The following is a 72,089-nucleotide window of genomic DNA, read 5'->3' on the forward strand; positions in this document are numbered from 1 at the left end:
GTGGCCACCTTTCCATGCCATCATGCACCTTCATCACATGTGTTGTTATGCCTAACTCAAATCACTTAAACACAAGGCATTAGCAACTTGGTGTCATTAATTACCAAAACCAAACTTGGGCTTTCAACCTCCTCCTTTTTGGTAATTGATGACAACCATCACAAAGATATGAAATGAAATAATAATGAACTTGAATTGCTTTTCTAAAGCATTTTTATCATGAGACAAGGTTGGACAAACGTTTCAATTTCAGTTTTGGTAGTACTAGCTCCCCCTACATATGTGCTTCCACGAGTTTGGTTCAAGTTTGCACATATGCATGAATTGGAATTTTGGGAGATTGATTACTACCAAAATTATGCTAAGGTATATAGAATGGACCTTTGAAGCATGATACCAATCGGAGTTGCTAATATACCATCCTTAGCACCAATGTTGCTAGACATACATCAAAAACTCAAGATACCTCGTGAGATCACATTATATGTCTAGATACTACATGAAAATAAAACTCTATGCTAGAATTCAAAGCATCATTCAAGTTCTATTTCTAGCAAGCACCAATCAAACAAGAGTAGTGAATTTAAACTTGCAATGCAACACCTCATTATGTTAGTGCACATTCAAAGGCAACAAATGGTTTATGAGCTTGCTCCCACTATTTGTGTGCTCAAGTTTAAAAAGTTTTCTCTTCTTTTCTCTCCCTATCTTTGTTTATTTCCCCCTTTTTGACTTTATTTGTTTCTCTCTCCCTTTGTCATCAATGACCACAAAGGTTCAAATTTAGTGAGAATTAAGTCAATCAATGTGAGGGTCAAATTATGGTTCAATCTAGATCACTTGCCTAGAACATGCAATTTGGTTTGATCCAAGGACAAGCTTTTTCACACCTCATAAAGTATAAGGGTTATCTTGACCATGTTGAATTACACATCATAAGCTCATATTCTAGATCCAACACTAGGCTTACAAGCTCACAAACATGTCATATGCTACCACTAGATCAATCAATCATAGAAGCAATAGTGGTACCATACATACATCAAAATCTTTTGATTTTCATGAATGACCCTATTAGTCATGCAAACATGTCTATATGTTCTAATCATGTCCTTAGCAAAGTATGAATGTTATGTCAACCAACTTTACCTTGCTTTGTTGGAGGAGAGGCATGTCATATATAAATGGGGGTGCACTCATCTCAAGTTGGAGAAGTCAAGTATGTTCAATTCATTTCTCAACTTGCAAAATCTCTTCTCATCAAGTGGCTTTGTGAAGATGTCAGCTAGTTGATCTTCGGTGCCAATGCTTTCAATGCTAATATCACCCTTTTGTTGATGATCTCTTATGAAATGGTGCCTTATGTCAATGTGCTTGGTTCTTGAATGTTGAACCAGATTTTGTGTCATCTTGATTGCACTCTCATTGTCACATGGCGAAGGCACATTCTTGAATTTGATTCCAAAGTCATTCAAGGTAGCTTTCATCCAAAGCAATTGTGCACAACAACTACCGACACTAATGTATTCGGCCTCGACGGTTGATAGTGCAACACTATTTTGTTTCTTTGATGACCATGAAACTAGAGATCTTCCTAGCAATTGACAAGTGCCACTTGTGCTCATTCTATCAATCTTGCATCCACCATAGTCGGAGTCCGAATATCCTATCAACTCAAAGTTAGACCCCTTGGGATACCATAATCCAACATCATGAGTGCCCTTGAGATATCTTAATATTCTTTTGGTTGCCTTTAAGTGACTTTCTCTAGGTGAAGCTTGGTATCTTGCACACTTACACACACTAAACATCACATCCGGCCTTGATGCGGTGACATAGAGCAAACTTCCAATCATGGACCAATATAGCTTTTGATCTACCATGTTGCCACTTGCATCACTACCTGATTGATCATTTGTGCCCATAGGTGTGCTCATTGGTTTAGCTTCTTGCAACCCAAACTTCTTGATCATGTCCTTGATGTACTTTCCTTGACATACAAAAGTGCCATTCTTCATTTGCTTGATTTGAAGACCAAGGAAGTAACTAAGCTCTCCAATCATGGACATCTCAAACTCATTTGCCATCATTCTTCCAAACTCTTCACAATAGTCTTGATTTGTTGATCCAAAGATGATATCATCAACATAGATTTGCAACACAAACAAGTCCTTGCCTAGCTTCTAGGTGAAGAGGGTAGTGTCAACCTTTCCCATCTTGAACCCTTTAGAGAGAAGGAAATCTCTCAATCTCTCATACCATGCTCTAGGTGCTTGCTTTAAACCATACAATGCCTTCTTGAGCTTGTAAACATGGTTGGGTTTCTTGTCATCTTCAAAATCGGGAGGTTATTCAACATAAACCAACTCATTGATGTATCCATTGAGAAATGCACTCTTCACATCCATTTGATAGAGCTTGATGTTGTGGGCACAAGCATAGGCTAACAATATTCTAATTGCTTCCAATCTTGCAACCGGTGCATATGTTTCTCCAAAGTCAAGACCTTCAACTTGAGTGTAGCCTTGTGCTACTAATCTTGCTTTGTTTCTCACAACCACACCATCTTGATCTTGCTTGTTTCTAAAGACCCACTTGGTACAAATCACATTGTAGTTCTTTGGCCTCTCAACAAGCTCCCACACTTGATTTTTTATGAAGTTGTTCAATTCTTCATGCATGGCATTTACCCAATCGGAATCTTTCAATGCATCTTCTATTCTCTTTGGTTCTTCAAATGAGACAAATGAATAGAGCTCACAAAAGTATGCTAGTCTTTATCTTGTTTGTACACCACTTTGAATACCACCAATGACTTGATCCAATGGATGATCCCTTGCTATGCTTGTAGGTTGGAGTATTGGGAGTTGATTGCTTCCACTAGCTTGATTTTGATTTTGATCATCATCATGAGAGCTACTAGTACTAGCTTGATTTGTATCAATTTGCACTTCTTGATTGATCATGTGAATGTCATTATCATCATCAACTTGCATTGGCCTTATGTCACCAACATCTATATTTTTCATTGCATTTGCCAATTGATCTCCTCTCACATCATCAAGATTTTGAACTTCATTTTGAGATCCCTCAGTTTCATCAAACTCCACATCATGGACTTCTTCCAATGTGCCATTTGTCAAGTTCCAAACTCTATATGCTTTGCTTGTGGTGGAATAACCAAGTAAGAACCCTTCATCACATTTCTTCTCAAATTTGCTCAATCTAGTGCCTTTCTTGAGAATGTAGCATTTACAACCAAACACTCTAAAGTATGCAATGTTGGGCTTTCTTCCATTCAATAGCTCAGTGTCTTCCCAAGCTTCCCATGGCAATAGAGACGGTTGCTACAATAGCAAGCCATGTTGATGGCTTCACTCCAAAATGAATGGCTAACATTGTATTCACTAAGCATTGATCTAGCCATATCAATCAAGGTTCTATTCTTCCTTTCAACTACACCATTGGATTGAGGAGTGTATGTTGGAGAGAATTGATGTCCAATGCCAAGATCATCACACAATTCCTCAATTCTTGTGTTCCTAAATTCACTACCATTGTCACTTCTAATCTTCTTGATAGTAGTTTCAAACTCATTTTGCACCCTCTTGACAAAAGACTTGAATAGATCACAAACATCACTCTTGTCATAAGGAAGAACACCCAAGTGTATCTAGTGTAGTCATCAACTATCACAAAGCCATACTTGTTGCTACCAATGCTAGTGTATGTTGTTGGCCCAAATAAATCCATGTGCAATAGCTCAAATGCCTTTGATGTGCTCATTTCACTTTTCTTAGGATGTGCATTTTTAACTTGCTTTCTGGCTTGACAAGCACTACATGGTTTATCCTTCTCAAAGGTGACATCCTTCAAGCCTCTAACTAAGTCATGCCTCAATAGTTTGTTCAATTGTTTCATTCCAACATGACCAAGCCTTCTATGCCACAACCAACCCAAACTTGATTTGCTAATTAGGCAAGATGTCAATTCAGTGTCACTATCATTGAAATCAACCAAGTATAAGCTACCATACCTAAATCCTTAGAATATCAAGTTTGATCCATCAACACTAACCACTTCAACATCATCACTACCAAAGATGCACTTGAAACCAAGGTCACAAAGTTGTGCAATTGACAAGAGATTGAAATCAAGGCTCTCAACTAGCAACACATTTTATATGCTCATGTCATTTGAGATAGCAATTTTACCAAGCCCCTTGACCTTGCCTTTCTTGTTGTTGTCGAAGGTGATTGAATCAAATCCACCATTTTGACTAGTATCAATTGATTTGAACATACAAGACTCTCCCGTCTTATGTTGAGTGCACCCAGTATCAAGCACCCAATGCCTTCCTCCAGCTTTGTAATTGACATACAAGACAAGATCAATTCTTTTTAGGTACCCAAACTTGATTGGGTCCTCCAAGGTTAGCAACTAAGCTCTTTGGTACCCAAATGGCTTTCTTCTTTGAGCCCATCCATGGTGCACCAATGAACTTAGCATGAACACCTTTCGTATCCTTGGTAAGCACATAGAAAGAATTAAGCTTAATTGAGGATACAAAAGCTTTGGGTTTCTTGTTCATGCATGGTTGCTCTAGGTGACCAACTTGCTTGCAAGATTTGCAATACTGGCCATTGTTCCTCACAAAACTAGTCTTGTGAGGAGCAAAGGCGGCCTTGCCTTTCTTGGGGTTATAGCCTAATCCCTCTTTGTAGAGAGAAGCTCTTTGGCTACCCAAGCACATAAGCAAGCGGTCCTCACCACCATAAGCCTTGGCTAAGGTGTCATTGAGCTCTTTCACTTCCTTCTTGAGAATTTCATTCTCAACTTTTAGTGTGGTGTCACATGTGAAACCATCACCAGATGAGGATGATGTAGATGTGCTACATGAAGGGTTAGTAGAAGCAATAACAATAGGCTTACTCAAGATATCACATGTTAGGCCTATGTTGCAAGTTTTAGCTTTCTTAATTTTAGTTGGCTCATTTTCACATTTGTGAACTAGAGAGGAATGAGCTTCTTCAAGCTTAGTGTGAGCCTTTTGAAGTTTCTTATGGTCTTCCTTTAGACTCTCATAAGATGCTCTAAGCTCATCAAGTTCTTGCTCAAGGGTTTTCTTATCCTTAAGCAAGGCCTTGCACTCCTTTCTAGTTTCTTTATAGTGATGAGTGCAATCTTCTAGCATATTGATTAGTTCATCTTTAGTTGGTTCATCATCATCACTATCACTATCACTAGCATGGTCACTCTCATCATCGGATGATACCTTAGTGGCCTTAGCCATGAAGCATGATGGAGTGTCGAAGATGGAGCTCTTTCCTTGAATTGCAATGCTAGCATGCGCCTTCTTCTCGGTGCTCTCATCATCACTTGAGGAGTCATCACTATCCCAAGTTGCAACATGGGCATCACCCATCTTGTTTGAGCCTTCTTTCTTTTCTTGCTTTTTCTTTTGCTTCTTTCTTTCCTTCTTGATAGCATCTTCATCATCACTATCATAAGGACACTTGGCGATGAGATGATCCTTGCTATGGCATCTAAAGCACCTCATGGAATGGTCATTCTTCTTGGAGAAGCTCTTCTTCCTTCTTGCCCAATAGCCCTTCTTCTTGATAAACTTGCCAAATATTTTGACAAGAAGAGCATCTCCTCATCTTCATCACTATCACAAAGAGCTTGCTTCTTCTTCACTTGATGATTCTATCTTGGCTTTGCCCTTGGATGAGGAGGCCTTGAACGCCACACTTTTCTTCTTCTCATCATCCTTCTTCTCACCATCCCTCTTCTTCTTCTTGATCAACTCATCCTTCTCATCATCTTCTCTATAAGCATCATCGGTCATCACTTCTTGAAACACTTGTTGGGGAGTTGATTCACTAAGTGTTGTCTTCACTAGTACGGTGATCAATGTGTCAAATCTCTTGGGCGAGCTTCTCAAGAACTTCATAGAGAATTGGCTATCTTTTACTTCTTCCCCATGTGCCTTGAGTTCATTCACTATGACTTGCAACCGGTGAAACATCTCCGACACACTTTCATCTTCTTGCATCTTGAAGCTTGAGAACTTTTCTTGAAGGATGTATGCCTTGGCGGTCTTGGTTCCCTTGGTGCCTTCAAATGTTTCTTCTAGCTTTGCCCATGCATCATGAGCAACCTCGATGTTCTTGATTTGCTCAAAGGTCTTGTCATCAAGAGCTTCATGAAGAGCACTTATTGTAATGTCATTACATTGAAGCTTATTTTCTTCAACTAGTGTTGGTGCATTCTCATTTGCAACCTCAAACTTTGTTTCGGTCACCTTCCAAACCTCTCTATTGATTGACTTAAGATGAGCGGTCATCTTGACCTTCCAATATGCATAATTTGTGCCATCAAAGAAAGGTGCCTTCTTGGTGTTGTTGATATGCAAACTTAGAGCCATTTCTTCACCGTAGGTTGTTAAGCCTTAAATAGACAGTGCCTCGGCTCTGATACCACTTGAAAGGTCCAAATGGCTAGAGGGGGGTGAATAGCCTATTTAAATTTTCTACAAACTTCAACTAGATAAGTTGATTAGTAAAACAAAAGGCGAAGCTATTCTAGCACTAGCACAACTAAGCTATGCAAGCCAACTACACAAGTCTAGCAAGAAAGCTAAACACTAGTTACAACAAGAAAGCACAACTAGCAAGGTATGCACATAAGTAAAGGAGAGGGGAGTGATTGTTATACCACCGTTGTAGAGTAGAAATATATCCAATCAAACACGTGCACAATCACAAGAGAGACCTCAGCAAGAGATGACACAAGATTTTTAACCGAGGTTCACTTGCTTCCTGGCAAGCTACTCCCCGTTGTGGCGATACACCCACTTGATGGATCACGAGCTAATTGGCAATTCAAAGCCAAACCGTCAGCAGGTACCGCACATCCACTCACAAGATGGGGATCCTAAAAGCCATGAGCAATCCACTAGAGTAGCCAATTGCGATCTCCCATGGGGAAGGCTCAAGAACCCCTCACAAATCACTTGGTGAGGCTCGAAACAATCTCCAATCACGAGCTCAACACCACCACTGCTCCAAGCCGCCTAGGGTGTCGGGAAACACCAAAGAGTAACAAGAAATCCACAGCAAACTCAAGAATCAAGTGCCACTAAATGCAACTCTCAAAGCAATGCACTTGAATCTCACTCAATCTCACTAGAATTAGCAATCAAGCAAGGAGATGAGTGGAAGGAGTGTTCTCTAGCTTAATGTATGCCTCAAGTAATCAAAAGTGCAAGAGAGAACCTCCCAAAGCCGGCCACCTTCTATTTATAAGCTCCCTCAAAGAACTAGCCGTTGGCCACTTTTACTAGGCTGAAAACGGGGGCACCGGACGCTACCAAGTGATCACCGGACGCTCGACCCCCTGCGTCCGGTGCTCTGGGGTTGGCCACGTGTCCTACTTTGAATTTCACGCGTCAGTCTCTAATGGCTACCTGCGAACCACCGGACGCTACCAAGTGGGCACCGGTCTTAAACACAGAGGAGTCTACAAACCGCAACCTCATTGGACTCGGAGCACCAGACGCATCCGGTGCTAACCGCACTTAAGCGCAGAGAGTGTTGCAAAATGCCCTCACACCGGACGCACCCAGAGCGTCCGATGCTCTCAGACAGATACCCCCTGCTTCAGTCAGGCCACACCGGACGCATGAACAGGGAACACCCTGCGTCTGGTGTTCTGTGTCCGGTGCTCCACCCTAGGAGGGTCAAGTACTGACAGCACAGCGGACGTTAGGGACAGCGTCCGGTGCCTCTGCGCTTAGCGTCTGGTGAGTGCTTCTCAGAGAGAAAACACTCCCACAACTTCTTCGAAATTCCCACCAGCGCAATAGAAAATATACACTTATTTTTCTCAAAAGCGTAGAATCAACAAGTGTGCTAACACCCCTCTCAACCCTAGGAACTCCACCTCCTTTGCTAAGTGTGCTAACACCAACAAGTGTCCACCACCAAAGTGCAAGTGTGTTAGCTTTTCACAAACATTTTCACCAAAGGAGTTAAGTTAGCACTTTACTAGATCCTAATGCATATGCTCATGATATGGACCTAGTAGCACTTGATTCGAGAGATGACCGTGATTTCCCCTCTTGATAGTCGGCTATCTATCCTAAACCTGGTCAATCACTTCTCTACTCATCTTAGACCGGAAAAAATAAAACCCTATGTTTATACCTTTGCCTTGATAACTTTGCTCCTCGTCTATCATTATGATCTCCACATCATGCTACATCTCTTTGTAATCACGTGGCCACCTTTCCATGCCATCATGCACCTTCATCACATGTGTTGCTATGCCTAACTCAAATCACTTAAACACAAGGCATTAGCAACTTGGTGTCATTAATTACCAAAACCAAACTTGGGCTTTCAACCCTCTAGGTGTCTTGAGTGGCAAAACAAAATGTCCCTATTAAAAATACCTTTGCCTTGAGCCCATTTTATTTTTCTCTTTCTTCTTTTCCAAGTTGGGGCACTTGAGTATCATCTTTTGGTCACCTCCATCACCATGACCATCATCTAGCTCCATCACTTGGTGTATACTAACCTATCTTTGTATTTCACTCATGACAAAGGTTAGTACACATAGGTTTCATCAATTATCCAAAACCAAACTAGAGCTTTCATAGGTTCTAAATGCATGCAAATGAATAATGACACCTAGTGGCACTTGATAATCACTTAGCCAAAGAATTCCCCTCCTTATAGTTTGGCTATGTGATCACAGCCTCTATGGTGTCTTGATCACCAAAACCAAAACCCTAAGCAATACCTTTGCCTTGATCTCTAAATGGTTTTTTCTCTATCTTTTTTCAAGTTGAGCACTTGATCATCTTGTGGTCATCACCATTATCATCTCTTGCTCCATCACTTGGCATGTACCAACCTCATCTAGTCTACACACTTAGCATGGAGGTTAGTACTAGAGTTTCATCAATATTCCGAAACCAAACTAGGGCTTTCAGTGTGTTAGACACTGGCAGTGTCTGGTAGCCAACCATCAGATGCGTATGATGATCCTACGCATTATAGACCTGCCATGTTTGGTGCGTAGAACCTAACAGTCTGATGAGTGTTAACTTAGCGCTTTAATGTTTAACTGACCGTTGGAGATCAACAGGTCAATTTTAACTGAGGAGATGTGGCAGCAGTCTAGTGAGCTTGTTAGGGGACCGTTGAAAGGTCCTAATATGGCTAGAGGGGGGTGAATAGCCTATTTAAAAAATCTACAAACTCACTAAAGCAAGAGGTAGGTAAAAAACAAAGCAAGGCTTTTTTCTCTAGCTCTAATGGGGTGTTTGCAGGCCACCTATTCAACAATTATTGTTGATATGATCACTAGGCACACAAGAGCTATGTCACTACAAGCTACACTAGTGAACTATGCTATACAAGGCAGGACTAGCAACTAAACTAGTTACACTACTTTGCGGTAAGTAAATGGAGAGGAAGAGATGTTTATACCGCCGTGTAGGGGATGAATCAATCACCAATATATAAACAATCAAGCACTAGGAGAATGTCAATCAATCACAATAGAGACAACGATTTTTCTCCTGAGGTTCACGTGCTTGCCAGCACGCTACGTCCCCGTTGTGTCGACCAACATTGGTGGTTCAGTGGCTAAGAGGTGTAGCACGAACCTCGTCCTCACTAGGACACCGTAAGAACCTACCCGCAAGTGAGGTAGCTCAATGACACGCGCAATCCACTAGAGTTGCCTTTGGCTCTCATTCGGGGTAGGCACAAACCCCTCACAATCACCGGGAGATGGCCACGAACAATCACCAACTCGTGTCAATGCTCCTCCGCTGCTCCAAGCCGTCTAGGTAGCGGCAACCACCAAGAGTAATAAGAAAACTGCAGCCAAATCGATCCCCAAGTGCCACTAGATGCAATCACTCAAGCAAATGCACTTGGAATCACTTCCAATCTCACAAAGATGAATGATCTATGAAGGAGATGAGTGGGAGGTGTTTGCTTAGGCTCACAAGGATGTCAAGTAGTCAAGAATACCAAGAGGGTGAGCCCTAAGCCAGCCAATACGTATTTATAAGCCCCTCAAACAAATAGAGCCGTTGGCTCTTTCACTGGAAACCAGTCGAGGCCACCGGACGCTCAAGCAGGAGGCACCAGACGCTCAACCCTTGCGTTCGGTGCTCTAGAAACAGCCATGTGTCAGCTCTTTGAACTACGCGCGTTGATCTCCAACGGTCACCTGTAGAGCACCGAATGCGGTCAAGTGAGCACCGGACGCGTCTGGTACTCACCGGACCCGTGCGCAGAGAGGTCTGCAGAGATCGATCACCGGACACTGAGCACAGGACTCGTCCGGTGCTCACTAGTCTTATACGCAGAGAGATTCGCAAACGGTTCGCACACTGGACTCGCACCACCGGACGCACCCTGAGCGTCCGATGCTCTCAGTCAGAGATGCCCACTAAGGTCAGACCACACCAGACGCACAAACAGGGTCAAGCCCGCATCCGGTGCCTAGCGTCCGGTGCCTAACTATAGCTGAGCCAGGCACTGACTGCACACGGACGCACAGACACAGTGTCCGGTGCCTCCACAGCCAGCGTTCGGTGCCACGACTTCTCCAAATTTCCCACCGGCGCAATAGAAAACATGCACTTCATTTTCTCAAAAAGCACCGAAATAGGTGCTTTTTGAGAAAATGAAGTGCATGTTTTCTATTGCGCCGGTGGGAAATTTGGAGAAGTCGCGGGCACCGGACGCTGGCCATGGAGGCACCGGACGCTGTGTCTGTGCGTCCGGTGTGCAGTCAGTGTCTGGCTTAGCTAGGGTTAGGCACTGGACACGGGCTTGACCGGCGGGAGGGAGAGAGGAACCCAACCCCTCTCTACCCTTCAACCTCCACCTCCTTCTCAAAGCGTGCCAACACCACAATGTGTAAACCAACATGTGCACGTGTGTTAGTATTTTCACAATCATTTTCTTTGAAGGAGTTAAGTTAGCTTACTAGGTTCTAAATGCATGCTCATGAACAATGACACCTAGTGGCACTTGATAACCGTTTAGCCAAAGAATTCCCCTCTTTATAGTACGGCTATCTATCCTAAATGTGATCACACTCTCTATGATGTCTTGATGACCAAAACCAAAAACCCTAAGCAATACCTTTGCCTTGAACTCCATAGGGTTTTGTTTTTCTCTTTCTTCTTTTCCAAGTTGAGCACTTTATCATCTTGTGGTCATCACCATCATCACCATGATCATCACTTGCTCCATCACTTGGCATGTACCAACCTCATTAAGTCTACACACACTTAGTATAGAGGTTAGTACTAGGGTTTCATCAATTATCCAAAATCAAACTAGGGCTTTCAACCGTCGAACGCTGGTGCTATGTCTGACATCTTGTGTCAGAGCATCTGACGCCGAGGACTGTCCCAGGGGATAACGGCTCTATTCTTTAGAGACATCTATAAATAGTGTTTGGTTGGCTTGGGGCTCATTCTCTTGGCACTTTGACTTACTTGACATCCTTGTGAGTCTAAGCAAACACCTCCCACTCATCTTCTTCACTGATTCTTCATCATAACGAGTTTGGGAGTGATTCCAAGTGCATTTACTTGAGTGATTGCTTCTAGTGGCACTTGGGGATCGTTGTGGCTACGGTTTTCTTGTTACTCTTGGTGTTTGCTGCCACCTAGGCAGCTTGGAGCAGCAGAGAAGCATTGACATGAGTTGGTGATTGTTCATGGCCATCTCCTGGTGATTGTGAGGGATTCTTGTGCCTTCCCTAGCAAAGCACCAAAGACAACTCTAGTGGATTGCACATGTCATTAAGATACCTCATTTGTGGGTAGGTTCTTGCGGTGTCCTAGTAAGAAAGAGGTTCGTGCAACACCTCTTAACTACTAAACCACCAAGTATTGGTCGACACAATAGGGACTAACGTGCCAGCAAGCATGTGAACCTTGAGAATGAAATCTTTGTGTCTATCTCTTGTGATTGATTAGATTTCTCCCGGTGATTGGTCTTCATCATTTTGGTTGATTCACTTGCCTCTACATGGTGGTATAAAAGTTTACATCCTACAGTTTTATATTCTCACAAACTAGTGTAGCTTACTTTCTTGTATAGAAACTTTAGGTAGTTCACTAGTATAAGTAGTGACTTAGTTCTTGATTGAACATAGAGACTATAGCAATCAGAATTGTTGGATAGGTAGCTTGCAACCCTCACCTAGAGTTAGAGTAAAAAGCTTCGCTTTGTTATTTACTAACTTATGGTTCTAGTGATTTATAGAATTTTTAAATAGGCTATTCACCCTCTCTAGCCATATTAGGACCTTTTAGGTACCAGGGATTGAAGCAGCGAAGGAGGTTGAGAACTTGACTCGGCTCAGAGATAGGATGGCCGATGTCACGTAGCTGATCCACGAGCCGCTTCAGCTTGGTGCAGTACTCGTTCATCAACATGTCGCCTTGCTGCAAGGAACACATCTTAGTCTCTAGGTACACGATGCGCTACAGCTCATTGTCCTAGAATAGACCTTCAATGGCATGCCATAGGGTGAAGTTGTCGTGGCGGTCGCCGCGGACGATGTCGAAGATGCCCTTAGAGATGGTGGCGAGGATCCAGTTGATGATGCATGAATCAACTGTGCGCCATATGCCATCGTGGTCCTCAGACGGGGTGGTGGAGCGGATGTGCCTCTTGAGCCTGAATTTGCCGAGGGTGTACTCGAAGAACTGGCACGATTGGTCGTAATTCCCTTGGTCCATGTCAAGGATGACATGTACATGGTAGCAGATGGAGATGCCCTAGATCGCGGAGGCGCAAGCAGGGGCTGTTGGGTATTTTAAACGCAAACAGAAAAATCCGCAAGCGCACGGATACCGATGTAGCCTTCACCCGGGAGTATTCCAGAGTATCGATTTTCCACAGGGAACGTGAGTGTACTAATTAAGAATCAAGATCGCCCAAGGATAACTATATAATTGTTTTTGGTGGGAAGAGAAGAAGTTTCCTGATAGTTCTCTAGTTGATCTAAGAATCAAGAATTACTTCAAGATTATCTATATCGGGACATCAGAGCACTAACCACAGAAAGAGATGAGAAGGGGGCTAGGAAGGTCTGACTACGGTCCTACAAACACCGATCCGAACGAGGTGGAATATGTCGACCGTTAGGGCTGTCACTACCCTAAGGCTACCACAACAATCCGCAGGATTGGGTGCAATTCCAAGTAATTGCAAGACTAAACATCACGTCTAATCTATTAATTACTACTCTAGCGTTATAAAGACTAGAGCACTTGATGCAAGCGGAAATCCAATAAATAACTTGAATGTAAATAAAAGTAATTAGAGAACTCAGAAATTATGAATTGAAGAACCTGGAGAATGATGAAGAACGAACCAGTTGCTGCAAAAGTACAATGTTGAGGAAGATCCGACAGATCTGGCTCCTCCTCCGCTCTCCTCTTCTCTCTCCCTATTTTCTAGATTACAACTAGAACTAACTAGAACTAGAACTAGAGGAACTAGAACTAGAACTAGATGAACGAGAACTAGAACTAGAAGAACTAGAGGTAGAACTAGAAGAACTAGAGGGATCCTCTCTACTTGGATAAAGAATTGAAACCCTAGCTTTGATTCTGTAGAAGAGGTATGATCTCCAGAGGCCAGGGGCTCTGGTTTTATAGTCCCTTCAATTGAATATGGGCCGTTGGATCAAACCGACATTGATTGAACGGTTATCCTTGATCCCTTAGGTCGGTGGAGCAATATCCCGAAAGAGAGTCCTGATTGGACTCTATGTGAGGGCGGGCGCCCTGTCCCTGAGTCCTCTCGGCCTCCGCTTCGTTCCCGTGGCTTCTGGAGTCTTCTAGATGGTAAAAAATTGTGCAGCACGTTAATACCTCTATGTAAACCCGACGTGTGGGCCTTTCCTCCGTATTTCCTGATAACCCCCTGCAGAAATAGACAAACACCAAAACTCGTGGAATTCTGTCAGATAAAATCCTAAGTCTAGGTGTTAGTTGCATTTGGAACCTTTTCCATGATTAGTTGATGGTTAAATGTAAGCATTAAGGACCGTCAACAAGCTCCCCCAAGCTTAACCTTTGCTCGTCCCTGAGCAAAGATGAACTCAAGAGTTTCTGTAGTGGTTTCATGCCTTAAGATATACATGCGTTCAAACAAGATCTCATCTCTGGGTTAGGGTAACTGTTAAGATTTAAACTTACTCATATTACCTTCCACCATGGGGCTCGCAACCGTCACTTGTGTCTTGAGTAGTTAAAAGATAGAACGGTCTAGTCAAGCGCCATGTCTCTTGTTCTTCGATTAACTATAGCTCTGGAGTTGTTGCAGATTTTCAAATAAAACTCAGAGATTCCTTGTATGACTCTCTCTAGTCTCTCTTTTGTGGTATTTCTAGATCCTTACCAAGGCAGTAAAGGTGTATGCCTTCTCTCAAAGTATGTGGTATTTTTGGTATGAGGCATAGTGGCATTGCCTTCTCTCTCACCCTACTCTAATAAGGTTTTGATATCTGGAGCTCATAGGTGAGAGACATCTAATACATACTTACAAGACATTTATTGCATAGTCAAACCATGGATCTAGAAGAACAAGTCAATAAGTCAAATCAAGATATGCATGTGTGGCGAATGAATGATGTATGGTGATGATTGTGATAACAATGGTCAAAGTCTAATTCTACTTGTGCTCTTTTGAGGGGATACATACCTTTCTTGCTCTTTTAAAACTTTTTTAGGAAAATGAGATGCTCTATATTTTCTTTTTCTTTTCTCTCAGGTGGGTATCTTGTACCCCTAATTCTACTGTCGGACACTTGTCCATTTTTACCTCTCGTCTTACTTTTTCTTTTCTTTCGAGGTTCCGGGCACTTGCTCCTTTTTATTTCCTCGTATCTTTTTTTCTCTTTTTTTTAGAGCACTCATCTCTTGAAATAATGTAGCAAGTGGTAGTAACCAAGATAACTTGAGCATTTATTTCACAGGGGAAAATAGAAATGTTTTTGGCTATTCTCTCCCGGATTAGGAGTAGAATATTTTTGGGTGGTTCTGGAGATGGAAATGGGTAGATATATGTGGATGCGTACTTCCGGAGTAGAAGCAGCATGTATGAGTGAACGTGCAAGTGAATCTTGATTTAACCGCATGACAAGCTCCTAAGGGTCTACACAGCTTGACCACACTCAATGCTCATAAGTAGTAAAGTAAATGTCTGGTTCATAGTCTAGCAAGCATGTATATATGGTTGTGGTAGGAATTTAAACTCTCATCATACAGGAACTCATCATGCAACATTTTAAAGATTTTCAAAGATAAAATTCTCCAGAATTCTAGCATCTCTAGGAACAGATAAACAGCAGCTCAACCTTCCCATATCATATCCGTTAACGACTTAGACTTTAGATCAAGTACTCTTCCCACAAGTTCAGGTTTAGAGCAAATCTTAATTAATAATAGTCATGCCTAAACTTAAGAGAGATTTTAATTTTGAGAACTAGTCATGGCAGAGCAACTATTCATCATTTCCATGTGAGAGCTTATCATGAGGGTTCATAGCAAACTTTATTTATTTATTTATTTAGCAAACTAAGCAAAGATATATATATAAGCACAAAATCTTTATTTGGTTTTTATGATTATGCATCTTTTTATTATTTGAGTAAAGTATAAACGTGAGTAGAACACTTAGCTGGATAAATGGGGTTGCCCTCCCCCAAGCTGGATTTTGACGTAATTTCCTCTCATGTAGCTAGCAGGTGGCGGAGGTGTATTTGAATGTTGGCAGCACCCTGACAGCGATTAGGATGTTCTCCGTCGGCTAGTCTTCTTTGATCCTTGAATTCTGTGGAGCTCAAATAGACAATAAAGCTTTGTAGAACTGGTTAAGTGTTAGCATAAGTATCTAGCCTTTATCATGTTGAGCCTCCTCAATAAATGTTACACTCTTTAGTAGGATCATAAATTTATTGTTATAATTTTATTTTTATAGGACAGGAATATATATATTTTATTTTTATGCCACCACGGTGAATGTACTTATGGGTTTTATGCCATGAGCATACTCACATGGGGCTTACTATTTTTAACATTTTTATTTCTTTTCAAGATGATATGAACCTGATTAACTAAGCCAACTATTTTAAATAATTGAAAAGAAAAAGATAACTACCAAGTTTACCTGTTGGCAAGACGTTTGGTGTTTTTAAGTCCTCTGAACGGGACTCTCCGTTTTCTCAGTCGTCATGGGATTCGCTGGATGGCGTAGTCGGTGGTTCCTACGGCGCCTGGTCTTCATGTATAACTATATTCTCTCTCCACACCTGACTCGGTGCTATGGTCTCCTCAGGACAGTTCAGTTCAAGCTGTATGTCTTCAGGCCTTACTACTTCTCCTTCGTAGTCTGCCCATCCGTCCTTGATGATTTGCCTCCTCTGGTTGCGGTTGCGTCGTCTTCTTCTTGTCCTGACCTGCTTAGAGTCTTCAACTATATAGTTAGGGTCAGTAAAATAGTGGCGTACCTTCTCAGAGGGGAAGTGCATGTGGACTTCTCCGGTTTCAATGTAGATGATTGCTTTAACGGTGCTGAGAAACAGTCTCCTAAGGATGATGGGTGGATCGTACTTGACTTCAACCTTTCAGAATGTCTGATCTGCCATCTCGAGCTGAATGTATGTCGGTTTTAGGGGCATGGTTCCGAATAGGAGCTGATAGGTGTCTGGGTCGTCCTTTTTGGTCAGGAATTGTGACTTAAGTTGATGATCTTGACCTCCATGAACTGCAGTGACCATCTTAGCTAACTCGGTCCACATTTGCTTGTTCCTGTTCCTCCTGTTGGTCCTCTTCCTTGGTTCATGTCGGGATTGTTCTGAGATTTGTGTAGTCCTGTTCTTGAAGGAAAACGTCTCTTTCTTCCCCTTGATGTAGAAACTGATCTTGGCAGCACTAGCGTAGATGACAGCTCTCGAGGTGTTCAGGAATGTCCTACCTAGGATGATGGGTGCCCTCTCATCAGTACCAGTCTCTATCACCACGAAGTCTGCTGGGGCATACAAGGTACCAACTCGGACGCAGAGGTTCTTCAATATTCCCTTTGGGAAACTTAGTGTCTGATCTACAGGCTGCAAACGCATGGTTGTTTCTAGTAAAGGATGTGTAAAGAATTTTTCATAGAGTACCCTGGGCATAATGTTGACGTTGGAGCCAAAGTCGCAGAGTGCTTCTAGGAAGTCCACCATGCCGATGGAGATCGGGATGACGGGGCGTCCTGGATTGCCTCTCTTGACCGGCAGAAGGTCAGTAATTACTTCCACAACGGGGTTACTCCAGTAGTTACGTCCTCAAGCATCTCAGGGCAGTGATTGCCTGAGTGTCCAGTATCTCCAGTGTGTTTGTGCTCGTAGATCTAGGTTCTTCACTTGGTGGAGTCTGGGAGTTGTAAAAGTCCTTCATATTTTGCTCGAAGTGTACCTGCTCATAGAGACAAGGCAGAGATCAAGTGCATGGGCCCTGTTGGTGGAAAACACCAGCAGAACCAAAAGTGTATTTGTTCTTCTCTAACCTTAAACATAGTGAGCAAGACAAAGTCGATGGATAATAAGATCATGAGTGTAGCATTTAAAACATTTGTCAGATTAGATCGCTCAACCTAATGGAAAGATAATCTATCTATATTTATGTTGTTTTTTTATAAAATATATTTTCCAAAGATTGAGTGTGCAACATTTTAGCTCATATGATTAGGAGTGTGGGATCACAAAGGTGGAAGGACTAAACATATTGAATTGATTGGGTTGGTTAATCTAGAGTTGTAAATCATACATGTTTGTCTCTTTTATTCATGTGAACGCCAGAACCAAGGAGAAGCTTATAAAAGTGATAGTCAAGTACCTTAAGATGTTACCTTACTTGAAGAGTGATGGTACAGTGTCACCTTGTGTTGGTGCAAAAGTTGATCTGCAAACACAAAGGGCTAATACCCGATTCAAACGTTAAGGCGTGCCAGCCGATTTGACCTTACTATCGGCAAAGGTGGTAACTCGAATACTTTAGTCCTGACAACAGCGATGCGCCCGGATGTCATGGCTAAGAGGTACTCACGCGGAACTTGAGAACGCGCCGAGCTTAAGTCGACGAATTCCTAAGAACTCGTAACGAAAAGGAAAAAGTATGACGAAGTCGTCGAAGAAGTAGATGCTGGAATATGAGTAAAAACGTGTGTTTGATTGATTGATAGAAAGATCATTACAAGGCCCTAGGGTCTATATTTATACCCCGCTCAAAGAGCTACAACCAGACACGACTAGAATTCGAATTCCAAATTACATAGAATCCGTATACAAAACGATTTAAATAACTAAGGAAAACATAAAGCTATCCTCCCGTGACAAGCTGGAACATCTCCACAAACCGATCGGCAACTCCCAGACTCCCTCCGTATCATCAACAGACTCCCTTGTCATAGTCATCGGTAGACTTCCTTGTCGTAGCCATCAGCACAGACACATCACTACCCATAGACTTAGTCACATTCAATCTCTCCTTCATCGGCAACCATCCTCATCGGCAATTCATCCTGTAGACAAAACACCGCCGTCCTATCCTGCCGGCCTGTACTCTACCAAACATGGACACATGCCCAAAAACAGTGTCAACACATGCCCCCCAATTTCGGAGTATGAAATCATTAATGCTCCGAAATTCTCTGCAGTAATGATGTCTTTTCCCGCAATTAATGCTCCTAACCTGGTAACTGACAACCTCAATCTGAACAACTCTGACCCTGTTCTTTTGTAAATCCCTTAAAATCCTCAACTTCCCAAACGAACATTTCCTTTTTAGTCGCACATCGGCAATATTACCGTTGCCAAGATTTGCCGATGGACTGACCAGGATGCACGTACCTTATCTTCCCAAACGGCTATCTCCATTTTATTTGCCCATCGGCAATTTGACCGTTACAAGACACCGCCGATGGACCGACCAGGAGATCTCGCACAGTGAAATATCTCTGAATAATGACCACTTCCTGCACCGCTTCCTGTCAAATCACCTGCACAATCCCTTGATTACCGTGCAAACAGTTACCATATCTACCTGAGCACCCTCGGATTTCTCGGATGCGGCAAAGAGATAAGTCAGATTTGCCCGTACTCGTTTTGCCCTATAAGTAGTTCCTTCTCGGGTACTCCTCCATCACATCATTCCACAACTCCAACCTCACCTTTCCGGCGGCGGCACTGTTCCAAAAGCTCCAAGATCTCCGACGAGGCTCCTTCTTCACCAACTCCGAAACTCTCAAGCTCCTCCTTCGTGGCGAAATGGCCGTCAATTTCATCATCCCTGAGGTCAGTCCTTCGCACCATCCCTTGTACTTTTTCTCTCACCCTCATTCATCTGCAATCCGCCGTACTGAATATTTTTCCCCCTTCTCTCTTTTTTTTTGTTTTTTTTTATACCTCCAAAACCATTAGGAATCGGCTAACAAAATTGTCATCCCCACTGATCGACCACATCTCCAATGCCTTGGCCCGTTAGGGGATCCAGATCCAACCGATCTCATAAACGCAGAAACCAACAAGATCCCTTTTAGGGCAGAGAACTTTTCGTTGGATCTGTGGAAGGACACTTTTCGTTCCTGGCCCAGCCCTACTGTGGGGTGGACAGATTGGTTTCTGAGAGTCAGCAACTCAAATGAAGTCCAATGGGGTGAAAGAAATCTAGCCCAATGCATTAGGTTGTCTATTGCCGATATGCATAGGAACGAGTCACTGCTAATAGCTGCATCATACTTCTAGTCAGACACGCTCAATGCCTTTGTCTTTGGCCATGGCCCTATTTCCCCCACTCTTGCCGATGTGTCTATGCTCACCGGGTTAGATATTTCTTCTGCCGATAGCACCCACTTCTTTGATACTAAACCCAGTGCTAAGGTAGAAACCCGCGCCATCGGCGGCTGGTCAGGGTATATCCAGAAATACCGCAAAACAGGCCCTGTTGACGCAAAAGAGCAGACCTGCTTCTTGAACATGTGGCTAGACAAATTCGTGTTTTGTGGCCGATCGGCAGGACCAACTTCTGTTCATCTAGCAGCAGCGGAAAATCTAGCCAATGGTGGCCGATTTCCTCTTGGCCGATACCTGCTTGGAGCGGTCTATCACCTCCTCCATCAAGTAACTAAGAAGCTCTTGCTTGGCCAGTCTATCGGCAATTTGGGAGGCCCCTGGTGGTTTATAAATATGTGGCTCAATCTGCATCTGCACAAGCGCCTTGAATTTAACCTGTTCACACAGCGTTTCCCAAGGGACATAACCGAAAATCATGTGTTGAGTGAAGAGGAATCGGCAACACGTGCTCCCTTAAACTTCGGCGAGGTTGTCATAGTTTTGCCTGGTTCAGGGGGTAATCCAGATCAGGTCAGCCGATTCTTCCAAACTCTGTATGAGGGCTTGGCCAGAGATGAGCGAGCATGGTTAGCCTATGATGACCCAGACAGTATGCTTCCCCTGGTTTTCAACCCATTTGATGAAGCTCTTGACCGGGATAATGAAGTGATGATGGCAATAGTGACTCCCAGAGCCATACCAGTGAATTTCTTTGGTAGTGGGAAAACCTCCCCTCAGACTTATGAATTTTACAACCCATCGGCACTAGCCCGTCAGTTAGCTTTCGGCCAGCTGCCGATCGCACTCTGCTACGCCGATGTGATAAAGCCCAGGGAAACCATCAACAGTCTCCTTGAATGGATCCGAGTAGCCCAACTACCATCGAGTGCCGATACAGACGTGGATTTATCGGAGTGGGTTCCAGCCGCCTTCATCACTCAGGCATACAAGCAGTGGTGGGCGGAATGGAAGGAGCACCTGTTCTGTAAATCGGCCCTCACGTACCGCGGCATGATTGACCCTGAATACGACGTTCCCAATGATACTGTAAGTGTTTTCAAACTGATGTTTCAATTCTTTCAATTCTGTTTCTATCGGCGATTTACTTTTGTACTTTTCTGCAGGTTGATAGTACCCCTCCATTGGTCAGCAAAAGTGGCAAGCCGATTGATCTATTTGCATCAGGCCCAATCTCTTCAATCGGCCACAACGCCCCTACCCTGGCTGCAATCGTGCACTACCAGGAAGACCCAGACTCCACCATCGGTAGCTGCTTCCACTCTAGCACAGGCTTTTAAGGTAGCTGTTAAACCTCTCTGTTTATACCGATCTTACCTTTATATCGGCTACACTTGTATTCACAAATTCTTCTTTGTTGTTACAGCAAACCAGTGCATCGGCAAAAACCAAGAGCCAAGATGCCGATGCCCCCCAGTCCAGCCAGCAGAAGAGAAAGGGTGCCAAGAGTACCAGGGCAGAAACAAAGCGCCAGAAAGTGGCAACTCCTCCTCCTCCTCCGGTATCTCCCATTCCGGTGGAATCTTCCCCTTCTCCTCCAGACGTAGAGATTCAGCAAGCACCATCTCCCCCTCCAACGCAAGAAGCACCACAGGTAGAAGAAACTCAACTGGAAGAACCCCAACAAGAAGTACCTCAGCCAGAAGACACATCGGCTGATGTTCATGAACCAACCACCGATCCAGCAGGTTCCATTATAGCATCGGTGGTTTCTTCTATTCAAACAAGTACCGTCCTTCCTCAAAGTAACATGTTTACAAAGTTAATACCGATGAACCCATCTTTTCATCTCACAATTACTTTTATTAATCTTCAGCTGACGTCGTTCCATCGGCAACCCTGGCCGATCAATCTGTAGCTCCATCGGCATCTCTGACCGATCAGCCCGCGGCTCCATCAGCATCTTCTAGTCAAAGGCAAGAGATTGCCTTGAAGCAAGTAAGTTGTCCAGCTCCCACCAATATTTTTACCGGCATTTTGACCATGGAATGACTCACTTTATTTTCCTTTTCAGGAGCAGGACTCTCCTGACAGCCTATTCTCCTTTGCTATTGATATCTCCGATGATGAAGGCGAGGAAGCAAGCTCCTCCCGGGCAGTTGGGATCGCATCAGCAGAGATCAGAGCCAAACTAGAAGAACTATCGGCTCTCCTTCATCAGGACACAGCACAACTGGTCGATGACTCCGACCCAGCCAAGGTTCTGTTCAAGACTCTCAGAGGCTAGATTCCAGCCGATGTCGAAGAAATCCTCTTCCAAGCTGCACATCTGGAGAGTCGTCAGCTGCAGTACCAGAGGGCTTCTCGGCGCCTTGCCGACAGAGCTGCTCAGACCCAGCTTTCTGAAGAAATGATGAAAGAGAAACTCCTGACCGATGAGAAGCACAAGAACATCGGCACCCTGAGATCTTCAGGAGATGCGCTGAAGCAGAAGATTTCTGACCTATCGGCACAAAGAGAAGCCCTGCTGGCAGAACTCAAGCGAGTGGAAGACGCTTTATCTCAAGCCCAACAGGAAGAGAGCCAACTGCCAGAGACCATCAGGCTCCTTGAGCAAGAACGAAACATCCATGGTCGCAAGGCATTGCAGTTGAAGAAGAAGCTGAAGCCGATAGAAGGTTCTGCCGATGACGATATCAAAGAAATAGAAACAGCCAACCAAATCCGGCTGCGCGCCATATCGGCGATCCAGGCGCTACTGAATATATGAAGCTCTCATCGGCTACGCGTCTTTACTTCTCTGCACTTCTAGCTTTCTTGCTATTTTAATCTAGCCGATAGAATTGTTATCGGCAACTTTTGAAACACTAAGTCCGGCCACAGATACATTTCAATCCAGCCGATAGGAGTGTTATCGGCACTTAAATCTTTATGCATCGACCCATATGCTGGGGTAGTACCTCTTCAAATATTTGTCATTTAATGCTCTGGGAAATTCAACTCCTTCGAGAGTTTCTAGAATGTAGGCGTTACCAGGAGCCGATCGACTTATCCGATAGTGACCCTCCCAATTGGGAGACCACTTTCCAAACCTCGAACTTTTAGTTCCGATTGGTAAAATCAATTTCCACACCAAGTCTCCATCGGCAAACTCCTTAGCCTTTACCTTCTTATCGTACCATCTAGCAACCCTTTTCTTATTCTCTTCTATGCTCATCAAAGCCCTTAGCCGATGCCCTGCTAGATCATCCAACTCGTCTGTCATCAGAGTAGCATAATCATCGGCATCCAACTGATCTTGAAAAGATAGTCGCCTAGATCCAGCCTTAATTTCCCAAGGCAACACTGCATCATGTCCATATACCAACTGATAAGGTGAAACATTGGTTGATCCATGACAAGCCATCCGATAGGACCATAAGGCTTCGTTTAACAATGTGTGCCACCTTCTAGGATTTTCTTCAATCTTCCGTTTAATAAGCTTAATAATTCCTTTGTTGGACGCCTCGGCCTGCCCATTGGCTTGAGCATAGTAAGGAGAAGAATTCAATACTTTAATCCCCATACCGATTGCGAATTCATCAAACTCCCCTGATGTAAACATAGTACCCTGATCGGTAGTAATTGTTTGAGGGATTCCAAATCGGTAAATGATATGCTCCTTCACAAAATCAATCATATTGGCCGACGTGACCTTCTTCAAAGGAATGGCTTCAACCCATTTAGTGAAATAATCAGTGGCAACCAAAATAAACTTATGCCCCTTGCTAGACGGTGGATAAACTTGGCCGATCAGATCAATAGCCCATCCCCAGAACGGCCAGGGTTTGATAATAGGATTCATGGCCGATGCGGGTGCTCTTTGAATATTGCCAAACTTTTGACATCCTTGACACCCTTTGAAATATTTAAAGCAATCTTCAAGTATGGTCGGCCAGTAATATCCATTCCTCCTAATCATCCACTTCATCTTGAAAGCCGACTGATGTGTTCCACATACCCCTTCATGGATTTCTCCCATCAAACTCCTAGCTTCATCATCTCCTAAGCACCGGAGAAGAATCCCATCAATAGTTCGATAGTACAATTCATCTTCGAGGAGTACATATTTGGTTGCTTGAAACCGAACTCGTCTTTCGACTTTCTTGGATGGATCTTTCAAATAATCAACGATTTCTTTTCTCCAATCATCGGCACCAATTGCCGATATTGCATTAATCATGGGCTGATATCCCGAAGCATGCTGAGCCAACCGATTTGCCTCTTCATTATGCAATCGAGGAACATACTCCAAATGGAAATCCCTGAATTCCTTTAACAGTTGCATGCTCCTCTCGTAATAACCTATAAGAATTCCACTTCGGCATTCATAGCTTCCAGCCAACTGATTTATAACTAGCATAGAATCCCCGAAGACCTCAACAGCATCAGCATGAACTTTTCTCAACAACTCTAATCCCTTTATTAAAGCTTGATACTCAGTCTGATTATTTGTTGACGTGGCAACAATCGGCAAAGAGAACTCATACTTCCTTCCCCGAGGGGAAATTAATACTATGCCAATTCCTGCTCCCCGATCACATGTAGATCCATCAAAGAACAGCGTCCAAGGTACAATTTCTAGGGTCTCCACCGCGCCGCGATGTTGAGTTACCAAATCAGCCATAATCTGCCCCTTAACAGCCTTAGCCGATTCATAACGCAGATCGAACTCCGACAGCGCCAGAATCCACTTGCCGATCCTGCCACTCATAATCGGCATGGACAACATATATTGGACTACATCATCCTTGCAAATAACAGTGCATTCGGCCAACAACAAGTAGTGCCTCAACTTGTTACAAGAGAAATATAAGCATAGGCACAGTTTCTCGATAGCCGAATACCTGGTCTCAGCATCAATCAACCTCCTGCTTAAATAATAAATTACACGCTCTTTCCCTTCAAACTCCTGAATTAAAGCCGAACCGATGACCATCCCATCGGTAGACAAATACAATCTGAAGGGCTTTCCTTGCTGAGGTGGAATTAGAACTGGAGGATTTACTAAATAATTCTTGATTTCATCCAGAGCCAACTGCTGTTCTTTTCCCCAAACAAACTCTTGATCGGCCTTTAACTTAAGAAGAGAACTGAAAGCACGAATTTTACCACACAAATTAGATATAAATCTCCTCATAAAATTTACTTTGCCGATCAAAGACTGGAGCTCAGTCTTGTTGGTAGGGGCCACTATCTTATTGATGGCATCGATAGATCTTAGACCTATCTCAATCCCCCTTTGATGCACCATGAAACCAAGAAATTGTCCTGCCGATACGCCAAATGCACACTTGTTGGGATTCATTTTCAAACCATGCTTCCTTGTTCATTCCAACACCTTTCGCAGATCGGCAAGATGTTTTGCGAAGTCTCCAGACTTAACCACCACATCATCAATATAAATCTCCACTAGCTTACCGATGAACTCATGGAAAATAAAATTCATGGCCCTTTGATATGTAGCACCAGCATTCTTTAGGCCAAAGGTCATGACTACCCATTCAAACAACCCGACATGACCAGGACATCTAAGTGCAGTCTTTGGAATATCTTCTTCTGCCATGAATATTTGATTGTATCCTGCATTGCCATCCATAAAGCTAATAATCCGATGCCCAGCCGCGGCGTCAACCAGCAGATCGGTAACAGGCATTGGGTATCCATCCATCGGCGTAGCTTTATTGAGATTCCTGAAATCAATGCATACTCGAAGCTTCCCGTTCTTCTTGTAGACCGGAACTACGTTGGAAATCCATTCGACATACTGACACTGTCGAATAAACTTAGCTTCAATAAGTTTGGTGATTTTGGCCTTAATATCAGGGAGGATGTTAGGATTACATCGGCGAGCTGGCTGTTGATGTGGCCGAAATCCAGACTTGATAGGCAACCGATGTTCAACAATTGATCGGTCCAAACTAGGCATCTCGGTATAATCCCAAGCAAAGCAATCTCTATATTCCATTAACAAATCAGTTAACTGTTGCTTACACTCAGAATTTAACTTAGCACTAATAAAAGTAGGTCTAGGTTTATCACCACTACCTATATCTACTTCTACCAGATCATCGGCCGATGTGAATCCCTGGCCTAACTTTCCATCATCGGCGAACCTATCCATCAAAAACCTTCGTCAGAACCGACTGCTTGGATCGGTGGAATCTCGTAATCGGCAACCTTGAGAAAATCCTTCTCCCAAACTTCTCCTGAAATACACCTAGTCCTCTCATAGGTGTCCGCTTCTGCCGATGCAATGACATAAGAAGAATCTCCCGGGACAATCTCAATTTTGTCTCCTACCCACTGAACCAAGCAATGGTGCATTGTAGACGGGATGCAACAATTAGCGTGAATCCAATCTCTTCCCAATAGCAAGTTGTAAGCACCCTTTCCACTGATCACAAAGAAGGTTGTCGGCAAGGTTTTACTGCCGATGGTCAACTCTACACATATTGACCCCTTAACTGGAGACACGTTCCCTTCAAAGTCTTTAAGCATCATATCGGTCTTGGTCAAATCCTGATCCCCTCTCCCAAGTTTTCGGTATACTGCATACGGAATGATGTTGATAGCAGCCCCACCATCAACTAGAATCTTGGTCATCGGCTGCCCATCAACCCTCCATTTGACAAACAGAGCCTTGAGATGTTGCCTTTCATCATCAGCAGGTTTTTTGAAGATAGCTGTCATCGGATCCAGAGCCAATTGAGCTATTTGGTCAGAAAATTCCAACTCATCATCGCTAGATGGCGCAAGAAACTCCATCGGCAACATAAAGACCATGTTGACATCTGCCGATGGACCTTCCCCCTTGGGATCTGATTGCTGCTGATCTCCAGATTGACCAGAGTTCTCGCCCTTGCTTAGCCCTTCTCGCCTTTCGCGCTGCAACCTCCTTTTCTGTGTCTTGGTCAACCCTTCTCGACACCATGGAGGAAGCGGCTTCTGCCTTGTTGCCGGGTGATGATTTTCTCTTGGCTCCATCCGATGCGTATTGGCATCCCTGCAAAATATGAATTCGTCGGGAACTCGTGCATTAGCCATCTCCTCAAGTTCTTCCTGGCTTCTGGGAAAATATTTGGCACGATCACCAAGCCTGTCGTGCACACTGAGTCTGCCCCCCAGCCGATCATGGACGGATGCTCTCCCTCTAATCGGCCCATCGAAGCGCCGATCATTATCACGATAGTTCCGATCGGATCTGTCGTACCGATCATAACCGATGCACTCAGTGCAATCTCTGACAGTAGGAAGCTTGATATTCTCCTCCCAGCAATGGATGAAGAACGGACAATTCCAGTGATCCCTATGCCGATTCCACTCCTGTCGGCGTCTTTCTTCTTCCCGACGATAATCTTCTTGCTGGCGCCGGTACCGATCTTCTCGTTGCTGCCAAGTTTCCCGAGGCCTTCTGTGAGTTATTATAATCCCAGATCGGGGAGCCCTTCCTGAACTAGTTCCTTCCTGGACCAAGCCCCTTCCTCTTGCATCGGCAGTAGTGACTTGATGCTGAGGATCCACCGATGCACTTCTTTCGGCTGCTTCTGAGGTTAAGACCTTGGCTTTTCCCTTAGCATCCAATATGTTCGTTGGGAAAGGATGTTGGTCAATCTTCATCGGCTTCTGGGTCTTGGAGCTGTCAAATTTGATTCTCCCAGATTCTATAGCCGATTGCAGTTGCTGTCTGAACACTTTGCACTCGTTAGTGTCATGAGAAGTTGCATTGTGCCACTTGTAATATTTCATCCTTTTCAATTCTTCAGCCGATGGGATCATGTGATTAGGTGACAGTTTGATCTGACCTTCCTGGAGCAGAAAGTCGAATATCCTATCGGCTTTAGCGGTGTTAAACGCAAATTTCTCTGGTTCTTTATGTCCAAAAGGACAAGACATCGGCTTCTTGTTTTTCACCCACTCTGCCAAGCCGATGACTGGTTCCTCATCAAAATCCGAGCTTGTTGCTTCATCAACGAACGACACCTTTTTGTTCCATGCTCTCTTGGGCTCAAATGGCTTGATGTCTTGATCAGAGATTCTTTGCACCAGATGACTTAAGCTTTCAAACTCCTGAGATGCATATTTGTCCCTGATGTGTGGCAACAAACCCTGGAAAGCCAAATCGGCTAGCTGCCGATCATCCAGAACCAAACTATAGCACTTGTTCTTGACTTCCTGTATCCTTTGCACAAAACTTTCAACCGATTCATCATTACGTTGCCTCAATTTGACCAAATCGGTAATCTTCTTCTCATGGACCCCAGAAAAGAAGTATTTGTGGAACTGTTTCTCTAGATCGGCCCAAGTAATCACTGAGTTGGGAGGTAGTGATATGAACCAAGTAAAAGCCGATCCAGACAATGATGATGAAAATAGACGAACCCTTAACTCGTCCCTGTTACCAGCTTCTCCGCATTGAATGATGAACCTATTGATGTGTTCCATGGTCGACGTGTCATCCTGCCCAGAAAACTTAGTAAAATCCGGTACCTTGTACCGATGTGGAAGCGGGATCAAGTCGTATGCAGGAGGATACGGTGTCCGATAAGAGTAAGTATTGACTTTGGGTTTTATCCCGAATTGGTCTCTCATTACTTCAGCAATCTTATCAGCCCAATAAGCATCGGCATCTTGCCGATGAGGAGGTTGTGGATCCGGCACCTGCTGGTAAGCCTCCACGTGTCTGTTTGGTGCACGATCCGCACGGAACATTGGGTTGATCATCTGGCCTCCAACCTGTGGACCACCAAGCTGTTGCCCGCCAATCTGCTGTCCGCCGAGCTGCTGCCCGAGATTCATTGGCTGGTTAGGGATCCCCTGATTCTGGAACCCGGGATAGATCTGTCCTTGCTGGAACCCTGTATCCTGGTGACTCTGTTGGGGTGTTTGCGGAAAGACTTGCTGCCCAAGCCATCCATTATTAGCGTTCATCGGCATAGACCCTGCCGATGACTGGTAATTGGGCATCATCATTGAATTGACATACCCTGATTGAGCCATAGACCTTTGTTGCATCAGCATTGAGTCTGCCGATGCGTTAGGCATCTGGAACATTGGAGCTTGAGAATTCCCAGTGTAAGATCTTGCAGTAGTAGTTGTAGTATACTGGGGACTCTGGTTCATCGGCATATTGGGAGGTGCCGATGCCATAGGAGTCTTGCCTCTCATATCAGTCGTCTGCGATGTACCCGGCGTTAACTCTGGAGGCATGCCATAACCCCACCAGTTGGGAGGAGGAGTTAACCCTGTCATTGCCGATGCTAACAGATCTGTGGCAAGTTTAATCTGCCCATCTGAAGTCTGTGGATTAGTTGTCATCGGCATAGACTGTCCATTGGTGACTCCCAACGTGCTTGGCGGAACAGGAATCTCCATACCCGCAGCGCCCGTAGCAGCCGATGGAGCTGTGACCACTGGTGACTTTGGCTGGTGATAAGTGGGGCCCACATAATCCGGCGGCAATTGTCCCTCCTTGAAAGTTCTTGCCACGGCATTGAAAACCGTATTAGACAGTACACCAGCTTGGTTGATCAAAGCACAGTTGATAGCGCTGTCAACCATCTCTTGAAGTTTGCCAGGATTGGACTCAAAAGTAACCTGCCGAGGTGCTGGCAGTGCATCCTTCTGAATCACCTCACCGCTCCTGTTCATGCTGAAGGACCTCAGGCATTGCTGCTTGTAATCCTCCATGGCTTTAGCAATAGCTTGCTTCTGCTCATCCTTGAGATTGGCTTCCGTCACGGGGATGACGTTCTCTTGATCAAACTCAAAAGTCGACATGTTGATCTTGATCTTGAATCTGTCCCACTGGGCGTGCCAAAAGATGTGTTGGTGCAAAAGTTGATCTGCAAACACAAAGGGCTAATACCCGATTCAAACGTTAAGGCGTGCCAGCCGATTTGACCTTACTATCGGCAAAGGTGGTAACTCGAATACTTTAGTCCTGACAACAGCGATGCGCCCGGATGTCACGGCTAAGAGGTACTCACGCGGAACTTGAGAACGCGTCGAGCTTAAGTCGACGAATTCCTAAGAACTCGTAACAAAAAGGAAAAAGTATGACGAAGTCGTCGAAGAAGTAGATGCTGGAATATGAGTAAAAACGTGTGTTTGATTGATTGATAGATAGATCATTACAAGGCCCTAGGGTCTATATTTATACCCCGCTCAAAGAGCTACAACCAGACACGACTAGAATTCGAATTCCAAATTACATAGAATCCTTATACAAAACGATTTAAATAACTAAGGAAAACATAAAGCTATCCTCCCGTGACAAGCTGGAACATCTCCACAAACCGATCGGCAACTCCCAGACTCCCTCTGTATCATCAACAGACTCCCTTGTCATAGTCATCGGTAGACTTCCTTGTCGTAGCCATCGGCACAGACACATCACTACCCATAGACTTAGTCACGTTCAATCTCTCCTTCATCGGCAACCATCCTCATCGGCAATTCATCCTGTAGACAAAACACCGCCGTCCTATCCTGCCGGCCTGTACTCTACCAAACATGGACACGTGCCCAAAAACGGTGTCAACACCTTGTGGAAGCTTTCCTTTCTTAGTGGTTGTGCATCGTGTTTGTGGCACCCTCCATGGATCATCTCTTGTGAGCTTTGTCTTCCTTGTATAAATTGTTAAACTTTATGTGTCTCTCTCTTTGTCTCCAATGTGAGTCTATCTCAGGACTTCCCAGGTCGATATTGAAAGTTTTCCTGCAAGGGTTAGTCCAACAAAATATCTCATATCTACTATAGCATACTATCGGCTCAAAAATCAACCTAGACACCATGTCTAGTTTGGATTAGGAGGGCATTTTAACCTAAGCATCATGCTTAATTTAAACTCCCTTGGAAGTAAGATCATCAGCCCTAAACTAAGCACCATGCTTAATTAAGAGATAAATGAAACTGCTCCAAACCTAGACATATACTAAAGCAAATAAAGGTAGCATGCGAGCATTTATAGAGATCTACTCAAGTGGAGATGAAGTAGTGTGATTTGTATTTAACAAATTGAGCATGTCAAAAAGGTAGGGACAACCAACATAGCAACATGGCAAATGATGTTTTTATGTAAAGTACTCCCCCAAGCTTGAATTTTACAAAATTCAAGTTTGGATGAATTTAATTCAATGTTGTATGATGATTGGTTGGGCATACCTTGTGCTTGTCATTCATCCGATCTTCTTGCTCCAATCCTGAAAAGGTTAGTGACAAGAATACCCGAAGGAATATTTTTACAATTATCCTTATATGCTCAACACACAAGGTAATGTTGCAAATAATTAACAGCTCATGTTATGATCTGATCAGTGCTTGTTTTAGGACACTAAGCTTGTCCTTGGAAAACTATCAATTTATGTTGGCGAAGTGGTCTCCCCTCCAACGCTGATCTTTATCAAGATCAACTCGATGAGATCTACAATATTTAATATAGACATATGCATCGACAACTGCCCTTTTAAAGTTTTTATAAATAGAAAAGATGAGGGGGTTGGAGATCTCGAATGTGGTGATGTTGGAAAAACCAATGGATTGGGAAGATGTTGCATATGAGCATGGAGTAAATGAAGTGGCTATGAAATAAATTTCATGCTCATTAATGCTTAGAGTGAAACCCATGTGGTATGGTGAAAATGATAAGGTGAGTGTGGTAAAAAAGGAAAATAAAAAGGATACACGGACGATTTGGTTCGAAACTAGCACAGCTACCGTTCCCCGGCAACGGCGCCAGAAAGCTTGTTGGGTATTTTAAACGCAAACAGAAAAATCCGCAAGCGCACGGATACCGATGTAGCCTTCACCCGGGAGTATTCCAGAGTATCGATTTTCCACAGGGAACGTGAGTGTACTAATTAAGAATCAAGATCACCCAAGGATAACTATATAATTGTTTTTGGTGGGAAGAGAGGAAGTTTCCTGAGAATTCTCTAGTTGATCTAAGAATCAAGAATTACTTCAAGATTATCTATATCGGGACATCAGAGCACTAACCACAGAAAGAGATGAGAAGGGGGCTAGGAAGGTCTGACTACGGTCCTACAAACACCGATCCGAACGAGGTGGAATACGTCAACCGTTAGGGCTGTCACTACCATAAGGCTACCACAACAATCCGTATGATTGGGTGCAATTCCAGGTAATTGCAAGACTAAACACCACGTCTAATCTATTAATTACTACTCTAGCGTTATAAAGACTAGAGCACTTGATGCAAGCGGGAATCCAATAAATAACTTGAATGTAAATAAAAGTAATTAGAGAACTCAGGAATTATGAATTGAAGAACCTGGAGAACGATGAAGAACGAACCAGTTGCTGCAAAAGTACAATGTTGAGGAAGATCCGACAGATCCGGCTCCTCCTCCGCTCTCCTCTTCTCTCTCCCTATTTTCTAGATTACAACTAGAACTAACTAGAACTAGAACTAGAGGAAGTAGAACTAGAACTAGAACTAGATGCACTAGAGGTAGAACTAGAAGAACTAGAGGGATCCTCTCTACTTGGATGAAGAATTGAAACCCTAGCTTTGATTCTGTAGAAGAGATATGATCTCCAGGGGCTAGGGGGTCTGGTTTTATAGTCCCTTCAATTGAATATGGGCCGTTGGATCAAACCGACATTGATTGAACGGTTATCCTTGATCCCTTAGGTCGGTGGAGCAATATCCCGAAAGAGAGTCCTGATTGGACTCTATGTGAGGGCGGGCGCCCAGGAGAGTAGGGCGGGTGCCCTGTCCCTGAGTCCTCTCGGCCTCCGCTTCGTTCCCGTGGCTTCTGGCTAGATGGTAGAAAATTGCGCAGCACGTTAATACCTCTATGTAAACCCGACGTGTGGGTCTTTCCTCCGTATTTCCTGATAACCCCCTGCAGAAATATACAAACACCAAAACTCGTGGAATTCTGTCAGATAAAATCTTAAGTCTAGGTGTTAGTTACGTTTGGATCCTTTTCCATGATTAGTTGATGGTTAAATGTGAGCATTAAGGACCGTCAACAGGGACGATGGAGAAGGCATCATCGGAGGAATCAGAGAGGTCGGAGTGGTTAGACGAGGGCACCATTGGAGCAGCGCAAGAAAGATATGGCGAAGGGATTCTCAGATAGAACCATAGACGATGATACCATGTAGAGAGATATCGATCAACTGGAGAAAAACTCTATTGATCTCAAGTGTTGGCCAATCCTATACAATAAGAACGAATGAACGTGCCTAGTGGATCTTGGCGTTGTGGTGGCCGCTTGACGAAGCGCGCGAGTACACAACGAAGGGCATCATGCAGAGGCATGGGCACGCGACGGGTGCGCAGTGTGCAGCGGCTGAACGGATAAGTACTAAAACTCGGCGCTACATGCAGAACTAACCGTTAGAGGATTGGTTCTGCTAACAGATATAGCTTCTTAGGACTTCAGCTTCGCCTGTTGGGCTGGATTGTTATCGTTACCAACTTACCACGTTGCTAATGTTCATGAAACTTTTCTCACTCTCTTTTTTTCTCTCGACTTCCATGGTTACTGTAGCAATAAGCAAAATATTATTGGTAAAACATTATCTAAATTATGTGTCGCTACCGGTAACAAACAATATATCTTAAATACATTATCCGTAAGAGTTTTCTCTCTTGTCAAACTAATAGGTTCTCTTTTGCGGATAATGTAGGATGTTTCAACTGTACATGATAGTTTGATCAAGGTTTGGCGCTTTTGAAGTAAATAAATACCAATAGAAAAGTGCTAAACCTTGATGTTGCCCAAGCCTCCTTGATTCCTGCCTTCGTGGGTCATCATGAAGCAAACCTCTCGTCCAAGGCGTCGAGACCGGAGAGAGCAAAGGGAGAGGAAGAAAACACTTAGAGCACTCTCTGTCACAGAGTCTAAGACAATTAATTATATATTATTTATGGTATTTTGCTGATGTGTCAGCATATTTATTGAAAAAAGGTAGAAAAAATAAGACTCCAAATCTTATTTAGACTCTAAGTCCATGTTGTTCGAGCTAATAAATAATTTTAGACTCTACATTGTAAGTGCTTTTTAAGGCCCTGTTTAGTTCCCTACTCAAAAAATTTTTATCCATCCCATCGAATCTTTGGACACATGCATAAAATATTAAATGTAGATAAAAAATAAACTAACTACACAGTTTGGTTGAAAATCGTGAGACAAATTTTTTAAGCCTAGTTAGTCCATGATTAGCCTTAAGTGCTACAGTAACCCACATGTGCTAATGACAGATTAATTATGCTTAAAAGATTCGTCTTGCAGTTTTCTGATGAGTTATGTAATTTGTTTTTTATTAGTTTCTAAAAACCCTTCCCGACATCCTTCCGACACATTCGATGTGACACCAAAAAATTTTTTCATCTCCAATTTGTTTAATTCTAAAAAATTTTCAAGATTTCCAGTCACATCCAATCTTTGTACACATGCATGAAGCATTAAATATAGATGAAAATAAAAACTAATTACACAGTTTGTTTGTAATTTGCGAGACGAATCTTTTGAGCCTAGTTACTTTATAATTAGATAATAGTTGTCACAAACAAATGAAATTGTTACAATAGTCAAAGGCCTTGTTTAGTTGGCAAAAATTTAGGTTTTCGGCTACTGTAACACTTTCGTTTTTATTTGACAAACATTGCCCAATTATAGAGTAACTAGGCTCAAAAGATTCATCTCATAAATTACAGGTAAACTGTGCAATTAGTTTTTATTTTTATCTTTATTTAAAGCTTCATGCATGTGACCAAAGATTTGATGTGACGAGGAATCTTGAAAAATTTTACGGGGCCAAGCCAAAATTTTTCGCCAACCGAACAAGGCCCTAAGCCTGTCTCCAATAGCATATGCATTTGGGAATCCAAACCCAAAATAAGTTTACAACACAATACCTATAGCCTCCAACAGAGTACCCATACAGAAAATCTATTTTCGGTATCAGGGGAGACATAACCCAAATTTGGGTATCCTCTCTCCTCGAGACCCATTTGCAGAGAGTGTTGTCTTTTAGATCTTGTTGTTGGAGAAAACTAAAAATAGGTATGGAACCTTTTACCTGTAGCGCTATCGAAAGAACAAATGGGTCTTGTATTTTGGGTGACGATTGTTGAAGACAGTGACCTAGCACAAGAAAGGCGAGCTTCGACAATGTGGCAGGGTTACGTTGTGGATGGGTCACGTCACGTGTGCAAGTGCAACCGTACCGCCAGCGCAAACGGGCACCCAACGAGCCGAAAAGAGGCAAGCAGTACGCCCTGGTGGCTGTTGCCCGTTGGGTGCTGCGCCTCATGTGCACTGTGCAGGTGCAGTGCAGGGCCGGCTGTGCACATCGTCATGACGCCGACGGCAGCGTGCAGCCACAGTAGGACACGACCTATCAGCACTTCAGCAGGCCACCAGCGAAAAGAGGCAAGCACCTTGTTTAGATCCAAATTTTTTTTGGATTTTGTACTGTAGCAATTTCATTTTTATTTAACAAACATTATCTAATCATAGAACAACTAGGTTTAAAAGATTCGTCTCGTGATTTACAGATAAACTGTATAATTAGTTATCTTTTTTATATCTATATTTAATGTTTCATGTATGTGTCGCAAGATTCGATGTGATGGAGAATCCTGCGGATGACGCTCCCCGTGATGGACCACCTCCGCCGTCTGATGCTGTTGCTGTCAGACAAGCCTGCATGCCCATTACCCAGCGCCACTCGCAAATTGCAACCCCAAAGAGAAAATTTCCAAACACCAGAATTAACGATGTTTTCTTAGGTCTTATTTAGATCTAATTTTTTTTTTGATTTTTGACATGGTAGCAATTTCGTTTTTTTTTATAAAAATTATTCAATTATAGAGTAACTAGGCTTAAAAGATTCGTCTCACGATTTACAGACGAACTGTGTAATTAATTTTTATTTTCATCTATATTTAACACTTCATCATGTGCCGCAAGATTTAATGTGATGAGAAAATCTTAAAAAGTTTTTGGTTTTTGGTGAAGTAAACCGGGCCTTATTTGACACCGAAATTTCATTCCTATATCTTCTCATCTCATGTTTTTCTTTTCTATGACATTTCCATTAGTTCTGTGAGCTAGCAGTGCAAGCACTGCTAGTTAGTTGTCCGAGCGAGACAATAGGAAAAACTAAAATGCCCTTTGAAAGAAACAAAGAGAGGAATTTGGACATCTCTCCCGAGTCGCGATTCATCCTCCCGAGCCAGGTAGCTACAAATTTTGATAGAAATATATACAAATCTCATGAAATATATTGATCACTTAATTGTGTTGTCATTTAATCAATCAAAACCCACTTAGGGCTATACAAGTTGACCAAGGCCTTATTTAGTTGCGAAAATATTTTGGTTTTGGATACTGTAACATTTTTCGTTTTTATTTGGTCTTTATTGTTCAATCATAGATTAACTAGGATCAAAAGATTCATCTCGTGATTTATAGATAAACTGTGTAATTAGTTTTTGTTTTCGTCTATATTTAATGTTTTATGCATGTGCCGTAGAATTCAATATGACATAAAATCTTAAAATTTTGTTTGTTTTTAGAATGAACTAAACATGCTTGTCGTAGTAATAACTAGTCTAGCCTTTTGAGCCTTATATAAGCTCATGTTATACTTGTTAACTATGATGCTCTGACACTTGCTACAAAATTCAATAAAATCATGGATGGGTATAAGATGGTGGAATTTATGATGAAGATCTTGTGGAGTTCTATGTTTTATGTTCTATTATTTGAGCCTTATATTTAATCTATGATTTATTTAATACTGCACAGATACGATACAACGAACACAAAGCCGCGTTCATATACAGTCCTACTCCTATCCCAGCAACCCATTGATGATGTAGACAGTGTAGTAGGTTGCCGTGTGCCCGTGTCTGCCCGTCAGAACTCGGGCCCAACACCACAGCTACCGGCCACAGTGCCCACTGCTCTGCACGTCGGACGCCGACGCAAGCGCAATTGCTACTCTGCCTTGTTTAAGCCCTTTTAAAGCATCTCCAACAGTTATGTAATTAGAATTTACCATTTGTTGGAGTTTGTTAAGTCCCTAAACGTTTTGCCAAAGGAAAAATAAGTTCATCTTCAAGTGTTTGGCATTTTTGACTTGGCATTTCCCAAAATAGTGGACCAAACTATTTTTGTTCGGGAATCTTTCATCTTCGTAGAAAATTCTCTCGCGCGTCGCGCGGGCGCTTTCTTTTTTGCGCGCAATTCCTTCGCCTGTTGCGCGCAATTCCTTCGCCCGTCGCCGCCAATTCTCTCGCGCGTCGCGCGGCCGTGTTTATCCCGCAAGTCCACATCGCCGCTTGGTCCAGGTCGTCGAGATCCGATCGAGGCAACAGTCCTAGGTAGCACCGCGGCATCCAGATCCCAAGGCTTCCACAAGGAAGACTTCGAGGTCGCCAAAAGAGGTCGCTGCTTGATCTAGGGCGGCGACATTGCTCGAGGTAGCCTCGCGTTGCTGCAAGAAAAGGAGGCGGCGATGGATCTCCTTCGTCCCCGCGCGAAGAAAGGAGGCGGCACGCGAAGAAAGGAGGCAGCCGCATGGTGCAAGATTCTCGGGATATCAAAATTGCCAAGTCATTGTGCTTATGCAAAAATACCAAGTTTGGTCCATCAAATGCCAAGTTTGCCAAAATGCATAAGTCAATTGCAAAACTGTTGGAGAGCAATTTTTAAGATTTTTAGGAAATTTCAAGAATGCAAAGTCCAATTGCATAACTGTTGGAGATGCACTTAGTTGGCAAAAATTTTGCATTTTCCGAACTATAGCACTTTCATTTATTTATGGCAAATATTATCTAATCATAGACTAATTAGGGTTAAAAGATTCATCTCGCGGTTTACAGACAAACTGTGTAACTAGTTTTTATTTTCGTCTAAATTTAATACTCTATGCATGTGCCGCAAGATTCGATGTGACAGGGAATCTTGAAATTTTTTGAGAACTAAACAAGTCCTCGAGGCCTTGTTAGTTCACCCAAAAACTAAAAATTTTTCAAGATTTTTCGTCACATCGAATCTTACAGCACATGCATAGAGCACTAAATATAGACAAAAAAAAACTAATTGCACAGTTTACATGTAAAAATTGCGAGATGAATCTTTTAAACCTACTTAGGCCTTGTTTAGTTCAATTTTTTGGATTTCGGAACTGTAGCATTTTCGTTTTTATTTGACAAACATTCTCCAATTATAGAGTAACTAGGCTTAAAAGATTCATGTCACAATTTACAGGTAATTTGTGTAATTAGTTTTTATTTTCATTTATATTTAGAATTCCATGCATGTGCTGCAATATTCGATGCGACGGAAAATCTTGAAAAGTTTTTTAGTTTTTGGAGTGAACTAAACAATGCCTCACTCTATGATTGGACGATGTTTGTCAAATAAAAATGAAAGTGCTATAGTCCTGAAAACCAAAAACTTTTCCGAACTAAACAAGGCACGAATCTTTGAACACATGCATGAAACATTAAATATAGATAAAAAAACTAATTGCACAGTTTGGTTGTAAATCATGAGATGAATCTTTTAAACCTAATTAGTCCATGATTAGGAATTAATGCTATAATAACCTACATGTGCTAATGATAGATTAATTACATTTAATAGATTTGTCTTGCAGTTTCCAAACGTAGCTATGTAATTTATTTTTTTAATAGTTTCCAAAAACCCGACATCCTTCCGACACATCCGATATGACATTCAAAAATTTTCTTTTCGCGAACTAAAATCTTCAAAATGCTTGTAACTTTTTTCAGATTTATAAATATAAATTACAAAATAATTAATAATACACTGTAATTTATAAGACGAATCTTTAAACTTAATTAGTTTATAATTAAATAATATTTATTAAAAACAAACTAAAATAATATGGTGTTTATTTTGTAAAAGTTTTTGAACTAGGCCTTGTTCAGTTCGCAAAAACTTGTGAAAAACGGCACTGTAGCACTTTCGTTTTTATTTAACAAACATTGTCCAATTATAGAGTAATTAGGCTCAAAAGATTCATGTCGCGGTTTACAGATGAACTGTGCAAATAGTTTTTGTTTTCATGTATATTTAATGCTCCATACATGTGCCGTAAGATTCGATGTGACGGGGAATCTTGAAAAATTTTGCGAACTAAACCAGGCCTGCGCCTGCCGCCGCCGCGCGAGGTACTCCTTTACGGCTGCACCTCGCAGGTCCGCCGCGCCTGCTGCTTCGAGACTTCGACGAGGCCAGCGGCGTGCAGGCGTGCCGCCTCGAAATGCTCCCTGCCGGCATTGGTCACGTCGGTTGTTCACATGCGCGTGGCCGCTTGCGTGACGTGTGACGTCGCTTCCCAAGTTGCGAGCGCGTGCGGCGGTGACAAGGCGGAGGACCCTTTCCGTTTCTGCTGCGGCCCGGTGCTGCCTTCTACTCGCAGGGGCAGCAAGAGTCTACGCAGAGACTCGTAGCATCTCGAGGCGGCGAGATTGAAGAAACGGTGAGGATAGGGAGCAGGTAGCCGGATTAAACGGTGAAATTAAGAGACGGTGAGATTAAGAAATGGTGAGATTATCTCGCAAAAAAAAACGCTGGGATTAAGAAACTACTCTAGTACTACAGTACACTGGAGGGTGTCACTCTAGTACTCCATGGACGTGTCACCCCCGAGCCCGGATGCATGCGGTGATAACAAACATCTTCAAGTTGCTTCCGAGAAACAGAAGCTTTTTTATATATTTAGGCCTTGTTTAGTTCCATCGAAATCCAAAAAGTTTCCAAGATTTCTCATCACATCGAATCTTGCAGCATATGTATGAAGCACTAAATATAAACGAAAATAAAAACTAATTATACAGTTTATCTGTAAATCGCGAGACGAATCTTTTGACCCTAGTTAATCTATGATTAGATAATATTTGTCACAATAGCAAAATTCAAAAAAAAAATAATTCACATTTAAACAAGGCAAACTGAAAGTTTTCGGAAATAAACAAGCCGTGAGATAGGGAGAATACTTGACCGCATGGATATTGTCTGCCGGTGAGAACAGATGACCTTTTTTTTTGCTGCTGCTGGCCGGCGGTATGCGTCCCTAGCTCGGTGGACCGTTGAAGTAGGACATATGTAATGCAAACCTTAGATCCTAGCGGCCCGTTTTGTAAAGGGGACCATATAATCACGGCTCTAGTGATGTTGGGCTCCATAGCCCATTAATTAAGTCCAATACACTAATGCACTCCCGTTACAATCTTGATGATTGATTGATGAAGGGTGCCCACGCTTGCCCTTTACAGGGTTGTCCTCTTTGTTTTTCTTATGAAAAAGTCTACTTTTTCTCGCCCAACTTTAACAAAAGTTCGTTTTCTTCCATCAACTCTAGAACCGGGCAAATCACCTTCCTTAACTTTTCAAACCGTATATTTTACCTTCTTGGAGCGGTTTCGAACCGATTTTGCTACAGTCAATGGTGGTTTTGCTATAGTGATGGTGGTTTTGTATTTTTTTCTTTTTAATTATTTTGGCTGGATATTTAAAAAATGATAGTAAATCACAGAAAAACATAAAATAGAACTATTTTATGAACTATTTTATGATTTTTCTGTAATTTACTATGATTTTTCAAATATTTAGCCAAAATAAATAAAAAAGAAAAAGACAAAACCTTTATAGCAAAAACATTATATTAAAGCATATCATATTATATGTTCGTTATGTAGATCTACTTATGTGAAGTCCAACAAAATTAGATTTTCTATTTTATGATGTTTTCTGTAATTTACTATGATTTTTAAAGATTCAGCCAAAATAAATAGAAAAGAAAAGGTCAAAACCTTTATCACAAAAACTTTGTACTAAAGCATACCACATTATATCTTCATTATGTAGATCTACTTATGTGGAGTCTAACAAAATTAGATTTTCTATTTTATGATTTACTATGATTTTTCAAATATTCAGCCCGAATAATTAAAAAAAGAAAAAGACAAAACCAATGTTACTGTAGCAAACCCACTATTCGCTATAGCAAAACCATCTTCAAAACCACTCCAGAGAGGTAAAATATACGATTTGAAAAGTTGAGGCGGGTGGTTTGCCCGATTTTCGAGCTGAGGAAGAAAAAAATGGACTTTGATAAAAGTTGGGGGAGGAAAAGTAGTCTTTTTCCTTTTTCTAACTAGCAACCAGTGGCATAGCCACAGGGTATGCCGGGTATGCACCGGCATACCCTGCAAAACAGGACAACAGTAGTGTATTAGTGTATATATATACTACTTTATTGTATATATGTTGTTTTTGTTAAAAGAAAAAAAAGAAAAAACATTCCTGGACACCATCTTGTTTAGTTATTTAGCAATGTGTTTTTTAATATTTATACAGTTACGAAGAGAAACTTGGATATTGCATCTAATTGTTTCCCTGATCTAGTTGAACCTTCTAATCGTTCAGCTGATCAGGTTGAACTAGTAGTTGAAGTGTGGTTGATCTGGTTGACGAAGATAATATATGTCTCATGAGCCGTACTATTTCAGTGAATGAACAATGCTTTTCTCTCACAATTAATCAATGAATAATACTTTTAGTCATAACTTTTCAGTAAAGCGAACATAATAAAGCATTTATGTCGATTCAAAATGTCAAATAAAACAGTCTAAAAATAGCAACGTAGGTATATTTAAACTATCGATATGGTTTTTGAACTATTTATATTGTATTTAGTGAATGGTTTCAACTTAATCCTTGAATTTAAGCCTTATTATGTTACTTAGTGCATGTATATACTAAATCGTGTTGCAATTGTTGCCGAATTGCTAAAATAGATATACTGAATTGTATTGAAATTTTTTTGAACGGCATACCCAAAACTAAAATTCTAGATTCGCCACTGCTAGCAACCCAGTACACAAAAATTCCAAAAAAAGGCAACCCAGTACACACACGTACATAATAATATTAAACTACGAAAATATATTCCTCTATTTCTTGATTCATATAGTCTCTTAATCTATCAAATTTTCTTCCGTCTACTAAAATTATACTTGTGCTAAAAAGGATAGGACCAAGAACAATGCACCCGACATCTTTTTTTATCCTCTCTCTCTCTCACCGTAATCGGGCTCCTCAAGCTGTCTCCAATAGCATATGCACTTAGGAACCTAAATCCAAAATAGGTTTCCAACACAATACCTATAGCCTCCAACAGAGTACCCATACAGAAAACCCATTTTAGGTATCAGGAGAGGCATAACCCAAATTTGGGTATCCTCTCTCCTCGAGACCCATTTGCAGAGAGTGTTGTCTTTTAGGTCTTGTTGTTGGAGAAGACTAAAATAGGTATAGAACCTTTTACCTGTAGCGCTACCTAAAGGACAAATGGGTCTTGTATTTTAGGTGACGATTGTTGGAGATAGTCTCAGAAAGACGAGGGAGGCCCGGGATCCCTCTAAAGACAACAAATTAAAAATCATGCAAGTCCATAGCTAGCGTAGCATTTCTTCAACCCTCACTTATTTGTAAGGCTATTCTTACTGGTTTCATGACCTAATTTTCAATACATCCAAATTTTAGAAACTGTGCAGAAAAGTTTCATTCTCATAAAACTCTCTTTATTCATATGTATCTCTTATCATCTCTTTTAATTAATACAGTACTACATTAACATATTTAATATTTATTAAAGTCTAATAAATTTTAATTAAAACTGGCCTAACTCTTACTAAGAACTTTGAGCTGTCGAGTTAAAAAAACCGGATCGAGCAGAAACACTTTGGATGCAGGGCACGTTGCCTCGACTAGTATAATCCGGAGTCTTTGAGCACTAGCCATCTGAAGTAATACGCACGGCAACAAATTCACAAGTCGATGCCACAAGACGTCGACACTAGGTTTTGCCCCAATTGACAAGCTTTTGTGATTTAGGGTTGCTAAAGTTGTTACAAATATGTGGTGCCCCCATACTAGTTGTGCATAACCCAAACTATGGTTTAGCAAACCTAACTATGGTGCCCCCATACTAGTTAGGAGTACGTGACCTTTTTGCTGTGCATAACCCAAACTACTCAATGGGTCTCGTATTTAGGTAGGTTCCTTCTGTTGGACATAGTTAAGGGTTAACGGGCCTACTACTTATTATTAGGGCTACTGATTAGGGTTTCAACATTTACATTGATCGGGGTTATGGATTTCCTACTATAGGATCTGTTTTCTATTTTTTTAGAGTTGCCAAACTTGTGTCTCATATACTCATGCATTTTGATTACTATATAATAATATAATAATTTTTACTATATAATCCTTCAACTATTAAACTGAGATTTTTTTACCATGTAGTCCTTCATATTATGATATGTTATAGAGCAATGCACAAGGGTAATATATGTGCTAGCTTCGCTCCTGGTTATTAGAGCAACTCTAAGAGACACCCTATATGCTTGGCAATTGTTAGGAATATAGGTTTTGATAAAAAATTCTTTAGCAGCTTTTTTATTTGGTTATTCAAATACAACTATTATGTATTCCAGATTTGTCGCTAGCCAAAGGAAGGTAGATAATGAAAATAACTCTAGATTGTACACAAGATATAAAAAAGCTACTGGAGAGTTAAAACATATAAAAAAGGGGAAATTTGCTGTTGGACATGCAAAGTGCTTGTTCTTTGCTGGTGGACACTCAGTTTCTCGTTTTTTGCCAGAAGACACTGTGGTTCTTGAAAATTTGGCCAGAGGACATCGCGCCCCCTTTGCAGCCGGTTTTGGAGACAGAAATTTTTGTTTTGGACACGGTGCCCCTGAGCCAGGGTTGGGTTGGGTGCCAACTGCACCCGTTCATGCCCAAAGAACCGCAGGGCTATGGCATGTCAAATCTTGACCGCGCGCTTCGAGTCATTGGATGGTAATAAAGTGTGCAGAAAGAACCGCTCGAGGCGCGGGGTGCTGACCACTGCGATGCTGTCTAGCCTGCACCCGTCGATCTGCAGGCACCATAGGCTGTGGCTGACGAGGCGGAAACGCAGTGGAAGCATGAGGCCTTGAAAGCAGAGGATCTCTAGAACGGGGCTCCTGGACAGGACAAACTCTAGGTCCTGGGTTTTGATGTAGAGGTTGTAGAGGCCGAGCTCACAGAGATGCGGGAAGGAGGCGCCGCGCGGGAGGCGGGCCATGTTGGGGAACTTCTAGAAGGCGAGGTAGAGGCAGGCGAGCTCGGCCATGTTGAAGAGCGTGGAGGGGATGGGCTTCTTGGGCTCGAGCGGCCACGAGTGGTTGATGAGGAAGAGCTCCTAGACGCCCTTGTCGGTGAGGAGCTGGAGCCAGCGCACGAGCTTGGCCCGGTGCTCATCCATGTAGCAGCAGGCGAGGCGGACGCAGCGGAACGGGCTCGGGTGCGCGGCGAGGATGCGGGAAACTGCGGCGGCAACGACACTGGAGCTGGCGCGGTCGAGGTGGTTGGGGATCATGTCCTCGCCAGTGTTGGGTATTCTTAACATCATTACCAAAAGTAGACTAAGTTCTCTAAATCTAGTAACGGTGCCAAAAATGCCAAACCTATCCCTCACACCACTTAAGCCAAGTTGTCATCCCCAGCATGACATGAGAGACGCGGTATTGAAATATGCAATTGCTCTTCTAAATAAATAATGAATGGGATCTGCAAGCGCACAGATTAATACCGATGCAGCATTTTAACCGGGAAGTATTCCAGGTATCGTTATTTATATTTTTACCACTGGGAAGGGATTAACAATCATCAATAGTGATTACAGAATAGAATATGAGATTGAGCATCTATCATTGCATGTATAATTGAGAACATTTATCTATCTCTTCATACAGGGATAAGTGTCACATAAAAGATATATGAAATAATGAATAGTGACAAGGATAATTAATCTGATCTAGCCACGTAATAAATATGATAAGCACCTCAATTAGATACTCTAGAAAGTCATTAGCATGGTATTAGAACGAACTACAAGAATATTCCCTAAGTTATTCTCAACTATATAGTCTAGCATTATCATAGTTAGTGCAAGCATACTTAGCAATCATCGCGAGACAAGACTACGCCCATGCATAGTGATATTAGCAAGGAATATGAGAAACATAGCAATCACTCCCCTGTAATAATGTTGCTCTGCCAGCCCAATACACGAGAGGGGGACTATATAAGAATCAATGAAGCTGTCACTATCACGAACCACCCCACGATCTGGCATATTGGGTACAATCGCAGATAAATACGGTATAAGCACCACGCCTACACAATATCTATCATTTACCCATAGATCCGATGGATAAACGCTATACGATCCTAAGCATGTATATAGATCCAATCTAACTAAGCCAAGTACATAACTATGATAAACTAAGAACAATATAATCTTGAATATAAGCAAGTAGAGCAAAGTCATAAGCAATATATTGAAGTAGAACAAAGTCATATTCATAATATTGAAGAACAAAGATAATTAGAAAGTAATTAGAAGCACAATTAGAGAATTACCAAGAATCCTCCTGACAGATGCGGAAACCAATCGAAGATTGACTTCTTCTAGTTCTAATCCTATGTAGCTATGCTAATCTAGATATCTAATTGATGTGGTGGCTCTAATCTTGATCAGAGGCTTCTTCTCCCTTGATGGAACAATGAATTAGGGTTGAGAGGCTCTCTCCTCCAGGGGCCAGGGGGTCTGGTTTTATAGTCCCTTCAAGTGAATATGGGCCGTTGGATCAAACCGACATAGATTGTATGGTTTAGATTCATCCTTTAGGTCGGTGGAAATCTCCCGCAAAGTAGAGTCCTGATTGGCCTCAGAGGCAGGGCGGGCGCCCAGGGTCTGGCCCCGTTTCGCCTCCGCTTCGGTCTCGTGGCTTCTGGAGTCTTCTAGATGTAAGATAATTGCGCGGCACGTTAATATCTCTATGTAATCCCGACGTGTGGGCCTTTCTTCCGTATTTCCTGATAACCCCCTGCAGAAATAGACAAACACCAAAACTCGTGGAATTCTGTCAGATAAAACCCTAAGTCTAGATGTTGATTTCATTTGGATCCTTTTCTTTATTTATTTGATAATTAAATTTGATACTTAAGGACCGTCAACAAACTCCCCCAAGCTTACCTCTTGCTCGTCCCTGAGCAAGGATAGACTCAGCTATGGATCATAAGTTGTTGCAATATATTTAAAAATTGCCTGTACACATGCTTTTTAAATAAGATCTCATCTCTAAGTTAGAGTAAACTGTCAAGACTTAAAACTTACTTACTTTACCTTCACTATGGGACTTGTAACTGTCACTTCTATCTTGAGTAGTTAAAAGATAGAACAGTCTAGTCAAGTGTCATGTCTCTTATTCTTGATCAGCTATAGCTCTGGGGTTTTTGCAGATTTTCAAATAAAACTCAGAGATTCCTTGTATGATTCTCTCAGGTCTCTCTTTTATGGTATTTCTGGATCCTTACCAAGGCAGTGATGGTATATGCCTTCTCTCAAGATATGTAGTATTTGTGGTATAAGGCATAGTGACATTGCCTTCTCTCTCACCCTACTCTAATAAGGCTTTAATATCTGGAGCTCATAGGTGGGAGATAAAATATACATACTTACAAGACATGTATTGCATAGTCAAACCATGGATCCAAAGAAACAAATCATTAAGTCAAATCAAGATGTGCATGTGTGGCGAATGAATGGTGTATGGTGATGATGGTGATAACAATGGTGAAAGTCTAATTCTACTTGTGCTCTTTTGAGGAGATATATACCTTTCTTGCTCTTTTGAAACTTTGAGGAGAATGAGATGGTCTATATTTTTCTTTTTCCTCTCAGGTGGCTATTTTGTACCCCTAATTCTACTGTCGGACACTTGTCCATTTTTACCTCTCGTCTCACTCTCTCTTTTCTTTCGAGGTTCCGAGCACTTGCTCCTTTTTATTTCCTCGTATTTCTCTTTTTTTAGAGCATTCATCTCTTGAGATAATATAGCAAGTGGTAGTAACAAGATAACTTGAGCATTTATTTTACAAGGGAAAAACAAAAATATTTTTGGTTATTCTCTCCTGGATTAGGAGTAGAATATTTTTAGGTGGTTCTAGAGATGGAAATGGATGGATATATGTGGATGGTACTTCCGGAGTAGAAGTAGCATATATGAGTGAACGTGCAAGTGAATCTTGATTTAACCACATGACAAGTTCCTAAGGGTCTACACAGCTTGACCACACTCAATGCTCATAAGCAGTAAATAGTAAATGTGTGGCTCAAAGTCTAGCAAGCATGTATATATGGCTGTGGTAGGAATTTAAACTCTCATCATACAGGAACTCATCATGCAACATTTTAAAGATTTTCAAAGATAAAATTCTCCAGAATTCTAGCATCTCTAGGAACAGATAAACAGCAGCTCAACCTTTTCATATCGTATCCGTTAACAACTTAGACTTCAGATCAAGTTTTCATCCCACAAGTTTAGGTCTAGAGCAAGCTTTAAATTATAACAGTTATATCTAAACTTGAGAGAGAACTTAAAATGTGCAAATTAGGCAGAGCAACTATTCATCATATCCATGCTTAAGTTTTATTTAGATACAAATTAGCATAGCCACTTTATTTATTTATTAAACACACTAAGCAAAAGATATATAAATAAGATTAAAATCTTTATTTGGTTTTTTCATAGTTATGTATATTTATATTCTAAAATAATATGAGTGTAAAGATAGATAGATAGATAGAAATACTTATCGAGATAAATGGGGGTGCTCTCCCCCAAGCTGAATTTTGAGGTAATTTCTCTTGATGTAGCTAGCAGATGGCAGAGGTGTATTTGAAAGTCAGCAACATTCTGACAGCGATTAGAATGTCCTCCGTCTGCTAGTCTTCTTGACTCTTAAATTCTGTGGAGCTCAAATAGACAACAAAGCTTGTGGAACTGATTAAGTGTTAGCATAAATATCTAGCCTTTATCATCTTGAGACTCCTTAATAATTATTACTCTCTGTTTTTTTATATTTTCATTTTATAAAGCAGAAAAATATTTATTTTATTTTTATGCCACCACAGTGATTGTACTTATGGGTTTTATGCCACTTGTATACTCACATGGGGCTTACTGTTTTTTCATATTTTATTTTCTTTTTAAGATAGTACGAACATGATTAACTAAGTAAACTAGTTTAAATAATTTGAAAGGGAAAAGATAACTACCAAGTTTACCTCTTGGCAAGGCGTTCGGTGTTTTTAAGTCCTCCGAACGGGACTCTCCATTTTCTTTAATCGTCCTCAGGTTCGTCGGGTGGCGTAGTCGGTACTTCCGGCAGCGCCTCCTCTTCGTGTATAGTTATCTTCATTTTCCACACCTGACTTGGTGCTTCAGTCTCTTCTGGATAATTCTGTTTAAACTCTACATCTTCTAACCTTACAACTTCTCCTTCATAGTCTGCCCATCCGTCCCTGATGATCTGCCTCCTCTGGTTGCGGTTGCGTCTCTTTCTGACCTGCTTAGATTCTTCAATGATATAGTTAGGGTCAGTAAAATAACGGCGTACCTTCTCTGAGGGGAAGTGCATATGGACTTCTCCGGTTCCAATGTAGATAATTGCTTTAACGGTGCTGAGGAACGGTCTTCCAAGGATGATGGGTGGATTGTACTCATCTTCTCCCATGTCAATAACCTGAAAGTCTGTGTAGACAAAGTGATCGTCTATTTTGACTGGGACATCAGTTACTATTCCTTTAACTTCTCGAAATATCTGATCTGCCATCTGAAGCTGAATGTATGTTGGTCTTAGTGGCACGGTCCCGAACAAGAGCCGATAGGTGACTGCGGCCATTATGTTGACGCCCGATCCGGTGTCGCAAATCGTCTTGTAGAAACTATATCCATGTATGGAGCAGTAAATGCTTGGCATTCCTGGGTCGTCCTTCTTGGTCAAAAACGGTGACTTAAGTTGATGATCTTGGCCTCCATGAACTACAGTGACCATCTTAGCTGACTCGGTCTACACTTGCTTATTCTTATTTCTCCTGTTGGTCCTCTTCCTTGATTCACGTCTGGATTGATTCGAAATTTGTGTAGTCTTGTTCTTGAAGAAAAATGTCTCCTTCTTCCCTTTGACGTAGAAACTGATCTTGGCAGCACTAGCGTAGATGACAGCTCCCGTGGTATTCAAGAATGGCCTTCCTAAGATGATAGGTGCTCTCTCATCATTTCCGGTCTCTACCACTACGAAGTTTGCTGGGGCATATAAGGTGCCAACTCGGACACAAAGGTTCTTCACTATTCCTTTTGGAAAAGTTATCGTCTGATCCGCGAACTGCAAACACATGGTTGTTTCTAATAAAGGATATGTAAAGAATTTTTCATAGAGTACCCTGGGTATAATGTTGACACTGGAGCCAAAGTCGCAGAGTGCTTCTGGAACGTCCACCATGCCGATAGAGATCGGGATGACGGGGCGTCCTGGATCACCTCTCTTGACCGACAGAAGGTCAGTAGAGAATTCATTGACGGGGTTACTCCAATTACCTGCATCAAACGTGTCTACAAGATTTGCAGATTCTAATCCTTCCAGTTGTGATGGTATACCGGGGTTAGTAGTAGGAACAGCAACAGCTATTTGATTTAACTGAGATTCAATCATTTTATTAAAGCTAATTTGATTCTTGATGGCAGTAGAGAAATTATCCATTCTATTATTTATATTTTCTAGCATTTTATCATTAGATGCCAATTTCTTAGATAGGTTATCCATTAGCTTTCCTTGATTAGACACTAACTCTCTCAAAGGTGGAAAATTATTAGCATTATTGTTGTAAGAATTGTTACCTTGATAATTACCTGAGTAGTTAGGCCTCTGTTGATTCCAACCTTGATTTTGTTGAGGACGGTTGTAGTAGTAGTAGTAGTTGTTGTTGATGTAGTTCACATCCTCAAGTATCTCAGGGCAGTGGTTGCCTGAGTGTCCAGTGTCTCCACACTCCTCACAAGTCATGTGAGAGTCGTAGATGTGCATAACTTCCTTCTTATCTCCAGCTCTATCATCGAGCTTCTTCATGAGCAGGTCTAGCTTTGCAGACAGCATGTCTACCTCTTTCAGCTGATGCATACCTCCACCTCTCTTGCGTGTCTGGGTCCTCTCTTCATTCCAGCTTTGATTGGACGCCATCTTCTCCACAAGAGCTGTGGCTTGTGGTATTGTAAGTGATAAAAATGCTCCTCCAGCTGCAGCATCCATGGTCTCTCGGGCACTGTTGCCGAGCCCATGATAAAATGTCTGCATTAGTAGCCAACTCTCCATTCCATGATGGGAACATTCTAGGATGTAGTCTTGAAAGTGCTCCCATGCTTCTGGAACAGATTCATCATTTTGTTGCTGAAAACTCGTAATCTTCCCACGGAGAGCATTGGTCTTGCCCATGGGAAAGAACTTAGCCAGGAAGTTTGTTGAGCAGAGTGCCCACGTAGTATTCTTCTCCTTTGTAGCGTAGAACCACTGCTTCGCTCTTCCTAACAGTGAGAATGGGAAGAGGCGAAGTAGTATAGCATCTTTGGGAACTCCTGATATGGTGAATGTGTTGCAAATCTCCACGAAGTGTTGTAAATGAGCACTAGATCTTCGTGTGCCTTCCCACAGAACTGGTTGGATTGCACCATGTTGATAAGTCCAGGCTTGAGCTCAAAGTTGCCATCGATCTCTGCTGCAGGTCCAGTGCGGATGTTGTCCGTAGTGGGAGCTGAGAACTCGCGGATTGATTTGTTTGCCATGGCTTCGAACTCTGAAGACAAGTTCCGGTGATCTTCTTGATTGGATGAAGCTTCTTGCTGAAGTGTTGATGATTTCTTTAGCTTGGCTCTCGTCTTCTTGAATAATGCTTCGGGATTGTCAACAAAATTTCCTGGAAGATGTCTTCTATTCATACATTCCCCTGCATAAGATGAAATAGGAAAATATCGGGGTAAAACTGTATGAGAGAATAGATAAGCTCAATCATATTAGTGATGCGAATGATAACTCAAAATCTTTTATTCCATTCCTGATTAGTAATCAACCTTCCCCGGCAACGGCGCCAAAAATGCTTGTTGGGTATTCTTAACATCATTACCAAAAGTAGACTAAGTTCTCTAAATCTAGTAACGGTGCCAAAAATGCCAAACCTATCCCTCACACCACTTAAGACAAGTTGTCATCCCCAGCATGACATGAGAGACGCGGTATTGAAATATGCCATTGCTCTTCTAAATAAATAATGAATGGGATCTGCAAGCGCACAGATTAATACCGATGCAACATTTTAACCGGGAAGTATTCCAGGTATCATTATTTATATTTTTACCACTCAGAAGGGATTAACAATCATCAATAGTGATTACAGAATAGAATATGAGATTGAGCATCTATCATTGCATGTATAATTGAGAACATTTATCTATCTCTTCATACAGGGATAAGTGTCACATAAAAGATATATAAAATAATGAATAGTGACAAGGATAATTAATCTGATCTAGCCACATAATAAATATGATAAGCACCTCAATTAGATACTCTAGAAAGTCATTAGCATGGTATTAGAACGAACTACAAGAATATTCCCTAAGTTATTCTCAACTATATAGTCTAGCATTATCATAGTTAGTGCAAGCATACTTAGCAATCATCGCGAGACAAGACTACGCCCATGCATAGTGATATTAGCAAGGAATATGAGAAGCATAGCAATCACTCCCCTGTAATAATGTTGCTCTGCCAGCCCAATACACGAGAGGGGGACTATATAAGAATCAATGAAGCTGTCACTATCACGAACCACCCCACGATCTGGCATATTGGGTACAATCGCAGATAAATACGGTATAAGCACCACGCCTACACAATATCTATCATTTACCCATGGATCCGATGGATAAACGCTATACGATCCTAAGCATGTATATAGATCCAATCTAACTAAGCCAAGTACATAACTATGATAAACTAAGAACAATATAATCTTGAATATAAGCAAGTAGAGCAAAGTCATAAGCAATATATTGAAGTAGAACAAAGTCATATTCATAATATTGAAGAACAAAGATAATTAGAAAGTAATTAGAAGCACAATTAGAGAATTACCAAGAATCCTCCTGACAGATGCGGAAACCAATCGAAGATTGACTCCTTCTAGTTCTAATCCTATGTAGCTATGCTAATCTAGATATCTAATTGATGTGGTGGCTCTAATCTTGATCAGAGGCTTCTTCTCCCTTGATGGAACAATGAATTAGGGTTGAGAGGCTCTCTCCTCCAGGGGCCAGGGGGTCTGGTTTTATAGTCCCTTCAAGTGAATATGGGCCGTTGGATCAAACCGACATAGATTGTATGGTTTAGATTCATCCTTTAGGTCGGTGGAAATCTCCCGCAAAGCAGAGTCCTGATTGGCCTCAGAGGCAGGGCGGGCGCCCTGACCAACTGGGCGGGCGCCCAGGGTCTGGCCCCGTTTCGCCTCCGCTTCGGTCTCGTGGCTTCTGGAGTCTTCTAGATGTAAGATAATTGCGCGGCACGTTAATATCTCTATGTAATCCCGACGTGTGGGCCTTTCTTCCGTATTTCCTGATAACCCCCTGCAGAAATAGACAAACACCAAAACTCGTGGAATTCTGTCAGATAAAACCCTAAGTCTAGATGTTGATTTCATTTGGATCCTTTTCTTTATTTATTTGATAATTAAATTTGATACTTAAGGACCGTCAACAACCAGCCGAGAGCAGGTGGGTGTCGACGAGCATGAGCGGGGCAGCGCGCCAGATGGGCCTCCAGCGGCGGGAGAGCACCGCCGTGCGCGCGGCGTCCTTGATGGGGAGACGGGAGACGATGTTGCCGAGGAGCACATTGGGAAGGAGGCTGAGGCAGTCGACACCCCCACCGTTGGTGTCGAAGAGGATGCAGAGGTCACCGTCGACAGAGACGGGCGGGTCGGGAAGCACGTCGTAGATGTAGGAGAGCACGCGGCCAAAGAGTGCTTCCTGCTCTGGGTCCACGCCTCAGCAGAGAGAGTCGCTGTCCAAGGGGAATGGCGGTGCAAAGTTGGCCATGGCCCCGTCCACCGCCGCCACCGGACGGGAAAGCGATAAAAGTGAGGGCTTGTGGTTTGGGGGGCGGCATGGGAGCGAAGAGCCAGACCAGGTTGGCACGAACGGGTGCAGCCAGACCAGGCTGGCACCCAACCAACCCTAGCTCAGGGGCACCCAGTGTCCAAAACAAAAATTTCTCTCTCCAAAACCGGTTGCAAAGGGGGGCGGTGTCCTCTGGCCAAATTTTCAAGAATCACAATGTCTCCTGGCAAAAAAGAGAAACTGAGTGTCCACCAGCAAAGAACAAGCACTTTGCATGTCCAACATCAAATTTTCCCTATAGAAAATGATCTTTACGTAAATGACGCTCTAGGAGAGATGTAGAGAGTGAATTTTAGAAAGAGTAGGAGATGCTTTTTTTTAAAACTAAGAGTAAGGAGATGCTATTAGTATCCATATCGCTTCTTCATTTTTTTGTTGATTTATTTGATTTTTTATTTTACATTTATATGTTCATTTTTTATCTGTCATTACTCATTGAATTTGGTGCATGTTGTCATTTTCATGCGGCCGGATGCACAAACAGGCCTAGCCATCGTTGCTACACGCCGTGGGCTTCTTATTAATTATTAATCTTTATTACCGAACATGCCGTCCGGCCTGATTTGCCAATGGCACATGTTCCGAACGATGCAGAATCCACAAAACAAAACATAACATCTCGCCCTGAATTAGCTTCTAATCTAATGGTGCTAATGTTTGGATCAGTTTTGGGATTTTTAAAAACCAGTTTTTACCTCCAGTTTCTAAAATCTTAATTATGAGCAAAAATTGGTAGGATGTTTAGATTCCCTAGATACTTTTAAAAATCTGACTTCATTTATTGCTCTATAGATAAAAAAACTAGCAAAAGATAGGTATCAACAGGTTCCTAGAATTTAAAAATTCAGCAAAAACTGGGGGTGTTTGATCTCACATAGTTTCTAAAAGATTTTAAAAACTAGTAAAAATTAGAGGGATCTTTTTTTTTGATAGAAAGCAATTTTATTATCAACAACAAGAAGCTGTGAGAAGTCTTACAGAGTGCAGAGTTACAGGCAGAAGTGCTTCTCTAAGAGAGCACTGCAAATGAGATGCATAAGAGCAACTAGATGTAAAAGAAGAAGAGGAATGGAGCTCAGCAAAACTTTGCCTGGCTAGAGTATCAGCAGTACAGTTTTGGTCTCTTTTGATCCTGTAAACTCTATGAGCAGCTTCATTTGAGTGGTTGATGTAGGTTTGGGTGCATAATTTGATTCTCCAGTCAGGCGGCTCATCTGGATTAGCATTATTGAGAAAGTTGACCAACGGTTGATTATCTGAGAGGAATGAAACTTGGCGAAGATGAAGATGTTTAGCTACTGTTGCTGCAAGGGCTAGCGCTGCTGCTTCAGCCATCAGCACTGAAGACGTTTCTTTCATGGCAGCTTTGATGTAGATGGTTTGCACCGGGTGTACCTGATTATTGACAATAAAGATACCAATTCCTGCATCTCTAGATAAGTTAGAAGCGAGATCAGGAGATGTAGATGCATCAGTGTAACAACGAACTCCTGGTAGGGAAGTAGGCATTCTGACAAGATGGGGATCTCTATTGTTTGATGTTGAAGAAGAGTTGTTCCTGGTTGATGCTGTGCTTCAGTGATTCCTTTGATTTGTGTGTCCCTGCATGATAGAGAGATTATGCATACCTTGAACAGTAGGTTGAATGTTGTGAACTGTCTGCTGTAGGATATCATTGTTGGAATCCTGGTGGTTATGGTTGTTAGAGGTAGGAGAAATAGAAGCATTAAGATTAGCCATCATAGCAGCAGCTGCACCATGAACCTGAATAGGGGACCAAGTTTTGTTATTAAATCTTTGATCATTTCTGGCTTTCCAGATGAACCATAATAGGATTAGAATAGCATGTAATTCAGTGTCATCAGTATTTGTATTGATGATAATCTGTAAAATGTTTTGAATGCCATCTTGTTCATGAGGAAGAGAGTCAGTTCTTAGATTAAGACTGGAGGTAAACCAAACAGTTCTAGGAAGATCACAATGAAAGAATAGATGGGCATCAGTTTCAATCAAACCACAAGCTGCACAAGAAGGAAGAATATGATGGGAATAAGTAGCAGCTCTGTTCCCGGAAGCTAGAGCCCTACGAATTAGTCTCCAGGTGAAGGTCTGAATGATAGGAGGAATAGTATGAGATTTCCATACCTTTTGGAGTATCTGCTTTATTTGTGGTGTAATACTCCTTGTCCCTTGGTCAGGCAGTTGAACTATGTTCTGAGCTGCAAGATGAGTATAAATATTTTTAGTGGTGCAATTACCTTGTTTTGCTGGAATCCATCTAAGCACATCCTGAGATTGTTTAGGGACAGGTCTAAGATTAGTAATCTGATTAGTAACCTGCGTATCAAAGATGTTATTTAAAAGATTATAATTCCAATCTTGTGATTGAGGAAGCCAAAGATGTGAGACAGTTTCAGGCAGAGGAGAAATATTAACAGGTTGAAGTAAATGTAGGTGAATTGAGTCCTAGGAGGGGACCCAAGGGGTAGACCATATAGAAGAGTTGCCTGCATGAATTTGGTAAGTAACATTTTGAAGCAAGTCTTGCTTAACCTACATGAGAGAGGCCCAAAAAACCGATTTGGAGGAGTTATTAGCCGGCTGCCAGAAAGAGTTATGAGGATAATATTTGGATTTTAAGACTGCTGAAAGGAAGGGATCCTTGGAATTTGCAATATTATAAGCAGTGTGAATAACAAGACTCTTGTTTACAAGATGTAAATCTCTAATACCAAGGCCTCCATTTTCTTTAGACTGGTAAAAGCCCTAGTTTGGTTTTGGATAATTGATGAAACCCTAGTACTAACCTCTATACTAAGTGTGTGTAGACTTAATGAGGTTGGTACATGCCAAGTGATGGAGCAAGTGATGATCATGGCAATGATGGTGATGACCACAAGATGATCAAGTGCTCAACTTGGAAAAGAAGAAAGAGAAAAACAAAACCGTATGGAGATCAAGGCAAAGGTATTGCTTAGGGTTTTGGTTTTGGTGATCAAGACACCATAGAGGGTGTGATCACATTTAGGATAGATAGACGTACTATAAAGAGGGGAATTCTTTGGCTAAGCGGTTATCAAGTGCCACTAGGTGTCATTGTTCATGTGCATGCATTTAGAACCTAGTGAGCTAACTTAACTCCTTCAAAGAAAATGATTGTGAAATTGCTAACGCACGTGCACATGTTGGTTTACACATTGTGGTGTTGGCACGCTTTGAGAAGGAGGTGGAGTTTGAAGGGTAGAGAGAGGATGGGATCTGGCACTTTTCGAGAAAATGAAGTGCATATTTTCTATTGCGCCGGTGGGAATTTTGGAGAAGTCGTGGGAGTGTTCCTCGCTGAGAAACACTCACCGGATGCTAGCCGTTGAGGCACCGGACACAGAGGCTATGCGTCCGGTGTGCTGTGGTGCGAGGGTTAAGCACCGGACGGTGGACACCGGACGCAGGAGAGCTCCTGTTCGTGCGTCCGGTGCTATTTGACTTTGGCCGGTGTGTTTGACTGAAAGCACCGGACGCTCAGGGAGCGTCCGGTGGTGTGCGTCCAATGACCTGAGCGTTTTGCAGAGCTCTCTGTGTTTAAGTCCGGTGAGCACCGGATGGTCCGGTGCTTAGCGTCCGGTGGCCTGCGCGTTTTGCAGACCTCTCTGTGTTTAAGACTGGTGTGCACCGGACGCGTCCGGTGCCAACTTGCTCAGCGTCCGGTGCTCTGCAGGTTACCGTTAGACTTTGACACCTAGCTGACCTTGGAGCACCGGACGCAGGTGTTGAGCGTCCGGTGCCCCTTTAAGAGCGTCCGGTGAGCCCGTTTTTGCCCAGTGAAAGAGCCAACGACTCTATTTGTTTGAGGGGCTATATATACATGTTTGGCTAGCTTGAGGCTTACACTCTTGGCATTCTTGACTACTAGACATCCTTGTGAGCCTAAGCAAACACCTCCCACTCATCTCCTTCATAGATTATACATCTTTGTGAGATTGGGAGTGATTCCAAGTGCATTTTCTTGAGTGATTGCATCTAGTGGCACTTTGGGATCGTTCTAGCTACGGTTTTCTTGTTACTCTTGGTGGTTGCCGCCACCTAGATGGCTTGGAGCAGCGGAGGAGCATTGGCACGAGTTGGTGATTGTTCGTGGCCATCTCCCGGTGATTGTGAGGGGTCTTGTACCTTCCCCGGCGGAGAGCCGAAACGTAACTCTAGTAAAGTGCTCGTGTCATTGAGCTACCTCACTTGTGGGTAGGTTCTTGTGGTGTCCTAGTGAGGACGAGGTTCGTGCTACACCTCTTAGCCACCGAACCACCAAGTGTTGGTCGACACAACAGGGACGTAGTGTGCTGGCAAGCACGTGAACCTCAGGAGAAAATTATGTGTCTCCATTGTGATTGTTCATTGGATTTCTCCCGGTGATTGGACTTCATATTATTGATTGGTTCATCCCCTCTACGCGGTGGTATAAAGATCAAACCATCTCTTTTTACATTCCCGCAAACTAGAGTAGCTTACTTACTTGTATAGAAACTTTAGGTAGCTCTCTAGTGTAAGTAGTGACATAACTCTTGTGTGCCTAGTGATTATATCAACTAGAATTGTTGGATAGGTGGCTTGCAAACACCCCATTAGAGCTAGAGCAAAAAGCTTCGCTTTGGTTTTTTACTAACCTCTTGCTCTAGTGAGTTTGTAGATTTTAAATAGGCTATTCACCCCCCCTCTAGCCATATTAGGACCTTTCAAGTGGTATCGGAGCTGTGGTCACCGTTTGTGAAGGCTTAACAACCTCGGTGCTCAAATTATGGCTCAAATAGTGTTCAACCATGTTGGGGGCAAACCACTGTTCTTTGATGGCACAAGTTCTTTTGACTATTGGAAGAGAAAAATGAAAATGTACCTTGGATCAATCAATGATAGAGTGTGGCAAGTCACAGAGAATGATTTTGTGATCCTTGACCCCGCTAACTCCACCAACAATGAGAGAGCAAACAAGCAATGCAATACAATGGCTCTCAACACAATCTATAATGACATTGATTCAAAGGTATTTAAACAAGTCAAAGATCTTGAGAGAGCAAGTGAAGTGTGGACAAGGCTAGAAGAAACATATGAGGGCACTACAATGGTAAAAAGTGCCAAATTGTATATGCTCAAGGACAAGCTATCCAACTTCAAGATGAAGGATGATGAGTCTATACCGGAGCTGTTCTATAGGCTCCAAGTCATCATCAATGATCTCAAGGGCCTTGGTGAGAAAGTGAAAGATGAGGACTTCATTCACAAGTTCTTGATGTGCTTGCCTAAGAGGTTCAAGACATTGAGAACAATCATCTTTAGAGGTGGATTGACGGGTGTATCTCCCAATGAGGTACTTGTAGATGTCATGACCGAAGACCAATACAATGATAATGATGATGATGAGGTCATGAAGAAAGATGATGATGATAAGAAGAAGAAGAGCATAGCATTCAAAGCTAGCTCTTCATCCAAGAGCAAGAACAAGGGCAAGGCCAAGAAAGAAGAATCAAGTGATGAGGAGTGCTCCAATGATGATAGTGATGATGAAGCACTAGCACTCTTTGTCCGCAAATTTGGCAAGATGATGAAGAAGAAAGGCTACCATACAAGAAAGAGTAGGGACAAGTCCAAGAACAAAGAACATGTGAGGCTATGCTACAAGTGCAAGAGCCCCGATCATATTGTGGCGGATTGTCCATACAATAGTGATCATGATGAGCATGAGAAGAAGAACAAGAAGGAGAAGAAAGAAAAGAAAGAGAAGAAGATGGTTTTCAAGAAGAAGAAGGGTGGATCCTATGTTGTGACATGGGATAGTGATGCTTCTTCAGATGATGATTCTAGTGATGATGACAAGGCATCCAAGAAGAAGGCGCTTGCAAGTATTGCTATCAACAAGCCATCACTCTTTGACACTCCTTCATGCTTCATGGCCAAGGGCCACCAGGTACAATATGATGAGAGTGAAAGTGAAAGTGAAAATGAACATGCAAGTGATAGTGATAATGATGATGAATTCACTAATGAATAACTCATGGACATGCTAGAGCAAGCCGATTCACTTATTCAATCTAAAAACAAGAAGTGCAAAGAATTGGCCAAGAAGTTAAAAGCTCTTGAGCAATCCTTTGATGAGCTCAATGCTAATCATGAGAGGCTATTGGAAGCCCATGAGAAGCTTGGTAAGGCTCACACCAAGCTTGAGAAAGCTCACTCCTTGTTGTTAGAAGAGAACAAGGAAAAGGTTGTTGTATCATGTGATGTGGGCACAACATGTGACTTAATTAAAGAATCACCCAACCCACCTATTGTTGTTGCCACTAACTCTTCTTGTAGGTCTTCATCCACCACAACCAACTCTACCTCCACTTCTAGTGTTATTGTCACTTGTGATGCTTCACTAAAGGTTGACAATGAGACTCTCAAAAGAGAGGTGGATGAGCTCACTCACGCCCTAGGCAAGGCCTATGGTGGTGAGGCCCGCTTGCTAAAGTGCTTGGGTAGCCAAAGGTTTTCTCTCAACAAAGAGGGATTAGGCTATACCCCCAGGAAGGGCAAGAAACCCTTTGCAACTCACAAGCCTAGCTTTGTGAAGAGCAATGGTCGGTATTGCAACAAATGCAAGCAAGTTGGGCACCTAGAGCTTAATTACAACAAAATGAACAGGAACAAGAAAATTGCTAATGTACCTTACATTTCTTTTGATTCTTGTTATGTGCTTACCAAGGGTGAGAGGGGTGTGCAAGCTAAGTTTGTTGGTACACCAATTGTGGGTCCAAAGAAGAGGCCATTTGGGTACCAAAAGGCTTAGTCACTAACCTCCAAGGACCCAAACAAGTATGGGTACCTAAGAAACATTGATTTGTTTTGTAGGTAAACTATAAAGCCGGAGGAAGGCATTGGGTGCTTGATAGTGGGTGCACATAACACATGACCGGAGATTCAAAAATGTTCAATTCAATCAATCCAAATGATGATCATGGTGTTGATAGTATCACATTTGGTGACAATGGCAAAGGCAAGGTCAAAGGGCTTGGTAAAATTGCTATATCCAATGGCTTGAGCATTTCCAATGTGCTACTAGTAGAGAGCTTGAACTTCAACTTGCTATCCATAGCTCAACTTTGTGATCTTGGTTTCAAATGCATCTTTGGAGTTGATGATGTAGAGATCATAAGTGTAGATGGCTCAAACTTGATATTCAAAGGCTTTAGATATGAGAATCTATACTTGGTTGATTTCAATGCTAGTAAAGCTCAATTGTCAACATGCTTGCTCACTAAATCTAGCATGGGTTGGTTATGGCATAGAAGGCTTGGTCATGTTGGAATGAAACAATTAAACAAGTTAGTCAAGCATGATCTTGTTAGAAGCTTGAAAGATGTCACATTTGAGAAAGACAAGCTTTGTAGTGCATGTCAAGCTAGAAAGCAAGTTGGCAACACTCATCCAAAGAAGAGCGTCATGAGTACATGCAAGGCATTTGAGTTGTTGCATATGGACTTATTTGGACCAACCACATACACAAGCATTGGTGGAAACAAATATGGATTTGTGATAGTGGATGATTTCACAAGATACACATGGGTATTCTTTCTTAGTGACAAGAGTGATGCTTTTGCAACCTTCAAATCATTTGTCAAGAGAATACACAATGAGTTTCAAACAACCATCAAGAAAGTGAGAAGTGACAATGGAAGTGAATTCAAGAATACAAGAGTTGATGAGCTTTGTGATGAATTTGGTATTAGGCATCAATTCTCGGCCAAGTACACTCCACAATTAATTCTCTAACACCTAGCTGACCTTGGAGCATCGGATGCAGGTGTTGAGCATCCGGTGCCCCTTTAAGAGCGTCCGGTGAGCCCATTTTCGCCCAGTGAAAGAGCCAATGGCTCTATTTGTTTGAGGGGCTATATATACGTGTTTGGCTGGCTTGAGGCTTACACTATTGGCATTCTTGACTACTAGACATCCTTGTGAGCCTAGCCAAACACCTCCCACTCATCTCCTTCATAGATTATACATCTTTGTGAGATTGGGAGTGATTCCAAGTGCATTTGCTTGAGTGATTGCATCTAGTGGCACTTGGGGATCGTTCTAGCTGCGGTTTTCTTGTTACTCTTGGTGGTTGCCGCCACCTAGACGGCTTGGAGCAGCGGAGGAGCATTGGCACGAGTTGGTGATTGTTCGTGGCCATCTCCCAGTGATTGTGAGGAGTCTTGTACCTTCCCCGGCGGAGAGCCGAAAGGTAACTCTAGTAAAGTGCTAGTGTCATTGAGCTACCTCACTTGTGGGTAGGTTCTTGTGGTGTCCTAGTGAGGACGAGATTCGTGCTACACCTCTTAGCCACCGAACCACCAAGTGTTGGTCGACACAACGGGGACGTAGCGTGCTGTTGACGGTCCTTAAGTACTAAAATTAATAAACAAATAAACATGAAAAAGGATCAATATGAAACAAACATCTAGAATTAGGGTTTTATCTGACAGAATTCCACGAGTTTTGGTGTTTATCTATTTCTGCAGGGGTTTATCAGAAAATATGGAGAGAAGGCCCACATGTCATGTTTACAATGAGATAATTACGTGCCGCGCAATTTTCCTCAATCTAGAAGAATCCAGAAGCCACGGGAACGAACGAGAAGGGATTCGGGCTCGGGGGTAGGGCGGCCGCCCACCCCCCTTGCGCCCGCCGAGGGTAGGAGTCCAATCGGGACTCTGCTTCGGGACAACGCTCCACCGACCTAAAGGATCAATCTAAACCATACAATCTATGTCGGTTTGATCCAATGGCTCACGTTCACTTGAGGGGACTATAAAACCAGACCCCCTGGCCCCTGGAGGAGAGAGGAGAAATCAATATTCAGAGGTAGCCATCAAAGTTAGGGTTTAGAGCTTCTCTCCCACAGAGAATTAGAATTAGCTACTCCCTAATCCTTCAAGTTTAGAGGTTGATTAGATAGCAATTAGAGAAGTAGAGCACTACGCTCTGGATTCGGATCTTCGGTAATAAAGATTGGTATTATTCATATCTTTCTCTAATTCTTTGTTCTAATTGCATTATGTCTCTAATTATTATGTTCTTAGTTTGTTCTAGTTCTATATTTGATATAGTTCTAATTGATAATGAGTTTATGTATAAGTTTGCAAAGCGCTTAGCTCTTGACGCGAGGGAGTTAGGTGATAGATCACATGTGAGCGTGGTGCTTAGATGTTATTTATCTGCAAATGTATCCTATTGGCCGGGTCGTGTGGTAGTTCGCGATAGTGACAGCTTCGTTGATTCTTATATAGTCCACCCTCCGTTGATAGGACAGGCAGAACCGGTATTGTGGAGTAAGTCATGCGATGCTCTGATTTACTTTATCAATGTTCCTTATACATGAATGAAGAGTCTTTTATGCTATATATGATCTTGTAGATAACTAGAGTAGATTATGACTTAGTAGTTAGTAGATAACTTAGAATCCATTCTCTAGCTAATCCAACATCACCTACATATATGAGGAGTAGTCTATTTTCTAATCGCTGTGTTATCTACCCATGAACTTATAATTCATTATCATTATCTTTATGGTTTACCCCCTGCTAAAGTATGTGACTGTGTGACGAGTTTCTCATTAGTAATCATGTTCTTGCAAGTTTATCTCTAGTCTATGCCTTGATAGATTTTGCCCTTTGATTTAATTTCATTTTCTTGAGATCCCTTGAGCAAAATTATAAATAACGATACCTGGAATACTTATCCTGGTGAAATGCTACAATGAGGTGTTTTATCTGTGCGCTTGCGGATAGAATAGATTATTTTCTAGAGAGCCTTTACATTTATAAATACCTTTGTACACTCTGGCGCCATGCTAGGGATGACAACCTAGTATCTAAGTGGTGTTAGCTAGTGTCAACAAGCATTTCTGGCGCCGTTGCCGGGGAACTTATAGGAATTTATACGAGTCTCAGGAATAAGTCATAAAAGGGAACAAAAGGGTAATGTCTAGGAAAGCTAGAAAATCAATCACGGTTATTCATATAAAATATTAGACTAGACTATAGAGAAATAATTGCATAAAAACAGCTACTAAGTGAGAAATCATAACAAGGCACCTCTGCTTTGGCAGGTTCACCCTGTTGTTTTTCTATGTTTATATTTTTATACAGGGTATAACAGGATTGACTTTGGGTACATTCAACTCTTCATCATCAGAACCAAAGCAATCAAGAGAAGAAGAAGCTAGCTACCAATTGCTGAAGCTATGGCACAAAAGACCTTGCAAGAATTCTCTGCTCCAAGTCTTGACAACATTCCAACCGGTCCAAGATTTGCAGTAGAAGAAGGAATACCCGAGTTTGAGCTCAAGTCAAGCCTCATCAATTTGGTGCAAGCTACACAATTCAGTGGAAAGGCACATGAAGATGCTAGTGCACACTTGCAGAATTTCTTAGAGATTGGAAGCACAATCCACATCAACGGAGTTGACAAAGACGTCATACTACTTCGTCTTTTTCCATTCTCACTAGAAGGAAAAGCGAGGAAGTGGTTCTACACTAATCAAGATAACATCAACAACTGGACGAACTTGTCAGATGCCTTTCTATCAAAGTTTTTCCCTATAGACAAAACAACTGCCTTAAGAGGAAATATTGTCAGTTTCCAACAACAGAAGACAGAAGCCATTTTAGAAGCATGGGAGCGTTTTCAAGGATACATATCAGATTGTCCTCACCATGGAATGGCCACATGGTTACTTATGCAGACCTTCTACCATGGATTAACCCAGAAGGCTCGTGAGTGCCTAGATGCATCTGCTAAAGGATCATTCTTGGAGCTTACAACTGGAAAAGCAGAGATACTTTTGGATAAGATAGCAGAAAACCAAAGCTGGTTCCAAGATAAAGCTCAACAATGTCAGCAAACTGAAGAAATACCAGAAGAAGTAAATGCATTATCAACTAAGATGGAAAATTTGCTCCATTGGATTGACCAGAGGGCCAAGTTCAAAGAAGATCAAAGGGCCATTGAGACAGCATACAAATATCAATCAACTTCGAGTCAACCCAATAGCAAAGGTATGAATTCAGGTAATACTGTCAAACAACTTTCATTAAAAGAGATAATTGCTCAACAAACCAAAATTAATGATGAAGTTAAACAAAGGCTAGATACAAATGAATAATCTCTAAAAGATATATACAATAAAATGGATTTTCTACTAACTGCCTTTGATGAGCAAAACACTCTTAATAAAAGGGTAGAGCTTAAATTAATAAAATTAGCTGCTGCACTGCCTGTTGCTACTAACCTTGAGCAGGTAAAGAATATAACTACTAGAGGAGGCAAAGCTACCAGAGATCCACCATACCCAAAAGAGAAACAAAGAACATTAGCACCAGTGCAACCAGCAGTGATAGAAGAAGAAAGCCCAGTTGAAGCAGAAGACCTGCTCCAACCACCAAGAACTGGAGAAATGAGGAAAGATTTTTACAACACCAACTATTTGCCATTTCCCAGAAGAAACAGAGGACTGCAGTCGGATGAGCAGTTTGGTAAGTTTGTAGAGGTCATTCAGAAATTATATGTCAACATACCTCTGCTCGATGCCATACAGGTACCTACATATGCAAAGTACATCAGAGATATTCTTAACAAGAAGAGGCCACTGCCCACCACTGAGGTTATCAAGCTGACAGAAGAATGTAGTGCGGCCATCTTCAATAAACCACCAAAGAAGAAGGAAGATCCTGGATGTCCCACTATTGATTGCTCGATCGGAAACCAACACTTCAACAATGCACTTTGTGATCTCGGAGCAAGTGTCAGTGTGATGCCAGCATCAGTCTACAAAAAGCTTGAGCATGCGACCCTAGAACCAACATCAATGTGCCTACAACTAGCGGATCAATCGGTTCGAGACCCGTTGGGCATCGCCGAGAACATTCCAGTCAAGATCAGAGATTTCCTGGTGCCAGTAGACTTCGTAGTACTAGACATGAGTCCTGACTCAAAAGTGTCCATCATCCTTGGAAGGCCATTTCTGAGCACTGCCAATGCCCACATTGGTGTCGGAAAAGGAGAAATCAAGTTCAACATAAATGGTCAAGAAGAACACTTCACATTCAAACCCAGACCAGAGAGAGACTCTACAGTGAAGGAAGTTCATGAAGAACCACTGGAGACACCATCTCCAGGGGAAGGTAATTGAAGATTAAAAGAATTGGAGGTCCAGCTTGGGGGACCTAAAAATCCCAAACCCTCACCGGGAGGTAAATCGGTAATTATCTGCATTATTAATTTTCTCATATTTAATTTTCTTGCATAATTAATTCTTGCATTAGTCATGGCATTATTATAATAATCAAAAAAGCCCCGTATAAATAATATTCGTGGTGTGTAACAACCCATATTTATTAATTATTGTGGAGGCACAAAATATTTTCCATTATCATTTTAATTAAGTTTTAATAGATTTTCCTACATTATATTTAATTATATTAATCTTCTAGAAGCATGACCCACACTCCTTTGGTCCCACATGTCATACACCACACCTCACATACATCCCATCACATAATTTCATCCACCAATATGTTTCCACTTACCTGACATCTTTCCACCGACCAACCACCACCAACACAACATTATTTTGCGTGAGATCAAAGCAAGGAAGCAAGTGGAGGAGGCACACCCAGGATGGACACCAGGAGTGGGCGCCCGCCCACCTACCAAGGGTGCCCGCCCTGCTCCCTCTTCCTCCTATAAAAGGCCACCTCCAGCTCCCCTTCTCTTCACACAAACACTCCAGAAAACCACACAAGCCTCAGTTTCCCGAGAAGGAGTTCTTGTAGTGAAGAGAAAAGAGTAGAGAGAAAGAGAAGAGTGAAAGAGAAGGTTGGGAGTTCTTTTGAGAGAGTGATTATCACCTAGCAAGTAGTGATCCCGTTGTCTAAGCGGAAGTAAAAGTTGTTTAGGGGGAGGTTCTGCCAAAATAGAAATTTATCTTGAACGACTAATCCCTGGACTACTGACACTCCGGACAGCTGACCACTAACATTTTATCTCACATTTTCCACCAGTTGTGTTTTTGCCAACTTTTGTTTGCAGGATGTTTAAGAAGGTGAAGAATGCAGGAAAAGCTCTCAAGAACATTGGTACAAGGAGTTCAGCTCGACACTCCTCACAGCCATCAGAGATGAGCGTCGACCCGACACCCACACAAGCTCCATCATCTTCATTAGGTCAGCAAGTTAAGGTCCTTCTCAAGATAGGAGACCTTGGACTGAAGACCCGAAGAGAGAAGGAAGTCTATCAGCAATTGAAGAACAAAGATTTCATTCACACTGAAAGGTCCTAATATGGCTAGAGGGGGGTGAATAGCCTATTTAAAGAATTCTACAAACTCACTAGAGCAAAAGGTTAGTAAATAACAAAGCGAAGCTTTTTGCTCTAGCTCTAAAGGGGTGTTTGCAAGCCACCTACCCAACAATTCAAGTTGCTAAGATCTCTATGCACACAAGAACTAAGACTTTACAAGTTACACTAGAGAACTAAGCTACACAAGTCAAAGTAAGCAACTAAACTAATTACACTAGTTTGCGGTAAGTAAAGATAAGATGAGATATTTATACCGCCGTGTAGGGGATGAACCAATCACCAATATAAACAATCAAGCACCGGGAGAATGCCAATCAAACACAATTGAGACACCGATTTTTCTCCCGAGGTTCACGTGCTTGCCGGCACGCTACGTCCCGTTGTGTCGACCAACACTTGGTGGTTCGGTGGCTAAGAGGTGTAGCACGAACCTCGTCCTCACTAGGACACCACAAGAACCTACCCACAAGTGAGGTAGCTCAATGACACGAGCAATCCACTAATGTTGCCTTTGGCTCTCCGCCGAGGTAGGCACAAACCTCTCACAATCACCAGGAGATGGCCACGAACAATCACCAACTCGTGCCAATCCTCCTCCGCTGCTCCAAGCCGTCTAGGTGGCGGCAACCACCAAGAGTAACAAGAAAACCGCAGCCAAATCGATCCCCAAGTGCCACTAGATGCAATCACTCAAGCAAATGCACTTGGAATCACTCCCAATCTCACAAATATGTATAATCTAAGAAGGAGATGAGTGGGAGGTGTTTGCTTAGGCTCACAAGGATGTCAAGTATGTTAGAATGCCAAGAGTGTGAGCCCCAAGCCGGCCAAACACGTATTTATAGCCCCTCAAACAAATAGAGCCGTTGGCTCTTTCACTAGGCAAAAACTCGGGGTCACCGGACGCTCTTAAAGGGGCACCGGACGCTCAACACCAGCGTCCGGTGCTCCAACAACAGTCGCGTGTCAGAGCCTAACGGTAACCTGCAGAGCACCGGACGCAAGCCACCGGACGCACCCTCAGCGTCCGGTGCTCACCGGACCCATGCGCAGAGAGTTCCGCAAACTCGCAGGTTCACCGGACGCAAGCCACCGGACGCACCCTCAGCGTCCGGTGCTCACCGGACCCATGCGCAGAGAGGGTCGCAAAACGCATGCACACCGGACGCACACCACCGGACGCTCAAGCCAGCGTCCGGTGCCTATCATCCGGTGCCTTACCCTAGCTGGGCCAGGCACTGTCTGCACACCGGACGCTCATACACAGCGTCCGGTGCCTCTGAGCCAGCGTCCGGTGAGTGTTTTGTCAGCGAGAAACACTCCCGCGACTTCACCAAATTTCCCTCCGGCGCAATAGAAAATATGCACTTCATTTTCTCGAAAAGCGCCGAATCTCGCCGAGCTTGGGAGAGAGGAACCCATCCTCTCTCAACCCTTCAAACTTCAACACCCTTCTCAAAGTGTGCCAACACCACAATGTGTAAACCAACATGTGCACGAGTGTTAGCATTTTCACAATCATTTTCTTCGAAGGAGTTAAGTTAGCTCACTAGGTTCTAAATGCATGCACATGAACAATGACACCTAGTGGCACTTGATAACCGCTTAGCCAAAGAATTCCCCTCTTTATAGTATGGCTATCTATCCTAAATGTGATCACACCCTCTATGGTGTCTTGATCACTAAAACCAAAACCCTAAGCAATACCTTTGCCTTGATCTCCATAGGGTTTGTTTTTCTCTTTCTTCTTTTCTAAGTTGAGCACTTGATCATCTTGTGGTCATCACCATCATCACCATGATCATCACTTGCTCCATCACTTGGCATGTACCAACCTTATTAAGTCTACACACACTTAGTATAGAGGTTAGTACTTAGGGTTTCATCAATTATCCAAAACCAAACTAGGGCTTTCACACACCCCTACTATCGATCCAATCTTACTACAAGAAACAGGTATGGACACTGAATTTCACTTAATTTTCCAGATGTTAGGTTGGATAAATTTTTGGAATATAACTGAGCTGGGTTCTCGTCTTCTCACCCTCGAATTTCTTTGCACCTTACAATACTATGAGGGGGGAATTGTTTTTCGGATGTTTAAACAAGAAATTATGTTATCTTGGAGAGAACTGAGCGACCATCTTGCTTTCTCTTCAAGATGCATCCTGAACATTGACTCCGATTTACCCAATTTTGAGAGACACCAGTTTTGGAGAGAAATATCTAGAGATAATTTTTACAGTCAAGCCCGAACCAGTGACATGGAACACCCTACTCTTAGGATGTTCCACAAATGGCTTGGGTACAATCTTTTCTATCGTGATGATATTAGGAAAGTAAGAGTAGGAGATTTACAACTTTTATATGCTGCTATTAGTAAAATACCCACTTCACCTGTTACACTATTAGTTTCACATTGGCTTAGTATACCTAGTCTTCAGGGACCAGTAGGATGTACTTCACTTATCACTCGTCTAGCTTCTAATCTTCACTTACTAGAAAACTCATCGTTGGATTTCATAGAAGAGTTAAGAATTTATCATGGCTATGACACATTTAGACAAGCTCGGATGTTAAAGAAAGAGGGAAACGTAATGTATATGCTATATGATGATAAAGACAAGATTCGGTTACCTAACCCGAACCTTGGCCTCTACGTTGTGCAAAACTTTTTGATTGAGATTGCAGCAACACCAGTGAACCAGAGAACTCCACAACGAGTGGCTTCCGAAAGGATAACCACTCATCGAGAACGCACCTGGTATGGAGCTGACCCTGGACCAGAAGAAGCAGCGCACCTACATTATTGCGATTACAACCCTCGAGTCCTTCGAGACCCTACTTGATCATCTTGTGGTCATCACCATCATCACCATGATCATCACTTGCTCCATCACTTGGCATGTACCAACCTTATTAAGTCTACACACACTTATTATAGAGGTTAGTACTTAGGGTTTCATCAATTATCCAAAACCAAACTAGGGCTTTCAATCTCCCCCTTTTTGGTAATTGATGACAACCCCTTTTTACAAAGATTTTCAAAAAAAAAATTCTTGGATTCATGTTGCTTGCCCAAGCATTTTACCATGTGCAAAGGTTATGGACAAGTTTCACAAACCCAAATTGGTAGCAATTGCTCCCCCTACATATGTGCTAAGAGTTTGGATTTGAAAGCTTGCACATATGCTTGAATAGGAAATATAGGAGTCAATTTCTACCAAATGATGCTAAGGTGTAAAGAATGGACCTTTGAAGCGTGATACCAATCGGAGTTGCCAATATACACCATCCTTAGCACCATTAGTAGCTAGACATTCACAAAACTAGAATACTCCGTGAGATCAACATTACAAACAAGGTTCTAGTACCACTTGTGGAACAACTAAAAGTCTAGTTACACTACCTATGCATGCTAGTTCTTCATTTCATCAATCAAGCCTACAACTAGCATACACCACACAAGCAAGGCATTGGAGAGAAAGCTTCTAAAGCTAATGCTAATGCAAGCAACCATATGTGATGCACATTCAAATGCAACATACAAGTTCATGAGCTTGCTCCCCCTACTTGTGTGCTTCAAATTTTAATTGATCCCCTTCTTTTATCATGTATCCCCTATCTTAAATCTTTGGGAAATTTTCTCCCCCTTTGTCATCAATGACCACAAAAGGTGAGCTCAAATTTTAGATAGGTTAGTGTGAAACCATGTAAAGTGAGATCATTTTACCAAATTGGTTCAATCTAGATTACTTGCCTAAGATATTTAACTCGGTTTGATCCAAGGACAAGCTTCTTCACACCTCCAAATAAGGGTTATCTTGTACCATGTTGAGTTAAACACTTATAGCTCATATTCTAGATCAAACGCTAGGATTGCAAGCCCACAAACATGTCATATGCTACCACTAGATCAAGTTAAGCATAGAAGCAATAGTGGTACCATACAAGCATCAAATTCATTTGATTTTCATGAATGATCCTAAGACATGTAAGGAATGACTAGATGCACTACACAAGTCCTTAGCATAGGATGGATGACATGTCAAACAATTTTACCTTGGTTTGCTCGAAGGAGAGGCATGTCATATAGTGGGGGTGCATCAACACATATTTGAGAAGTCAAGTATGTTCAATTCATTCCTTAGCTTGCAAAACCTCTTCTCATCAAGTGGCTTGGTGAATATATCGGCAAGTTGATCATCGGTGCCTATACTCTCAATGCAAATATCCCCTTTTTGTTGGTGATCTCTTATGAAATGATGGCGGACATCTATGTGCTTTGTTCTTGAGTGTTGAACCGGATTGTTGGTGAGCTTCACGGCACTTTCATTGTCACATAGCAATGGCACTTGCTTGAAGTTGATTCCAAAATCTTTCAAAGTTGCCTTCATCCATAGGATTTGTGCACAACAACTACCGGCCGCAATGTACTCCACTTCGGCGGTTGATAATGCAACACTATTTTGTTTCTTGGATGACCATGAGACAAGTGATCTTCCCAATAGTTGACATGTGCCTGATGTGCTTCTTCTCTCAACTTTGCATCCCGCATAGTCCGAATCAGAATATCCAACAAGTTCAAACTTTGCACCTTTGGGATACCACAAACCAACATTTTGTGTATGCTTCAAGTACCTCAATATTCTCTTTGTTGCTTTCAAATGACTTTCTCTTAGTGAGGCTTGGAATCTTGCACACATGCATACACTAAACATGACATCCGGTCTTGATGCGGTCACATAGAGTAGGCTTCCAATCATAGACCGATACAACTTTTGATCCACCATGTTTCCACTTGTATCACTATCTAGGCTTCCATTTGTTCCCATTGGAGTGCTAATTGATTTTGCATCATCCATACCAAACTTCTTGAGCATGTCTTTTATGTACTTGCCTTGACTCACAAATGTGCCATTCTTCAATTGCTTAATTTGAAGACCAAGGAAGTAACTAAGCTCTCCAATCATTGACATCTCAAACTCATTAGCCATCATGTTGCCAAACTCCTCACAAAATTCTTGATTGGTTGATCCAAATATGATATCATCAACATATATTTGCAACACAAACAAGTCCTTGCCAATCTTCTTGGTGAAGAGAGTGGTGTCAACCTTGCCCATTTTGAAACCTTTAGAGAGTAAGAAATCTCTCAATCTCTCATACCATGCTCTAGGTGCTTGCTTCAAACCATACAATGCCTTTCTTATCTTGTAAACATGGTTGGGTTTCTTGTCGTCTTCAAAACCGGAAGGTTGCTCAACATAGACTTCTTCATTGATATAACCATTGAGAAATGCACTCTTGACATCCATTTGGTATAGCTTGATGTTATGAGCACAAGCATAGGCCAACAAGATCCTAATTGCTTCCAATCTTGCAACCGGGGCATATGTTTCACCAAAGTCAAGACCTTCAACTTGAGTGTAGCCTTGTGCTACCAATCTTGCTTTGTTTCTTACAACTATCCCATCTTGATCTTTCTTGTTGCGAAAGACCCATCTAGTACCAATAACATTGTGATCACTAGGCCTCTCAACTAATTCCCATACTTGATTTCTCTTGAAATTGTTAAGCTCTTCATGCATAGCATTGACCCAATCAACATCTCTCAATGCTTCATCAATCTTCTTT

The sequence above is a fragment of the Sorghum bicolor genome, chromosome 10, assembly GCF_000003195.3.
Source record: "Sorghum bicolor cultivar BTx623 chromosome 10, Sorghum_bicolor_NCBIv3, whole genome shotgun sequence".
NCBI classification, from domain to species: domain Eukaryota; kingdom Viridiplantae; phylum Streptophyta; class Magnoliopsida; order Poales; family Poaceae; genus Sorghum; species Sorghum bicolor.